We start from the raw sequence: 72089 nt of genomic DNA, 5'->3' as shown, positions 1-72089 counted from the left end.
TCCAGGTAAATGTCGGGATGGTACCTAACTTAACGCCAAGGCCGCTTCCTTCCCTCTCCCCTGCCTGCCCCTTCCAAACTTCCCATCCCCCACCAAGACCCCTGTTCAGCATAACAGGTGAGGCCACCTGGGCGAGGTACTGGTCATTCTCCCCAGTTGTATCCCCGAACCAAAGTCTCACGCTCCAGGACACTGCCCTTGAGGCGATAGAGGTGGAATCCCTCGCTGAGTCTGAGCGAAAAACCAACCCTGGAGGGTAAATAGATTAAGAAAGTAGAATTACCAAAAGCGTTAATACATTTATCCCACTGGGAGACGAGACGATCAATTCCAGTTTTGTAGAAAGAGGTAGGTCGTTGACGGATCCAAAACCGCACCCACTCCTGCATTTCCTCATCCGAATGACACCAACGTCCACGAATGTATTTCTTCAGGTCGGCAAAAACGTGAAAATCACAATATTATGAAAGATCCGGGCTGTACCAAAGAAGGTGATCATCATAATCTTCACGGAACTTGTGTGAACAGCTTTGGATGTCTCTGGCGGAGGACAATTGCGATGTTTCCATTGTTGGCTTTGCCGGTAGCCCTCGGGCTTGGAATGGTGGCACCATTTTTCGTCCCCTGTGAATATAGGGGACAAAAACGCATTCTCTTCCTCGTGGTACCGCTGCAGATGACTCAGATCTGACGTCGTAGTGCCAATTTTTTGTACCTCAGTCAGTTGATGCAAAACCCACAGCGAGCAAATTTTGCGGAAATGCAAGTGATCTTTGATAGAGGTATGCACAGAGTCATGACTAATGCCGAATTGAACACGAATTTCTTCTTGCGTGATTCGTCGGTTTTCCCGAATAAGGCCATCAGTCTGCTCTATCACATCAGGAATAATGACTCGATGGGCCTATCCTGGGAGTGCATCGTCTTGCAGTGATGTGCGCTCTTCTCGGAATCTCCGATGCCACTCGTACGCTCTCGTTATGGACACGCAGTGTTCGCCATACACTGCCGACATGCGACGAAGAGTTTCGCGTACTCCAGCACACTCAACCACCAAAAAACGATCCACACTTCTGTGCTCTTCTTTGCTTGCCTCCATTTCTACAACTGGACGAACACACTAGACCAGTCCGCGCACCAACAAAGACATAGCTGAACAACTGCGTGTACCTGTGAGTTGTCACTATGCAGTTCTCCTACAGCGATGGCAATACCGATACGTAACAACAGTGTTGCCACCTTCCACGCGGAATATGTGTTACGGTGGGTGCTCGATTTACATTTGACGGGCCGTCATATAGTATTCTGTTTTCGTATCCCAGGCCTTGAATGTCCTTGGAGGATTGGAAGCTAAAGGTTTGCAGTAACCGTAACATCAACACTAATTGGGACAAACTGGTTAATACTATGCCTTGCTCCAGGAACAAAGCTGGTACTCACCTCTGGTGAAGTATGAGTGAACCTCAGGACTCTGTGCCTCTCCAGAACTGGAAATCTAAATATTTTTCAACCCACGTCCTTTCGAGTGAACCGAGCATGCCCCTACCGCCTCACTAAATAAATAAATAAATAAATAAATTAAATAAATAAATAAATAAATAAAAACTCTTCTTCTTCTTTTCCTACCCTTTTGCCCACACCTGCGGGATCGGGGGTGCGAACTGAGTTGCACATGGGGATTTGGCCCTGTTTTACGGACGGATGCCCTTCCTGACGCCAACCCTATATGGAGAGATGTAATCACTACTGCGTGTTTCTGTGGTAGTTGGTAGTGTGGTATGTTGTCTGAATATGAAGAGGAGTGTATTGGGACGGACACAAACACCCAGTCCCCGAGCCAGAAGAATGAATCAGAAGCGATTAAAATCCCCGACCCGGCCGAGAATCAAACCCGGGGCCCTCTGAACCGAGGGCCAGTACGCTGACCATTCAGCCAACGAGTCGGACTAAATACATAAATACATAAATAAAAAGAAAGAAAGAAAGAAAGAATAAAAGAAAGAAAATTATATAATTTGTTCAACGTTCTTGTTATCATTATCGGTCCTAAAGAGAGCCAGATTGCCTAGTTTTAATCTTGAAAACATTTCCTAGCAGACAAAATAGGGGTCCCCAAGCTACGAAAAACATAAAATCAAGCAATTTCCTCAATTGTGCCGAAAGTTGAAGGGTTAAAGGGCCCGGAATGGTTTCCAATTGTGAGTCTTCAAACTGTTTGTCCAACCCTTGTCCCGTTTCCCTACGGGGTCGTGTAGTAGGTAAGATGGATCTGTCGTGGCGGGTTTTTATGACCGGATGCCCTTCCTGACGTCAACCTCATCAGAGGAGTAAATGAGATGAAATGAATGACGTGATATATGATAGTAGGGAGAGGGTGAAACCCGGTGCCGGCACATTGCCTACTCCTGTCGAATAGCACCAAGGGTTCTGCTCAAGGCTTAACGTCTCCGTCCGACGTACGAATCATCATCAACAGCGTCATATGCCCTCACTCCACATGAGCACTGCGGAGAGGTTTGGAATTTAATCCAGGCGTTTGGCACGCAATCTAGTGATTAGAAATTGTACACCACTACCTCCCCTACCCTGCCGGTCAACATTCTGACCAATGGGACTCGAACCGGCTAACCTCGGTGTCAGACCGTTTTAGAATTCAGTGCCTTAACGATCATGGCCAACAGGCGGGCTGTGAGTCTTCAAACTAAAACAACAAATTTCCAAAAATCACTTCCGGCCTAAATGCAGTTCCGGAAAAACAGCTTCAAATTGCTTCTTTCTTTACTCGCTTTCTTTGTTATTCATATCCTAGCCAAGTTAAACTATTTACAGTAATTATATCTATAATGTGTTCCATGATTCAATACCCTCAGGATTTCTTATTTTTGAAAAATGTACGCACTGAATGTAGTTACAAGAGCTTAAGTGAAATAATGCATTGACTCACATTAGCGCTCGTAGTGGTAAAAAAGGCAAACTGCTAATCTAAGCGACCGGATAACGATGATTAAGAAAAGGATTGTAATTTTTGGGAATAAATAAAGAATATATCCTCTTACTTAATTGTATTTTATTTACCTCAAATTCGTAGCTCATATCTCTAGGATGTTTTCAACATTGAAGGGCTAGAACTGTGGATTTTTGACTTAAAAGGAGGATTATTATCGTGTTCGCAAATATATTGAGGCGTGTCTCTTGAATTTAATCACACTTAATTGACAATCGCCTATATTAAGATTCGATCTTGAACACAGGAAGATAGCCTTAATCATTTAAGTCTCTCATTCAACCACATGAGCTGACTAACTAACAAACACCTTTAAAAATAAATCAATTAATTAAAAAAGTAAATTATATGGAAATGAACTAGAATGTCAGAGCTGTGTTTGGAGTTTAATTACTTCCACTTCAACAGCCGGAGGAGAGAAGAGGGGGAGAGAATGGATTAATATTAATAACGTTTGGGATAACGAGTAATTCAGTTTGTGCGAGCGCTGAGCGCTAATTGGGTTAGACTCAATGTAAAGCTCTCAGAAGGCGAAATAAGCGAGACTTTATATTTACTTCCATACTTTATATGCATGATGAATTCTCTACAGACTTCTGATTCCTATCTATATAGCAATGATTACCAGAACTCTGCACGGAAGAATCAAGACATTTCTGCATCCGCAAGACAAGCATCGACACAACTGTAAGATTAAACAAGCATCTGTCTCCGCGAGATGAAACTAGATGCAAAACCAATGCTTCGCTTAGAGCGTCACTTTCCAGACATGCTGCGCATAGACTCATAAACCTCGTGAACACGAGCATGCGCACCATTAATTTGAAATTATTAATCTAAATTGCTGTCATATAGAACAAGGGATTCCAAATGGTGGCACGTGGGCCGCATGTGGCCCGTGAAGCCATATTTTGCTGCCCGCGAGGGCTTTAAAAGTTTAAATAATAATAATAATAATAATAATAATAATAAACGTGAAGAAACGTCTCAAAAAATACTTCATAGCTCGTTCAAAAATGTATTATTCTTATATAGACCCAAGTCAGAACCATACATTCTTTTATATTATTTCCTGTTTTGTATTAACTTGGTGTGAATAGATTATTTTTTATTAAAAACTAAAATCCAAACTTCGGCGAAGACGGGTTATTCACGAAAATATTTAATTTAGTCCTGGAAAATGTGACAAACATTTGGAAACATGAAGCAGAAGGGATAAATATTGACGTACTTCTCGGAGACGAATTTCCCCTTGATTGCCTAGCGTTTGAAGGAGACCTTGCAATCTTCTCCAACAATAAGCAGTGGTTAGTCAAGTCAGCAGACCGTCATTAAATAGTGGCAAAAACCAGACTCTAGATTCCATGCGAGATGATAACATGTATGGAAGAAATTAAATCAGAATTCAGCAGCCTTGTCTAGACTAAAACATTTAACCAGCGGGAATAAATCACGAAGCAAACATACAAAGAATAGCAATATTTAAAAAAATCATACAAAATCGTTTTTGGACAGATGCAACAAACATTTTATAACCAAGAATGCAAAATTACGATACTGCAACACATTCATCAAACAGGAAGCACTTTAGGCATCCAACACTTGGAAAATTGACGGCAGATCACAAAGAAAAATCATCAAAAAACAAGAGAGAGAAATCTTCAGAAAAATCCTAGGTCCAAAAGGCAAAACTGGAATTTAGATGAAAAATTTAGATGAAAAAGAACCTACAGGAAATTTATCAAATCACATACAAAATCAGATACAATTGAAAAAGGGGACTAAACTTTTGCGATTACCTAATACAGAATGGATTACAATAAGCTAACAAAGATATTTCTAAACCTGACCAAATCCCTGAGGACCACAACAACTGGCCACCAGAAATGAAGACTTACAAGTAAATCATAGTAACGAAGAAACCATTCAAAATAGGAAACAATTCAGAACACTAATAAACCAACTCCAATTGCTGAAAAACCTCAACGAAAAGATACAGGACGGAAGGAGAACCTAAAAAGAAACCCAACGAATGAGTGAATAAAGAATAAACAGTGTGCAAAATAATTTCTACGTACTTCCTAGTTGGGGACGGCGAATAAAAAAGTAAGAGAAGGAGAAATCCTTCTTTTTTCTTCTTCTTCTTCTTTATTATTATTCTTCTTCTTTCTTCGTTTCGGCCTGCTGTGGACCACGTTATTTCAACCGTTTGCATCCTTGAGCTTTAATTCTTCCCCAGTACTCACGCATTCTCGTTCTGTGAGCCTCCTTCCTTTCATCAGTCCACTTCTTGCCTGTTTTCAACTTTGGCCTTTCTTGGAACCTCTTGTATCCCTGGAGCTTTTTCTGGAGAGGAGCACGTTTCTGGATGTCTTCGAGTGTGATTCCTATTTCTTGAAGGTCTTTTTCAACTTCGATAAACCAGGGTCCCTTGGTTTTCTTGTTAAGAAAGTAGGAAAAGATCCTATTGGTTTGTCTCTGTGTGCTCATGCGTGCTATATGGCCATAAAAATTAATCCTCCTTTTCCGAATTGTGTCCGTTATCCTCTCCATATGTTGGTACAGATCGCTGTTGTGTCGTCTCCTGTACTCACCATTTTCTTTGATTGGTCCAAGAATCTTTCTCAGGATTTTTCTTTCTTTAGCTTCTAGCTTCTCCATCAGACCTTTTCTGTTCATTGCAAGGCATTCTGCTGCGTACAGTGCTTCCGGGCGTACAACCGAACAATAATGCCTAAGCTTGGCGTTGATGGACACTGATCTTTTGTTGTAGACATTCCTAGACAGCTGATATGCCACCTCCATCTTGTTGATTCTGCACATGATTGCTTCTTTCTCAGAGTTGTTAGGTACTATCCACTCGCCTAAGTACTTAAACTTTTCCACCTGCTTGATTTTTCCCTGTTCCACAATGAGCTCTCTGGGGGCTGGCTTGATGTTGGTTATAAACTCTGTTTTTTGGAAAGAGATTTGGAGGCCAGCTTTTGCTGCTTGGATTCTCAGTTGGTTAATTTGCTTTTCAGCAGTATCTAGGGAATCAGAAAAGATCGCTAGGTCATCTGCAAAAGCTAGGCAGTCTATGATAAGATCATCTTTCTTATATCCTATTCTAAGGCCATTCTCAACCTCTTCCTTGCACATCTCCTTGCGCCATTCCCGAATGATTTTCTCCAGAGCGCAGTTGAAGAGAAGCGGTGATAGTCCATCCCCTTGCCTAACACCAGTCTTGATTTCAAAGACGTTCGAAATTTCTCCCCTGAATTTCACCCTGGACGTAGTGCTGGTTAAGGTCTGTTGAATGATAGCTCTCGTTTTGTTGTCTAAGCCCATTTCCTTCAGAATGCGGAGGAGTGTGTGTCGGTCTATGGAGTCGTAGGCTTTTTGGAAGTCAACAAAAGTAACTACAAAATTCTTATTCCTGGATTTTAGGTACGACAGGACAGACTTAAGGTTCATGATCTGCTCTGCACAAGATCGTCCTTTTCTAAAGCCTCCTTGGTATTCACCCAACTGTGAATCAAGTTGCTCTTCTGCCCGAGTTTGAAGGGCTTTGGAGAGAATTTTGTATGTTACTGCGAGAAGGGAGATGCCGCGATAGTTGTTTACATCCGTTTTGTCACCTTTCTTATGTAGGGGATGAATCAGGGCTGCTGTCCAATCATTTGGGATCTTCTCTGTTTCCCAGATCTCGCGAATGATCTCAGTTAGTTTATCGATCGCCTTTTCACCTGCAGCCTTCCAGAGTTCAGCAATTATCGCATCTTCTCCAGGTGCTTTGTTGTTCTTTAATGATGTAATTATCTGTTTGATTTCCTCTTTTGTGGGGGGAGAAGAGTCTGGGTTGGGATGTCTGGATTCTTCAAAGGTGAATTCTGATTCTGGTTCTTCGCAGTTAAGAAGAGATTCAAAATATTTAGCCAAGATTTGGCAATTATCCTTGTCGTTGTAGGCAACTTCTCCATTTTGATCTCGGAAGTGTAGACTTGGTGGGGTGTACTTGGTGAGGTTGTGTTTGAAGGTTCTATAGAAATCCCTAGTATTATTCTTATTGAAGTCCTGCTCGATCTGTGTCAGTTGGTTTTTGTCAAATGTGCGCTTTACTTGGCGGATCACTTTCGCTGCATGTTTTCTAGCCTCCAGAAAGTCTTCATATCTTACTGGATTCTTCAGGGAATTCCATCTTTGCCAAGCGATTTGTCTTTGTGTTATGGTAGTATCCTTGAACATGTTGCTCCTGCAATGGTGAATGGATGCATAGAAATACATATTCTTACATATCGATAAGTACAAATATATTTATTAAAATACGGCGCTTTACACCTTCCTTCCAGTTGTAAATTATGTAATAAATCTGAAGGCTAAGTGTAATATTTATTACCAGTTGTAGGCCTAAATATGCTTTATTTATCCAAATACGTATAACGCCTATTATCACACCATGTATACAAGTGAAAAAAAAAAGAAAAACCAAGAAGTTAGTCAATAAGATGTGCGCCCAGCCCAGGCTTGAATATTCTATTTATCCGAATATGTACAAGCCTATTGTTATCATACTATAAATAAAATATAGAAAATGTAGGTTAGCCAATAGGGTGAGCCCCAAGACCTTCATCAAACAATCACCGCCCCGCATTTTCCATCGCTCGCATTATCGCTTCTCTCAAAAAATTCCTTACCAAAGAGATTATTCCATTTCATCACTAAATTCAAAATACTTACATTACCCACCTCCTTCCTCCGTCATACCTCCAAACCTATCTCTCGGCCAGAGAGTGGGCGTTTCCCTACATACTGGGTGTCCCGCCTCACCGTTCAGGTGGAAAATGAAATCATGTAGATAGAGAGGTAGATAGATCAAAATATGAACACAGGGCGTGGTAATCACGTGTGTGGGTAATAATGTTATTGGTTTTATGTCCCACTAACTACTTTTATAGTTTGAAGAGATCCCGAAGAACCAGAAATGTTGTTCCACAGGAATTCTTTTAAGCGCGGGTAAATCTTTCGACACGACGCTGAAGTATCTGAGCACCTTCAAATACTACAGGACTGAGCTGGTACTGAACTCACCAGCTTAGGCCAGGAAAGCCCAAACTCTATCGTCTGAACCATTCGACCCAGCCTGGATAGGTAATTCAAGTGCTGTAGGCTGGAACAGACCTGCCCATCGCGGTGCTTGTGGGTGCCGTGGTGCCCTTGGTATACTTTTATAACGACCTCCAAACGCAGATTTATTTGTGCCAACATTAGTCCGACTCCTTGAATGTATGGTCAGCTTTGAGGCCTTCGGCTCGTTTCCCGGGTGGGTCGGAGATTTTAGTCGTGTCTGATTAATTCTTCTGGCTCGGAGACTGGGTGTTTGTGTTTGTCCCAATACCCTCCCGTTCATATTCACACAACACAACTCAGAACACTACCAACCACCACAGAAACTTGCAATAGTGAATACATCCCTCGACATAGGGTTGGCGTCAGGTAGGACATCCAGGCGTAAAACAGGGCTACACCCTACAGGTCTGGAAAAAGCGATAGAAGAAGAAAATTAACAGTAGTTAAAAGAATAGGATTATTTTTGAACGTATAAATAATGGTTACATTTTCCCCTGACAATTGTGATTCACCTCTTTCTCTTCTTAGTTTTAGCTGAACTCATTCTAAAAACTACACCCTCTGATATTTCAGAATATTCTCTCAGGTCCTGTGTGCCAGTAGCGGCGATTGGGAATTAGAAGTAGGGGGGCAAAAAATGTAAAGACAACAAAGTACCCGAGTTTGTGGGATATAGCGGGGCGGGTGAGGGGTGGTGGTGGTGTATATACGTTATACATTAAAACTGGAAAAGAAAGCTACTAAATGGAATTTCGACAGATAGGTAAAGATTCTCAGCCTAACAACTTAACTGTGTTGATAATATTGATTTGAGATTTTGATTCAATACTATACAATAATACTTTCACGTGAGGAACAATATTACACATGTATTACAATTAAATAGAGGTACGGCGTGATTATATAATTAAAAATCATTTAGTATTTGACTAAAAACTAAAAAAAAAAACACAACAAACACTAAAGAGACTGACAGACTAACGAATGCGCGAGTATCCTTCCTCACAGCACATAAAAAGTCTTCACTGGTGCTATACAAATCGGTTAACCGCGTGAACGACTTTGTTGCGAATTTCCGCTAATAATTTCGTTATTAATTAATTAAAGCAAATAATTAGCCGATAAAACAACAGGGCTTGTACAAATTGCTTGTTTTAATAATTCCTATAATTCCTTGTTTCATCCAGCTAAAATGGAATACAAATGCAAAGATTTCTCCACAAAGTAGGGGAGCGACTGCCCCCCCTCGCCCCCCTCGCCCCCACCTCGCCCCCTCGCCCCCCTCGCCCCCCTTAATCGCCACTACTGCTGTGTGCTTTTGAAGTACACCGTGTATTGTGACAACTGCGTACCGGTACATGTTAATCCCTGTTCTCTATTACTGTAAATGCTATTTTTTATAGGTATTATCGAGAAAGGCTGGGGGATGAAGTGAATATGTTGACAGTTGGTATTTTCCAGTTAGAACATCTTTCAGGACACGGTCGCTTTGTGGATGTTTCATAAATCCTTCCTCCTCAACATTCCTACACAGCATCTGCTGTTCTCGCCTTCACGGAGTCCTCAGTTGAATTTCGATTGTATCGTACAAGGTATGGTGTGCTATTTATCCATAGAGGTAAGTTCATTTTATTTGCTCTTCTATTTAACTTAAATTTAATCTTTATTTATATTGAGTGAAGAATTGTATTTTAACGAACTCAAATTTAATTATTCATATTGACTGCGAGAAGTATACATCAATTATTCAATCGCATTATTACTGTTTTTATAAAGCAACAAGTGCTGAAGATCTGCAGACATTACTAAACTGTGTGGTTGAACACAGTGCTGAGGCAGGTCTGCGTTTAAACATGAAAAATACCGAAGTAATGGTCATAATCAAACATGTCATTCAACCTGTTTACTTGGCAATAGCTGGCACATAACTGGAGCAAGTCCAACGCTGTAAGTATCTCGCCAGCGTACTTGATCACAGATGGAACAATGCTGTTGAAATTATTATTATTATTATTATTATTGTTGTTGTTGTTGTTGTTGTTGAATTTCCCATTACAAACCCTATTTTTACAAGTAGTATATTAGGGCTATAGATAGTGAGACTAAGTTAATACATGACAATTGAATTAAAATAGAGATGACTTATAAATGAGATGGAGAAATTTGACAAACACTTTATAACAGCATCTTCTCTGAAATACCATAGTGAGAGGTGCTTGGTATTCTATATTACACATGTTTAAATGCATTAATAATTCATATCTACTCCTGTTAAAAATCGGACACTCAAATAAAAGATGAGGAACAGTTTGTTTCATTTCACAGGTACAGTTGTAGGGGTTCTGAATACTGATTCCAAACCTCTCGAAGTATGATCCAAACTTTCCATGTCCTGTCAAAAACTGAGTTATAATATGTTCATGTTGCAAAAACCTACTTTGTAGTCTGTCTTGAATATTTGGAAAGAACAACTCCCTTGTTAGCCGGTCATTAGTGCTGGTGATCCATTGGTTGTTCCACATATCTTGTGTATACTCCCTCAGTTCCTTTTGTACATGAGACATAGGGGATTGAACAGGCAAGAATTGCATTTAAGAGAACGAGCAAACTTCTCTGTACCAGTGACTTTAGGATCAATCTCCGTCTCCGTTTGTTTCTGTGTTATGTTTTCTCTGTCTTACTTTATGGTGCCGAGACTTGGACCCTAACAGAGAACACGTTGGAGATGTGCTACCGATATCTGCTCAGAATATCATGGGTTGACAGAATACGTAACACTGAAGTAGTTCAACGCCTGAACAAAGAGCAAGAGATAATGCACAGCATCAAAAAGAAGAAACTAGAGTACTTTGGCCATATCATTCGAAATGATAGACTCCCTCAGCTTAGCTTACAAGGTAAATTTGAAGGAAGGAGAAGTAGAGGAAGAAGGAGAATATCTTGGCTATGAATCTACGAGAATGGCATGGGCTCAGTATCCCCACTCTTTTCCGAGTTGCTGAGAACAAGAACCAGATCGCCCTGATGACAGCCGACATCCACTGAGGATATGGTACAAGAAGAAGAAGAATCATTCTAATCATGATTACACGGTTACAATCCTGCAGTTTTAACAGTGAATGTGAAGAGCAGTACTGTTCCTTAACTTGCAATCAGAGCCTGTTCGGCTCAGGCGGCAGAGCGCCGGCCTCTCATCGCAGGGTTCCGTGGTTCAAATCCCGGCCATTCCATGTGACATTTGTGCTGGACAAAGTGGAGGTGGGACAGGTTTGCTCCGGTTTTCTCTGTCATTCTTCATTGCAGCACACTCTCCAATATCATTTCATTTCATCAGTCATTAATCATTGCCCAGAGGAAAGTGACAGGCTTCAGCAGCCGGTACAATTCCTATCATCACCTTTAGATGGGGGCTTCATTAATTTCATTCCTGACCTTATCGCACGACTGAAAACAGGCTGTGGATATTATATATATTAACTTGCAGTGAACATGCTATGCCAGTTTTCGCACTAATTACGTAAGTACGATATGTTAAAAAGTATTCAGTCAATATTAGTCTACATGTTTCTATATCCTCATTATTATGATTCGGAAGTTTATGACCTAAATTATGCAAGCAAATAAGCCCTAAAAACTCGCTAAATATGACGTAAAAAGGTAAAATATGACTTAGTCATATTTGGGATAGGTAGCATCAGGGTATTATTAACATTGAACGTGCCAAAACGTTATTAGCGATAATACAGCAGACACATTTAATTATGCAAACTGATAGAGCTACAGTAGGTACGTTAAAACTTTGTACATTCATCGCCCTGAGGCACAGTTTGTTCTTCTAAAGAAGTATTAGCATGACTTTTGGTATCTATCGGCGTATGCTCGTGCAGCATCACTTTCTCGGAATTTCGTCTTCTAAACCTGCTACCTATCTATTTCGGGAAAGGAATGAAAAATACACCTACTATAGTATTTCGAAATCCTTTGTTTGAAACTCGACGCAGATAACATGTGCCATGTTGAAAACGACGCCTCAATTTAAACAAAAATGCTCAAAAATATAACCAAATAAGACCTTACATCACTTACATGACCAAAATATGACCAAAGCAATAAAAATGGCCGAATTACGTATTTATATGCAACATACAATTGCTTTAAACGGGGTCAGAGACCTCTCATTCACAGTTATTTTTTCGAATTTCGTGTAAATGAGCTCAGGAAAAACAGCACGACTTTTCCTTAACATTCGAACTGTAATCATCATCATCATCATCATCATCATCATCATCATCATCATCATCATCAAACGGCACCTGCACCTCCATAGCCAAGAGATAGGTGCGCCCCAGTACCTTAAAAGGTCGGACAGCCCTGTACAAGAAGATGATCAGGAAGGAACTGGCAACCCTACCGCAAGTTACCTCCGACTAGTGCTTGATCAGTGGCAACAGGTCTAGTTGGAGACATTGCCTTGGTTGCCAACGCCCAGTTTTGGATACGGCACCAGCTTTTCTTTCATTTTCCTTCAGAAGACAAAGAAAGAAGGGAGATAAGGTACGGAACAAAATTAAGATTTCTCAAGAATAACCCCTTGAAATAAGCGTGGAGACCCCCCCCCCCCTCCCCCCAGCTCTGATGGAGCAGGGGAGCAAAACCGAGCTCATAGTGAGCAGAGAAGAAATAGATCTGGAAGGACTGGAACTAATGAGGAGGGAGGATGTGAAATTTGTCCGTGTTCTTTTCTTGCGTGCTCACTTCTGTTGTCTCTCCGTTTCTTTCGCTACCCATACTGGCCTATTATTGTGTTTATCCCTGGAATGTGTTCTATCCTTCATAATTTCCAGCATACACAGATTGGTTGACTTTTATGGCGACATTCTTTTCAGATAGGAGATAGTTATTCAGATTGGCTTGTCACAAATGAAGGAGTGCAACAAGGCAGTCCACTGCTACCTCTATTATTGATCTCTGTAATGAATGCAATAATGAAGAGCGTGAAACAACTGCACACCAGCAAAGATTTAAAGGCATTTGCTTTTGCAGATCATGCGGTAATATGGGGAAACACAGAAGATGTTGTACAAAAACACTGAACACCTGGAATATTAGTCCTAGAAAATTAGTTGTTATGCCAGTCAGCTAGCAAAACTTATCGCACGAACAACGAACTGTGTATAGTGAAACTAGAAGAACTTAACTACGATCAGTATCTAGGTAGCGTCGTAACCAGATAGTCAATATCCGGCCGCAATAACCAACAGGCTTTAAAAGGGGCTAAGTTTTACCACCAAATTAGGAATATTAGGAATTTCCTCTAGGACAACCGAATTCCTATGAGAACTTGTAGAGCCCTTTACATCTTACCAGTAAGTACAAATAGCATTGGAACCTTCATCACTGGAGTTAATCGTAGGCTCCAATTTGAAAAAGTGAACTTACTGTAGAATTCAGTAGAAAAAGAGATGAGATAACATTGAAAATAAAAGCAATGGGAAATGCCAGGCCTTACGTGAGGTAAAGAAATGTTTGTATTTCATTTGTCACAAAATATCAATAACTTTGTTGTGTACATGGATATGGTAAGAGACGTATGAAATGTAAGGTTTTCATGAGGCATTGACTCTCCGGTGTTCTACAACCTCACTCGATTCGCCGATAGCACCTGGCCCCATTACGGGAGAATCCCCAGACGAACTTGCCATCGTACAGTCTTCGGCACGCCCCACCGCCTTACCTTTGCGATGTTCCCTAAACCCACGTATTCGTTCGGTGGATATCGTTTTAAGTTTGTTGAATTCCTCTTTGTAGTTCGATACGTCTAGGTGTTCTTTTGTTCACATCTACTTGGACGCTTCGCTACCAAGCCACAAAAACACAATTTTCTCTGTTCTCATCTGAAATGTTTGGTTATCTTCATGATACTCATCAGTATTTGATCGTTGATCCATTAGTTACAAAACAACGCCTTCCCAACGATCCAACACCTTAACCATTCCGACGCCAAGAAAATGTAGATGGCCTGCAACAAAGGAAGTCACTAGTCATCTAGATTTGTGTAATGACATCACCAAATTAGCGAATTGGTTTGGTCCTTTAATCCTTCCTCTTTGCAAATGTGTCATTATGTCAGCACTACGTGCATTGAATCTATGTTTCTATGCGTTGCAGAAATGACTTAAATTCTGATTTTGAATATGACACCTAGTAAGGTATCGAATTTAAAGATATTTACAAAGATACCTCAAGAAAACTTCCTCTCTGTGAAATCATATCCACATTAAATAGGAAGTAAAGGACAGGGCGTATAAGTATTCTGGCAAGACCCCATTTGGAGTACTGAACTCTTACCGGGATTACTTGATTCGAGAACTGCGAAAGATCCAAAGGAAAGGCATGGTGCTGATCAAACCACGCGAGCTCTATGGAGAAGCTGAAGTGATAGATGGTATAAGTGATCACCAAGCTGTATTACTCGTATTTACAAATAAACATGAAGGAAAGGAAGATTGTAAAAGTAGGACTATTAAGCTATACTGTGACCGTGGGGCCGCAAATGAGTGAACAGGTGTTGGTGCGGCTTGTGTTCGCTTGTCGGCGAGATGGGGAGCGCGCGACCTTGGACAAGGGCGAGAACGAGTATTTTTTGTGCAAAGGGCGGCCAGCTGGCTAACGGAATAAAAATAAAAACAATGAAGGTTGGCGAGTGAGAGAAGGAGGCCAGCGCGTGTCACCTGTAATTGCGAGGAATGAAATATTTGTAATATCTTTGGTGGCGACGTGCATAATTACGGAAGGCTCAAGGACTAAAGTAAAATAAACTGGATAAAAGAATAGCACATTTAGGGGATATAAATTAAAAACCGAAATTTTGGAATAATTTGCACGACCTTGTGGCTAAAATGGTGATGAAGTTGTAGATTCGTACAGTAGAAGAATTTAGTTCCTAAATTGACTTTACTTCCGTGCATGTGCACCAGACATAATATTTAAGTCATGTGATACGAATACTCATTCTCACACACACACTGGCGTGTTCTTGGACTATCACCTTCAGTCGCTCAGCGTGGAACGTCGTGAATACTGGCTTCACTCCTGTGCTCTACACGTCTGAAAATTGGATATAATTTAGAACAGTGCTGTGATCAGACGTCGAATGTGCAGATATTAATCCCTTAAGTACGTGTCATTTCCAAAATACAGTTACGTGTGTGTTTGGAGTTTATGCTAAAACATTTTGTGTAAGTTTCAGCTTTCTTACGAGTGGACGCGGAAGACGTGGACGTGAATATTTCCAGAAGAGGACGGAATCTCACATCATGGATTACCAGTGCTTCACCATGAAGTTCTAAACCTTTGACCATCGTTGGCGGCGTCGGGATGCAGATTCTTTCTTCCTGGCATGGCTGATTGAGAACCCAGACTTCCAGACATGAAGATTTCTCTATAAGTTAAGTCGATTACGTCTCATTTATATCTGTTCTATGTAGTTTTGTTCTATTCTTTCTTTCTTCTTAGTAAGCTATTTTGACACATTTTATGGTTGTTTATTTGCTCGAATACGTCGTAAAACTGACACATGTGATTATTCAACGACCATGTGGCCATGAATATGAATGTGAAGGGTTCTGATAGTTATCCATGTGTTATCGACACCATCTTTGCTTATTGGGTAAATTTCGTCACGAATATGAATTAATTTATGTCTGATAGATTTAATGGTAGGATATTTCGTCCATATTTTCTATATTTTCCTTGTAATGGAACTTCTACTTGTGCCTCGTGTCTGAGACAACGTGTCATCGGGATATTGAGTCCGAATTCTATGTACGAATTTAATGTGAACATGTGCATCGGGAGCATGTGATAATTAGTTGGAGTAATTAATCATCGAGACACTTTTAAGTGGATATTATGTATTTGTAGGACGATGGTAGGTCCTGATATTTCACGGCTACACATATTTGAGATTAAGATGCGACAAGTAAGGGTCGTCATTGTGGTACACTGTACGTGTAGAGTATATGGAATAATTGTGCATGGCACAAATCTTCGTGAAACTGAGCTTTTCACATGTTTATGGATTATTCGCGATAAATGCAGTGTAGCCTAATGTTAGTGTCTTCAGATGAAGAAAATGAAAGTCCATGTTACTTGATGTACTTTTTAATTCGTGGGAATATCCCAAATTTTCTCAAGTAATCCAGTAATTTTTATCTCAAGGTACAGATGAATGTTCGAGAAGGCCTTAGGTCTAAAGAACAGGTCTTCGACGAAATATCTAAATAATGTCTGATTCGTGACTATACCAGCTTATTCGTTCATGCAGTTTTTACTCTCATGTGATAACTCAATCTTGCTGTAACTCAATAAATTCGTTAACAGGAGAGTAAAACGGTTGATCGACACTCGTCGACATGTACATAGTGTAGATATTTTCTTCTTAGTACTCACAGTCTTCTTACCAATTTCCGTAGTTAGCTGTAGAAGTAGTGATTTATTGGTATTTAGAGGATTATTTTTTATGTGTTCTATTCTGAAACATGTGACACTGATATTATCGATTGATAGTGGACAGGATCTCCACATGGATGGTATTATCCCCATTTACTTACGTTTGCAAGCCCAGGAGGCGTTTTATTTTGTTTAATTATTGGTCAAATACTTAACGTTCAGTATAAATTCTCACGAAAGGAGATGTGAGACGACGTGAACAGGTATATCCGACGTCTCGGATTAACTTAGAGAAAACCAAGGCAAATTCAACTTTTCATTTTATTGTTAAGACAACGACTGTAAATTTTATTTTTGCTATGAGTGTTAACTTTTTGAATCTTAGATATTTCTTTATTATAATCGTTCTTACAATTACTGCATTTTTTCCAGATTGTCGATGAAGGCTTGGCCCAGACCTCATTTTTCTGAATGAAAATTTTTAATTCAACTTTAAACAAATAACTTAATAACTTTGAAGACGATAAAAAAATTTTTTTACAATGTAAATACTCTGTTAGAATGTCAGGGAAATAACTGTCGTGTACCATCCCATTTGATTGCACATAGGTTTGTTACATCAAGAGCCATATTAAATTCCATAACGTAACGATCATAATCATAATCATAGATTTCAGGATGGCCAATAGTGCATTTAATTAAATAAAAGTGTCACATTTGTTCTATACTTGGAACGTACTTATTTGATGAACCCTATGAAAATCCTGCCACATTCATTTATTTTATAAGCCTACAGCCACCGGACTGAGCACCCCTGGGGTGTCTCGTGTTCGCGACTGACTACAACGGGCACAATACCATATGACTGATAAGAGAGGCATGAGGCATGAGGAAGTTTAAAGGATATAATTATGATCGATGGAAAATGATAAATAAAAATTTAAATAGCCTATTGGATGGGTTTACGTCAATTGTTGAATAGTATTAAAATAGCTATGCACCTTAAAAGGTGGTAAGGAATAGTAAAGATTCGCTGTCTATATTATAACAGAAAAATAAAATGAGTTTAAGAAAGAGGTTCAGATTAGAAAATAGAGTTAGGAATAGTCGTGGAAGTAAGGAGAGCTTGTAGGAACTTACTAGGAAATTGAATTCCGCAGAAAAGTCAGCAAACATTATTGGCAGTATTATGAATTTTAGTGAAAAATGGAAGTTTATGTACAGGTACGTTAAGACAGAAAAGGGCACCAGGAAGAACACTCCTGAAATTGTAAATGACCAAGGGTAGTGTATACCTTAGGTCTATATATTTTTGCTAGTGGTTTAACGTCGCAGGTTTTCGGCGACGATAGGTTGGGAAATGGGTAGGATTGGGAAGGTAGCGGCTGTGGCCTTAATTAAGTTACAGTCCCCACATTTGCATGGTGTGAATATGGGAAACCACAAAAACCATGGGAAACCTCGGAATACCATCTTCAGGGCTGCCGAAGGTGGAATTCGAACCCACCATCTCATGAAGGCAAGCTCACAGCTACGAGGTCCAACTCGCTTCGTAAGAGGTGAAATATTCAGTCAGCAGTATGTTTAGATAGTTGAACAAGTGTAATGTCCAAGAATAGGAGGTGGCTAATACTAGCGAAATACATTAACTAAGGTAATAAACTTATTTACAAAAGGAAAGTATATACAAAGGTTGAAAAGTAGAAAAACAGATGAAACTGATAAGCTATCTACAGATGTACTAAACGCAATGAGTTTTTAAATAGTGCCATACCTGAAGTATTTATTTGGTTACTGTATGTATGAATGAGCTATATCAAGTAAATGGAGACTTCGTATAATAGCCCCAGCATACAAAGGAAAGAGTAATAAACATGAAACGGATAACTTCGGGCAGTCAGCTTAACATGTGTTGCTTGTAGACTCTGAAAAACCAATCTTTCTAATTATTTTAGACACGTTTCATATGCTTATTATTGAATTTAGGGATTGTGATAAGGATGCATAGGTAAAACTCTAATTAGAGTGTGTTTCTAATGTTTGGAGCCTGTACTGGTGTTTACGGAATGATGCTATGATAGAAACTACTGGCCGCTTCCAATCGAAACAACTATATAAACTTATTGAACACACTAATTAAATTTATAAATTCATACAATGAACTTGTTTGTAGACACATGTTGTAGGCGATATGATTGTTCCCTGTGAGAGCTCAAATGCATAATATACATAACGTAGCCATCTTATAGCATGCAGAAATAGTCTTCCTGCAACCAATATGGTCCTTGAGAGTACGCTGGTCCTTAGTGACACCACAATATATTAGCAACTTTCAGTGTATAAGTAAGTTACATCACCTACCAACTACGATTACTTGAGAAAATCCAAAGCAAGGCCGCACGATTTGTTTTGGGTGATTTCCAACAAAAGAGTAGTGTTACTGAGATGTTGCTAACTTTGGGCTGGGAAGACACGGAAGTAAGGAGATGGACTGTTCTACTATGTGATATGTTTTGAGCTGTCAGTGGAGAAGTGGCGTTGTTTGGCATTAATAAACGAATAAGCTCTAAAGGAGTTTTTTAAAGTAGGATAGATCATAGTATGAAGATAAAGGTGGAATTCAGTAGAACAAATGGGACAAATACTTTTTTTATAGGAAGAGGAATTCTAGATTGGAATAATTTACCAACGGAGATGTTGGTTAGAATAATATCCAAATTATTTGAAATCTTTTAAGAAAATATTAGGTACACAATTAATACGGATTCTGCCATCTGGATGAGATCTCTGAAGGCAGGTCAGTGTTAACAGATTGATTAATTGACTGATTGATTGACTGAATGGTTGATTCACTAAAAATGTTTTCGACACGCAGAGGGAATGGATAGAAACACAGCAGAAAGAGAATGGTTTGCGAAAGATCTGGAAGGAAGGAGCCCTATAGGCTAACCATGAAAAGGATGTATCATTTAAATTAAACCCGATACGGAAGGAACAGGTGCTAAGTTCAAGTGAAATGTTCGTACCGCGGTCGACAGAAATGGAGAGTGCTCTCCGGGCAATTGGAGAGGTTTAAATTAATCCAAATTAATTATCACAATTCAACATTCGTGGCCCTCCCACTACAACACGTCCACAGCTGATTCTCTTCCACTGTCAAAAAAAGAAAGAAAAGAAAAACTGAGTACAAGCATTTTCCAGCAAGGGTATTTACAATGAATACTCAATTACTTTCAATTTGTATATATTTTGCAGCACACTAACGTATTTCATTGCAAGACAATTGTGTGGAAACAATATTATAATTTATAAGACTGGAAATTAATTATTTAATATTTAGACAATAACGGTGTACTCAATGCACTTAATGACGTTCTTCCTTCCTAAAACTAATTATTCGGAGTATCTATGAACATTAAACCTATGTTCAATAGTTAACTGAACTGTGTGTAAAGCATTTATTATATACCGCTATCTCATTATGTACATCGCACCTCATGTTTATGTTTGATAATAATGTCCTAGCTTTTTAATGTAACTTTAATTTTTGTTTGGAAATGATATGTGTAGAATGTCTTAACTTTCGTATTTCAATAAGGTTACTTAAAAAAGAAAATTATATGTGTGAAATTATTTAGTTTTAAGACCATATAAATTAAGTGCAATTGTATTAATGTCATAATCACTTGCGTTCCGTATTATTGGATCTGTATCTGTCTGGATCACAATAAATAAATAAATAATGGTAATCATGATGATGATGTTGATGTGGCTACTGGTAGCGATTTGGATCACGTAGTTTGCATTCAGGAACCCCAGCCCTGAAGATTGTTTTCAGTGGTTTCCCATTTTAACACCAGGTAAATCCTGGAGCTTTCCTTATTTAAGGCTTCGGTCGCTTCCTTCCCACTCACAGCCCTTTACTTTCCCATCGTCGCCAAAGGACCTATCAGTGTCATAAAGCAAATTAGAAAAATGGAAGAAGTTTATTTCTGCTGTGATGGTTGTCCGGAGGTCCAGAATGGTTCGTCGTCTGTTTCTGAAAACTCCTTCCTTGAGATAACACCACAGAAGATAATACGCTGACGTCAATCTGGTGACCTTGTAGAATACAGGTAACAAAGTCTCCGAAGGATCTGCTGATGTGTGCTATGGGTTCACCAGTGGTTTGGCATGTGGAACCATCTTGTTAAAAATATTCCTGAGCAAATTCGATATTGTCTAGCTGCTCCATGAGGTCCGTGAAAATATCCTTATAAGCATCAGCATTCACAAGTCAGTTTTTAAGTTTCACCAGGAGGAAATGTGCTTTCACCCTTAATTACTTATTGTGTTGATGAGATGGAAGTAACATACCCGACCGCATAGAGAAACGGAACAAGGGGTGGACAAACATGTGGTGAAAGTACCTAGTGTAAGTACAGTACCTACTTAGGTGTTAACACAAAGAATAAACTTCATTGGGGTAAAGTCTCTGGTAAGAACCCATTTAGGGTATGATTCCAGTGTATGGGAGCCACACTAGGATTACTTGATACGAGAACTGGAAAATATACAAAAAGAAAGCTGCACGATTTGTTCTGGGTTGAGCATTGTACAAGTAGATTTTAAAGAATTCTTTCATTTTTCGTTACCGTTTCCGGGTTGAAGAGATTCTGCATTGTACAAAAGTAAGAACATTATAACGCCGTAAACTTCGTCGGGACCGAGAAAATATTCCGCAGTGGACAAGTTTCCGCTTTGAACACATTTTACTGCATAACCTGAAACATGAATCTAAGCTTAATTGGTACACCACATCGTTTTTAATAACTAACTGCTGTACCACTGCATTCGTTTCATTTTTGCCCGGCTCTTTCAGTTCGGGTACTGCAATAGCTCTGAATGACCTAAATTGTGTATGCTTTGTAGTTCTTTGAGACATGATCTCCGAGTAGCCAGTCTCTTGTGACAGCCGGTGAAACGACTATTTTGGGGCGCGAAACAAACGTTCACGAACATCTACAGCACGCTGTGACAGTTTAATTTCGTATGGCTATTTCTAGCCGAGTGAAGCCCTTGTAAGGCAGACCCTCCGACGAGGGTGGGCGCCATCTGCCATGTGTAGGTAACTGCGTGTAATTGTGGTGGAGGATAGTGTTATGTGTGGTGTGTGAGTTGCAGGGATGTTGGGGACAGCACAAACACCCAGCCCCCGGGCCACTCGAATTAACCAATGAAGGTTAAAATGCCCGACCCGGCCGGGAATCGAACCCGGGACCCTCTGAACCGAAGGCCAGTACGCTGACCATTCAGCCAACGAGTCGGACGCTGTGACAGTAATGACGGTGGATTGTACTTCCCTTTCTCACTGACTAACGAACCAGTTTGTTCCAGCTTCTATACCAAACTTAGATATTGTTTTCCGATCAGACCATCACGAACACCTTACTTACGTCGGTAAATTCTGTTTGCGTTTTAATAGAATTGATAAGAATTGTGTTCACTCTATTGATTGCTTTGTAACACCAATGAACATTTCAACAGTTTATGTGGAAAGTCAACCCAATTAGCTATCTGAAACTCTTGATTTCGTGCATCATTTCAATTTAAAAGTCGTCTGTGGATGAAGAGTTATAACTATAATAATGTTATTTGCTTTACGTCCCACTAACTCCTTTTTTAAGGTCTTCGGAGACGCCGAGGTGCCAGAATTTAGTCCCGCAGGAGTTCTTTTTACGTGCCAGTAAATCTACCGATACGGGGCTATAGTATTTGAGCACCTTCAAATACCACCGGACTGAGCCAGGATCGAACCTGCCAAGGTGGGATTAGAAGGCCAGCGCCTTAACTGTCTGAACCACTCAGCCCGGCAGAGTTATAACTAAGACCGGGATGATGATGACGTAAAGAACATTACAAATACACTTAAAAATGTTAAAAATGACTTTATTAAATGAACATATATTAGGAAAAGTACTGAGTCCGTGATGGACTCCAAACACCTACTTCAGTGCACAGGACTCAACCCAACCCAACAAAAACAAGGAAATTTATCAACCCTGTACTGGATAGCCAGGAACGAGATGAAACAAGACTCTGTTCCCTTAATACATCTGTACATTATTAATGTTTTACTTCAATACTTGTATAACTACTAGTTAAGGCTTTCAGGCGTAATTTCATAAAATAATATGGTAACATGAAAAAAGTGACAAAATGATCTAAAGAGACAAAAATATCCAAAATATGACCGACATTTTTTCCAAAATCAAAGAAAATGCTCATAGAATATAAAAAGCGCAACAATGCATAATAATGCAAAATGAAAAGAATATGTTTGCAATCGAGGTGCCATAAAGCGAGTTTGTATATATTGGAGCATTGCATCTGACAGCTCAATAAAAGGATATATTTGTAATCGAGGTGCCATGAACCGAGTTTGTATATATTGGAGCATTGCATCTGACAGCTCAATAAAAGGGACATGTTTGCAATCGAGGTGCCATGAAGCGAGTTTGTATATATTGGAGCATTGCACCTGACCACTCAATAAAAGGGACATGTTTGCAATCGAGGTGCCATGAACCGAGTTTGTATATATTGGAGCATTGCATCTGACAGCTCAATAAAAGGATATGTTTGTAATCGAGGTTCCATGAAGCGAGTTTGTATATATTGGAGCATTGCATCTGACAGCTCAATAAAAGGATATATTTGTAATCGAGGTGCCATGAACCGAGTTTGTATATATTGGAGCATTGCATCTGACAGCTCAATAAAAGGGACATGTTTGCAATCGAGGTGCCATGAAGCGAGTTTGTATATATTGGAGCATTGCACCTGACCACTCAATAAAAGGGACATGTTTGCAATCGGGGTGCCATGAACCGAGTTTGTATATATTGGAGTATTGCATCTGACAGCTCAATAAAAGGATATGTTTGTAATCGGGGTGCCATGAAGCGAGTTTGTATATATTGGAGCATTGCATCTGACAGCTCAATAAAAGGGACATGTTTGCAATCGAGGTGCCATGAAGCGAGTTTGTATATATTGGAGCATTGCACCTGACCACTCAATAAAAGGGACATGTTTGCAATCGGGGTGCCATGAACCGAGTTTGTATATATTGGAGTATTGCATCTGACAGCTCAATAAAAGGATATGTTTGTAATCGGGGTGCCATGAACCGAGTTTGTATATATTGGAGCATTGCATCTGACAGCTCAATAAAAGGGACATGTTTGCAATCGGGGTGCCATGAACCGAGTTTGTATATATTGGAGTATTGCATCTGACCACTCAATAAAAAGGATATGTTTGTAATCGAGGTGCAATGAACCGAGTTTGTATGTACTGGAGCATTGCACCTGACCACTCAATTAAAAGGATATGTTTGTAACCGAGGTGGCATGAACTGAGTTTGTATATGCAGTATTGGAGCATTTCACCTGACCACTCAATAAATAGATGACATGTCATCAACAACCGGGACTAAAAAGCACGACATTCCCCTGACAATGAGACACCTGGCACTACTACTAACAATATAGGAAATAAAAAACCCTTCAGAAAATAATAGTGTAGACAAAAACTTACTTAGTGCATAATATGTCCGGCCCCGTGGTGTAGGAGGCAATGCATCTGCCTTTCACCGGGCGGCTCCGGGTTCGATTCACAGCCGGGTCAGGGATTTTTAATTGTACATGATTAATATCCCTGGCCTGGGGACTGAGTGTTTGTGTCGTCCTTAACGTTCCTTTCCTCACATTCAACACTTTACACTTCCGCAATTTCCAAGTACACGCAGGTCCACAACATATGGTGCAAAGTAGGGGCAAAAGATCTGCTTAGGTCGACGGCCCAAATAAATAGTATTTTTGTTTTTTAAAAAGTACATAATATCTATAGACCTTTTATTTGGAGGCTGCTCGAAGACAAAGAATACACAATACAATGAATCTTGGTCGAAAAAGAAGTAGTTTGAAAAGAACTCGAAATAATAAATGAAGATTTGTGAAATTAATTGGGAGTACATATTTTTGAAAACAGAGAATCACTTCTCCTTTAGCAGGTTAGCAATCCCTACTTGCTAACACGGCGGCACCACGCAGTTGGTCTGCCACTGCTAGGCAGAGTCTTGGAGGGGCGTGCCAATCCAACTGATGAGCCCAAATGGCACGTCTGGACAAAACTCTGCAAATACACAAGGCCTGACCACCCAAAAGGTGGTTCTATTCCCGTGATTCAGATCTGCCATCGCGAAAGCCATTTTTGAAAAAAAAGAAAAAAGCTATAGAAAATATGTTAAAAGTCTTAAAGGTTTAATATAAATATAATATGAATATATAAACAGTGGGGGAAAACTGAGTACAGCATTGCGTGACGTACCGACACATTGCATAATAACACCTATTACACTTGTGGTAGATGGCAAGATGGGTGGCCTTGTTTGTCAGGAAGTCATGATCCTTATTAGGTCGTTACATTTCGAAACACACTTATTAGTTCCCCACATTATGAAATTCTCGTCTTTCCATTGAGAAATGAATTAATTGTCAAGCGTGAATAATTGACTTTTTATTACAAACAAGGCCGCTATTGATTATCATAATCGTGGTATGAGATCATGTACGATAATACGGTTATTACAGAAAGGTATCATAACTAATTTCTCTGTTGCTTAAGCTCTTTGATTAAATACGCGAAATTCAGTAAAAGAAGTAGTCATGAAGTTGAATGAGACCTGAATAAGTACTATTAAAGTAAATGTAAGCCCACATTAAAACTTTATTACAGGCGTAGACAAGCCAGAACAGGCTATGTAGGCCTATAGAGTTACGAAGAGTAAAATGCCTCCTCCGTTATCAATCACAAGGATCAATCACTGAGTGGGAAAAATGAGAGAAACTTAAATTTTTGGTTAAATTATTTCGTGATACACTTAATAATAATAACAATACTAATAATAGACTCACCTGGAACAGACATAACAAAAAATCTCTCCTCCAGGCTAATGCCGGAATGGTACCTAACTTAAGGCCATGTCCGCTTCCTTCCCTTTTCCTTGTCTATCCCTTCCAATCTTCCCATCCCCCCACAAGGCAGCTGTTCAGCATAGCAGGTGAGGCCGCCTGCAAGAGGTACTGGTCTCCCGTCTCCAGTTGTATCCCCGACCCAAAGCCTCACGTTCCAGGACACTGCCCTTGAGGTGGTAGAGGTGGGATCCCTCGTTGAGTCCGAGGGAAAAACCAACCCTGGAGCGTAAACAGATTAAGAAAGAAAGAATTAATAATGATTGTTCTACGTCCCAATAACTACTTTTACGGTTTTCGGAGACGCCGAGCTGCCGGAATTTTGTTACTTTTGAATTCTTGTACGTGTCATTTAATCTACCGACACGAGAATGACTTATTTGGGCACCTCCAAATACCACCGGACTGAGCCGGGATCGAACCCGCCTACTTGAGCTCAGAAGGTCAGCTAGCACTCTACCGCCTGAGCTACTCAGCCTGGCCCATCATCATCATCATCATCATCATCATCACCTTATGGAAAAGGTAAATCATCTTCAGGGCTGGCGACAGTGGGATTCGAACCCACTATCTACCGGATGCAAGCTCACAGCCGCGTGCCCTTGACCGCACGGCCAACTCGCCCGGTGTTTCCCATTTTCATACCAGGCAAATGCTGAGTCTGTACCTTAATTAAGGCCACGGCCTCGTCCTTTCAACTCCTAATCCTTACCTGTCCCATCGTCGCCATAAGACCTATCTGTGTCGGTGCGACGTAAAGCCACTAGCAATAAATAAATAAATAAATAAATAAATAAATAAATAAATAAATAAATAAATAAATAAATAAATAAATAAATAAATAAATAAATAAATAAATAAATAAATAAATAAATAAACCACCTAAAAGAGGAAACATATGGTAACAGATAATTATTACAAAACCGAGCTCGATAGCTGTAGTCGCTTAAGTGCGGCCAGTATCCAGTAATCGGGAGATAGTGGGTTCGAGTCCCACTATCGGCAGCCTTGAAGATGGTTTCCCGTGGTTTCCCATTTTCACACCAGGCAAATGCCGGGGCTGTACCATAATTAAGGCCACGGCCGCTTCCTTTCAACTCCTAGGCCTTTCCTATCCCATCCATAAGACCTATCTGTGTCAGTGCGACGTAAAGCAAATAGCCAAAAAAAAAAAAAAAAAAAAAAAAATACAAAAAGGAAAGTTTGGCAGATGATAGCTCAAACCGCTGTCGGAGGTTTTCCAGGAAATGCAGGGATACCCAAAATACCGCCCGCGTGCCGGACTGGGCCCTCGAAAGCATTTTATGTGGCCCCTTGGCCGAGCTTTTGTAATGTGCTTAAGTTTCAGTTGATGTTTTTCGTGTATACCGAAAAGCATAGTGAGAACTTTGTTGTAATTTACGGAGAAGGGAGATAAAACATAAGAAAAATCTCTGAATTATTCGTAGTTTTCTTCTTCACTTGATGTTTCTTTCACTGAGCTGTAGGAAGGTTCTACGATGCGTAATTATTTCCACTTTAAAATGAGGTAAGAATTGGACTTTATCAATTCGTTTCTTGGAATTACAGCTGCAGACTTTCCCGGAGAGTGAAGGACCTGCTGCATTCTACGGGGGATTATATAGGTACAGTTATCTTGGGATACTTGGGGCATCCAAAGGAGTGCTTTGGAAAGTTCATTGTGGTTTACTACTTTAGTATGAATTAACGTTCTTACGAACTACTGATATTTAAAGTCGTTTTAATAATTTCCAAAGGTCAGTGTGCCGTGCCGTGAGGCGCAGACCTCTCAGTAATTGATAAGATTATTCCAGGTTACAGAGTATTGTTTACTTCTCTCAATTTATTTTGTATTGCGTGTCAGGTTATTGCGTGTACTGTCGAATAGCCACGTGAGAGGTTGGTTAATTGGTTGGTGATCGAAGAAGGGAGCACCTGGGTGTGTGGATGTATTTGTGTGTTAGAGAAGCACGGGAAGTTAGGGGCCGCAGTTCGTTTAGGAATCTGCCATTTGGCCCACCCACGAATTAAGTTGAGCACCCCTGAGCTAATGTACAGCCTTCTTCTTTGCACCATTACTACATATAACACTGTCTGGCTCCATGGCTAAATGGTTGGAGTGCTGGCCTTTGGTCACAGGGGTCCCAGGTTCGATTCCCAGCAGGGTTAGGAATTTTAACCAACATTGGTTAATTTCGTTGACACGGGGGCTGGGTGCTTGTGTTGTCTTCATCATCACTCCATCCTATCATCGACGCGCAGGTGGCCTATGGGAGTCAAATCGAAAGACCTGCACCTGGCAAGCCGAACATGTCCTCGGACATTCCCGGCACTAAGCCATACGGCATTTCATTTCATATGACACACATTTGAAGCAGAAACAAGACAACGACTTGTAGGCCAATCATCCACTGAGTGACTGAACAACTTAGTGGACTGTTATACCGAGGCTTTTGCCGAGTATCGAGTTTAGGTTGACACACACAACTCACTATTCACAAATCGCTCTCTGTGACTGAGCAGCAGTGAGTCTAGTCACCACCCACCCTATTCTTTCGTCGACTTTGCGACGCGAGTCGCAAAGTCGCGAATATTGTGGCCTGTCAACCGATACCGGTTTTGAGAGCCCTGTCTTGATCTGATATTTCCCCGCTTGCTTTAATTGCTTGTGGAGTATGGGTTCGTTTTGACGTGAGGTCATGGCTGGCCAGTGTGTGGCCTGGCGCTGAGCGCGGGTTTTAGAGCAGGATTACCTTTGGCCTCTTATACTTGAGGCCATCGGTTTCGTAGTTGCCTAGCTGGTTGATAAGCGGGTTGCTTGCGTTTGGTAGCCGCTTATAAAGCTTGCTAGCCATGAGCCTCCGTCTTTCCCCCAGCGTGTTGATTTGACATTCGTCATGAATGTCAGTATTCCTAGTGTGCCACTCAGCCCCTGTGATAAGGCGAAGTGCCCGGTTCTGGACAACTTGCACCTTATGCAGGTTGCTGTTGGCGGCAATGCCCCATATTGGACAGGCATACTCGAGTAGCGGCCTAATCATAGTGACAAACAGTTGGAGCCTGTTTTCTGTGGAGAGGCTATTATTAGCGTTAAGTAGGGGGTATAATTGTGATACCCTAGTGTGGGCGATGGCCGAAATTTGGGATATATGCTGACGGAACGTCAATCCTCGATCTAGGGTTACCCCCAGGTACTTCGAGGTTGGGGACCATCGGATAACTTCGCCAAAGAAGTCCAGACCGCCCTCAAGTCTCGAAGTTCGCTTCGTGAAGAGAGTAGCGTGACTCTTATTAACGTTAATTTTGATTCTCCACTTTTCGAACCAGGGTTCGAGAAGGGAGAGGCTGTCCTGAAGGTATGTTTCGACTCTGGGGGCCTGCCATGAGACCGCAGAGATCGCCGTGTCGTCAGCATATAGGTAGGTTTTAGCCTTCGGAGGTTTAGGCATGTCGGAGATAAATAGGTTAAACAGGCAGGGGCTGATCACGCTGCCTTGGGGCACGCCCGCCGTAATAGTACGTGCTGATGATAGTGCCTTTCTGACTGAAATTTGGAATTTCCTCTCTGAGAGGTAGCTCGTAATTAGAGCGGTCAAATGAGGCGGGAAGCCGAAATGCTTCATTTTATAAATAAGCCCTTCATGCCAGACCTTATCGAAGGCTCTAGAAATGTCCAGAAAACAGACTCATGTGTATCTGTTGTCATTAAAGTTTTTGGTTATGTCTTCTGTCAGTCTGAGTAATTGGTGTGTCGTGGAGTGCCCTTTCCGGAAGCCGAATTAATCATTCAGTTCCAGATTGAGGTCGTCTATAGTCGCTTGGAGACGGGATAGGAGGATCATTTCGAATAATTTCGAGATGATAGATAGGAGAGAGATAGGCCTGTAGTTCTGTGGGAACGTCCGGTCAGATTGAGGTTTGGGTAGCATAATTACCTTCGCTGTTTTCCAGCAGGCTGGAAAATGAGCGAAACGAAATATGGCATTAAATAGTTTAGTGAGAAAGGTGATAGCCTTCTTGGGGAGGTGCTTTAGGAATACCGCTGAAATCCCGTCCAGGCCGGGGGTTTTCCTGTTCTTCAGCCTTTTAATATGGGACATGACCTCAGCGGTAGAGACGAATTTGAATTCCAGAGGCGGGTGGGGGTCGTCTATTTCCAGTAGATCTTCCTCCACCTTGTGAGTCTAGTCTCTCCAGACTTGTTCATTTATTCTCTAACCAAGTCAGAAGAATAGTGAAAGTAGAGAAGTACCATCTGATGGAATTAACTCAGTCGCAGTCATACATTTCTCCTCAAAGCACAGTATATCATGGAAGAACAGCGTAATTGTTGTAGTCAATGGTTTTGCTAGTTTAATTGGAGTGTATTAGGTGTTTTCAAAATGCTGTAACATAATGGGAACGATTTTTTTTTTTTTTTGCTTTACGTCGCACCGACACAGATAGGTCTTATGGCGACGATGGGACAGGGAAGGGCTAGGAGTGGGAAGGAAGCGGCCGTGGCCTTAATTAAGGTACAGCCCCAGCATTTGCCTGGTGTGAAAGTGGGAAACCACGGAAAACCATCTTCAGGGCTGCCGACAGTGGGGTTCGAACCCACGATCTCCCGAATACTGGATACTGGCCGCAATTAAGCGACTGCAGCTATCGAGCTCGGTAGGGGAACGAAAAAAACACCGGTACGTCATATCCTCTCCCGAAAGTGACAAAAGAGAGTCCTATCATATTATTCGTATGTTGTTAAAAGCGAGTCCATCACCCTGAACTCATGTTTTAATTACAAAGGGTGCAGAGAGGCATCACTGCAATTTTACTTTGAAGATGGCTTTAATCAGAAGAGTTCGTAATTCCGCTAGCACCGAGCTCGATAGCTGCAGTCGCTTAAGTGCGGCCAGTATCCAGTATTCGGGAGATAGTAGGTTCGAACCCCACTGTCGGCAGCCCTGAAAATGATTTTCCGTGGTTTCCCATTTTCACACCAGGAAAATGCTGGGGCTGTACCTCAATTAAGGCCACGGCCGCTTCCTTCCCACTCCTAGCCCTTTCCTCTCCCATCGTCGCCGTAAGAGCTATCTGTGTCGGTGCGACGTAAAACAAGTAGCAAAAAAAAATCCGCTAGCAGCTTTTCATCGACTCTCATTTCTGCAATTATTTAAAGCAACACATCGCGGTCAGTGGAGTCGTATGCCTTTCTGATATCTACGAATGTATACATGTATGTTCGGCCTCTCAACGTATGATATCTTATTATCGTTTTAAGATTGTGGATTTGTTCTGCTGCTGATCGGCCTTTCCGAAAATCCCCCTCCGTATTCTCCAAGCGGGCGCTCAACTTGTTGTTCTAGTCGTTCTGTAATGGATAACGATATAATTTTGTATGTTACTGTGAGCAATGAGATACCACGATAGTTATTTACATCTTTGACATTTCCTTTCTCATGTAAATGGTGAACTTAAGCTACCATCCAGTCCTCTGGAAGTTGGTCTTTGTCTGATATGTCAATGGTGGTCTTATGCAAGAAGTCTATTGCTTCTTCCGGGAAGTATTTCCATAGTTCTGCTACGATGGAATCTTCACCAGAAGCCTTGTTGTTTTGCAGTCTCACAATGGGGCGTTTGATCTCATCGCGATCCGGTGGGACAAGACGGCAGATTTTGACATGTTGATTTGTTTGTTCTCATGGGATTAATTGGTGCCGGGAGTGTCGGAAGACAAGTTCGGCTCGTCAGATGCGAGTATTTTGATTTGACACCTGTGGGCAACCTGCGCGTCGTGTTGAGGATGAAATGATTATGAAGACGACACATACACCCAACCTCAGGGCCAGCGAAATTAACCAATTATATATGCTCTGTTGAAGCCAGCCGACTACTGAACATGGGTTCTGAATTTGAACCATTGATCTCTGGCAGAGGAGACAAGCCCTTTACCTACAATGTGACACTGCCGGCTACCTAATACTTTACAGTATTATTAGAATCGCTCAGATGAACTGTATCTTTTAAAGTTAGTCTCCTCAGCCTGTGTGACCAAACGAAAATGAAGCCGAACATATGGCATTATTTGTCATGAATATTAAACGTGTTGATAGCGTACTTGATTAGTGTGACTTTGTCTAGGGCCTGCCAGCTTCCTTCTTTGTCGGTATTCCCATCACGGATCTCCGCCCACAAAAACGACAAGACAAATGTTTCATTTTGATTCTCATTTGTTTTTGTAACAGCTTCATTAATGTTGCGCTGGGTAGGTTGGTAAGACTGTGTGGGCGCAGCATCATTACCTAGCCACGAGATTCTCCCTGTCTCTCTTCTTGACATTGTTTATTTATTCGTAGTAATACCATAAAGCAATCACGGAGAAGGGCGGGATTAAAATACTACCGGCGTCAGAACCTCAGTGAACTTTGTGACATCAGAGACCGCGCTTAAGTCAAGCTCTTTAAGAACACTGAGAGGGAGCACAGCTCAAAGATTTGCAGGTTAAAGCCCCTTGTTGACAGTCGTTATCTTGAGTGAGGTTTCGCTCTGACAAACGTCTGTATTTGACAGAATGTAACAATATTTTCGTATGTTGTCCGACCGGTCGTAGGCCTACTTATACAGGGTGTATCATACCTAGCGCCCGGATGTTTAAAAAATGCATAGGCCTATGCGCATATGCAAATACATATTTTGAACGTTAGCGCGTAGGTAGACATGTTTTTCTGTTATGTGTGATCGATTATCTAAGATTTCTGAACGAAATGAAGAATCTGATTAACTCTATAATGTTGCCCCTCTCTTGGCAACACGAGAAGCCTTTCCCGATCAAGGAAAGTGCTTTCAGAGTCACAGGTGAATAATGATCCTTTCCACAGCAGTTATTTCCTTCTTTCGGACATTCAATCCAGGGCAGCTACATAAATAGAATCGGGCAGTCTTTGCCGGAAGAATGTTCTAAGAACTCAGTGCCACTGTACAAGTATTGCCCAGTTACGTCCGTCGACGTAGAACGATCATTTTCAGCGTATAAATTCATTCTGTCCGACAACAGAAAGTTATTGACCCCTGAAAACATTGAAAAACTATTAATAACATACTGCCATGCATGATTTTGCAAGGAATGAAACATGTTTATCAGTTTAATACTGGGTAAAAATTAAATAATGCATTTGATAAGTGTATTTTGTTTTATTTTTAGTGCATATTTTCGTGCATATCTTCAAAAATGTTACTGCATATGTGCACGCATATTTTTGGAGTTTTTAGTGCATATGAATCCGGGCCCTAATCATAGCTACTCCTCCTGTGGGTGGAGGTGGTAGAATAACACCCACGGTATCCGCTGCCTGTCGTAAGAGGCGACTACAAGGAGCCTCAGGGGCTCCTAACTTTGGAGCATTGATTGGCGACCATGGGGCCCTCAGCTGAATCCAGACACTGCTTCCACTTACTTGTGTCAGGCTCCTCACATTCATCGATCCTATCCGACCTCCCTTGGTCAACTCTTTTTCTTTTTCCGACCACGCCGGTATTAGAGCACTCGAGGCAAAGGAAGCCTTTCATTTTCACACCCTTCGTGGCCCTTGTCTTCCTTTGGCCGATGTCTTCGTCTTTCGAAGTGTCCGATCCCTTCCATTTCTTCGCTCGGATTAGTGTTATAGAGAGGATGGTTGCCTAGTTAAACTTCCTCTTAAAACAATAATCACCACCACCAAAACCACCTCATAACTATACCGACAAAAAAGATCAGGGATGCTCTTCGTGTTATGTTAAGAACAATGGTACAATCAGATTGGTGGAGACAATTTTTCTTTTCGAGAAAATATGGTTACTTTCTTATTCCCGTGCGCGATTCAAATTGATGAATTCGCCGTATTTGCTGTACCAGACCACAAGCCGCTGTCTTTCTGCAGGAAAGAGAGGAGGGAGGGGAAGTGGGGTGTGTGATGGACAATAGAGGTGATTGGGAGTTAGAACTGGAGGGGAACATTGTACAGAAAACATTTTTTAATTTTTTTTTTTACAAGTTGCCTTTACGTCTTGTACCATTATATCTGACCGCAAGCATGGATATTTAACGCAGTAATAATTTTGCAGCAGGGCGCAGTTTGTGAGGGCGTGATGCTATACAGAGCACGGGAATCGAGAAGGTGATTTCCCGAGGCAAGGCGGCGTCAGGTGTGACGAAGAAAGAATATGTGAGGAAGAGAGAAAGAGAGATGGGATTTTGTCGGAGGGAGAGACCTGCCATCTTAACAGAGATTTTAGCGGGAGCAGACAGGCCCACCACATTACGGAAATTGAGCCGTAATTCCCGTAATTGAAGGTTTTTCAAGAAAATAAAAAGATGGAAATGGTTACTAGAATTTTACGAAACGATAGATACATCTAAGGTTATTAACATAGGATTAGATCAATAAATATGTTCCAAGCAGAACCACCGTGGGAAACTCTGTAGTGGCCACATTCCAGACTCAAGTTGTTTCTCGGGACTTCCCCAGGCGTCCTTTGGTGTGCGGCCTCATATAAAAGCTGAGTGATATGGGGGGAGATCATCCAGTTGACTATCATATTGCTGCCGGCACGCGTCGCGCGTCTGCCTAGATTGCTCTAGAAACCCTTTGTTCAGAACAAAGACAGTGTGTAATTATTACAGTGCGATTAATTGTTACAGTGCGATAACTTTGATCCAGTGGATAGGAGACTTACGGAGACAGGTGTGGATCTGTAAGTGGCCCGATATTCAGATACATATCAATGAGATCGCGTGTGCTTAATGCTATCAGTAACAATAGAAAGCTGTACTTGCAGACTCGACTAAATAGCGGTAGGGGCGAAGCTCCCGAGGTGCCGAGGAAGTGTGGACAATAGACTGTGGAGGTCTATATTTATTCTCTGATAGAATGTTGAATCCAAATTAAGCGGGCGTAAAACAATAACTGAGTGGATAAGTCCTAGAGCAGAAAATAGCTTGTGGTACAGTACACAAATTAGCGAGTGTGCAGCTATATATGAAGGGAGGACGAGGAGTGTGCATTGCAAAGTGTTAGCGCTGTGTGCTAGCTCAACATAAGTAAATGTCCAGAATGTGGTGTAGTGGGTAAAGTGAATCTCTCATTATAGTAAGAAGTCGAGATATTCGGAGGGGAGTGAGAGGCTAGAACTTCAGAACGTGGCTTCGAAGACGTCACCTTGAACGAGGCATCCCTCAAGAAGAAGGCGGCACTATGGACCAGAGGGGCATGAAGAATGGACTACAAGAATCGAACCTGGATGAGACACCTATCATGATGTGCTAAATCATGCTAGCCGTACCCGGAGGGAGAGACAAGGAGATTATTTAAGACTAGCAAATGTACCCGTGCTTCGCTACGGTATTCTACAATGTATACGGATATCGAAGTAAATTGCTGTACATGAAGTGAATAATTTTTTTTAATTGCATGTCTCTTGGCGTTATCGAAGAAAAAGCATAGGGAGGTCCGCAGATGTTGTTTCCAATGTGAAGTGCGAGTTGCAGAGTTGTGATGATAACGACAGGTCCACTTGTCTGTCGCAATTCACTATGCGTAACGTCACTCACATTTGGATGGGTAAATTTGTTTATAATCGGGGGCACCTATATCTATTGATAAAGAGAATCAGGTAACAGAGTTTAAAAAAATGCACGCTCCCTTGCCTTCTGCTAGTCAAATCAAGAAGAGAATTATGCATTACAATGGTACACAGGCGTTGGAGAACTACCCCATTCCTATTGCTAGTTAAAGTCGATGTGGGAAGTACTAATTACAACAGCAGACGCCCTCCTGCTGAGAGTCACTATTGATTTATAAAGTACTAGTTGATGTACCCGTGCTTCGCTACGGGATTCTCAGAAAGACTGACTTTGTGGTTTTCCTAACCTGAAATCAACATAGGTCATTACAAAAACGTAAGTATGAATGTAGCGATTAAAAGCAATGCTATCATATAAATTACTCGATCAAATGGAAAGCCGCGCGTTTTATCACTTTTAACGAACAGTGCTGCGGTTAGATTGCGGTGCCAATCTAATAGTCCAAAGTTCCAGAGCTGGGATGACCAGGCCGCAGATTGCCATGAACACTCATCTGTCATTATTCCGCTAAATATGCACACTGTTCATTCCAATCAGTGCCTCAGAGTAGGGATTGAATAGCCCGAATGCTATGATGATCCAGTGTGTTACGTACCAGTAGTATCAGAAAATTTATAAACCAGGGGAATGGCATGCTAAAGAAGAAAGTTATCTAACTCCCCAGCTACTTCCCATCAATATTCAGACAGGCTGTTACACACTGTACAACTGGGCGAGTTGACCGTGTGGTTAGCGGTGCGCAGCTGTGAGCTTGCATCCGAGAGATAATGGATTCGAACCCCATTGTTGGCAGCGCTAAAGATGGTATTCCGTGGTTTCCCACTTTCACACCAGTCAAATGCTGGGCCTGTACTTTAATTAAGGCCTAAGGCACTCTTAGCCCTTTCCTATCCCACCGTCGCCATAAAACCTATCTATGTCGGTGCAACGTAAATCAAATAAAAAATACTCTGTACGCAGCAGTAACCCTATCTATCGGAGATGAAGGGCAACAGAAGACACAAAGCACATCACGACTAACAATGGTCAATGTAATGTTATTGTTGATCAATGTTATGAGCTTTCTATATTGTAGGCCTTCACATTTAGTTTTCTTTCGACTCTGTGATTTGTAAAATATTTTATACCATAAACTGTAGTTTCTTATTCACCGACTTTACATACCGATTTTCATTTAATACTGTTTACCCATTTTCTCGTTACTCGGCGCTGATATGTACTTAGTAACAAAAATCCAAATTCATGAATACCTTTGTGATCATAGCCAGTACGGTAACAATGTATAAGACATGAATAATAGGAAATTTAATACCATATAACCTTAGTTATGTAGCATTCATCGATTACACCTCTAATAAGAAATATTTGAGAATTACATTTTAGGCCTTCCCCTAAACTACCATTTCACTCAGCGTAAATAAAATAATTTACAGCCTAGACTATAGTGACTTACTTCCTGACTTTGCATACCGATTTTCATCAAGATAGGACTACTAATAACAACAATATTTGAGAATTGAATTTTACGCCTTCCCCTAAACTACCATTTTTCTCAGCGTGAATACAATTATTGATAGCCTAGATTGTAGCAACTTATTCCCCAACTTTGCATACCCATTTTCTTTAAAATACGACCACTAATAACATAAATAGTTGATAATTCAATTTTAGGCCTTCCCCTAAACTACCATTTCACTCAGTGTGAGTAAAATGATTTATAGCCTAGATTGTAGAGGCTCATCCCCGGACTTCACATACCGATTTTCATTAGACCACTAATAACATAAATAGTTGAGAATTCAATTTTAGGCCTTCCCCTAAACTACCATTTCACTCAGCGTGAGCAAAATGATTTATAGCCTAGATTGTACAGGCTCATCCCCCGACTTCACATACCGATTTTCATTAAATTCTCTTCAACCGTTTTCTCGTGATGCGTGTACATACATACAGACAGACAGACAGACAGACAGACAGAAATTACGGAAAAGTAAAAAGTGCATTTTCATGTTACTATGGACATGACTGATACAGAAATACCATTATTTTCAAATTCTGAGCAATGTACAGACAAAACTCTTATTTTATATATATAGACTAGTTGATGTACCCGTGCTTCGCTACGGGATTCTCAGAAAGACTGACTTTGTGGTTTTCCTAACCTGAAATCAACATAGGTCATTACAAAAACGTAAGTATGAATGTAGCGATTAAAAGCAATGCTATCATATAAATTACTCGATCAAATGGAAAGCCGCGCGTTTTATCACTTTTAACGAACAGTGCTGCGGTTAGATTGCGGTGCCAATCTAATAGTCCAAAGTTCCAGAGCTGGGATGACCAGGCCGCAGATTGCCATGAACACTCATCTGTCATTATTCCGCTAAATATGCACACTGTTCATTCCAATCAGTGCCTCAGAGTAGGGATTGAATAGCCCGAATGCTATGATGATCCAGTGTGTTACGTACCAGTAGTATCAGAAAATTTATAAACCAGGGGAATGGCATGCTAAAGAAGAAAGTTATCTAACTCCCCAGCTACTTCCCATCAATATTCAGACAGGCTGTTACACACTGTACAACTGGGCGAGTTGACCGTGTGGTTAGCGGTGCGCAGCTGTGAGCTTGCATCCGAGAGATAATGGATTCGAACCCCATTGTTGGCAGCGCTAAAGATGGTATTCCGTGGTTTCCCACTTTCACACCAGTCAAATGCTGGGCCTGTACTTTAATTAAGGCCTAAGGCACTCTTAGCCCTTTCCTATCCCACCGTCGCCATAAAACCTATCTATGTCGGTGCAACGTAAATCAAATAAAAAATACTCTGTACGCAGCAGTAACCCTATCTATCGGAGATGAAGGGCAACAGAAGACACAAAGCACATCACGACTAACAATGGTCAATGTAATGTTATTGTTGATCAATGTTATGAGCTTTCTATATTGTAGGCCTTCACATTTAGTTTTCTTTCGACTCTGTGATTTGTAAAATATTTTATACCATAAACTGTAGTTTCTTATTCACCGACTTTACATACCGATTTTCATTTAATACTGTTTACCCATTTTCTCGTTACTCGGCGCTGATATGTACTTAGTAACAAAAATCCAAATTCATGAATACCTTTGTGATCATAGCCAGTACGGTAACAATGTATAAGACATGAATAATAGGAAATTTAATACCATATAACCTTAGTTATGTAGCATTCATCGATTACACCTCTAATAAGAAATATTTGAGAATTACATTTTAGGCCTTCCCCTAAACTACCATTTCACTCAGCGTAAATAAAATAATTTACAGCCTAGACTATAGTGACTTACTTCCTGACTTTGCATACCGATTTTCATCAAGATAGGACTACTAATAACAACAATATTTGAGAATTGAATTTTACGCCTTCCCCTAAACTACCATTTTTCTCAGCGTGAATACAATTATTGATAGCCTAGATTGTAGCAACTTATTCCCCAACTTTGCATACCCATTTTCTTTAAAATACGACCACTAATAACATAAATAGTTGATAATTCAATTTAGGCCTTCCCCTAAACTACCATTTCACTCAGTGTGAGTAAAATGATTTATAGCCTAGATTGTAGAGGCTCATCCCCGGACTTCACATACCGATTTTCATTAGACCACTAATAACATAAATAGTTGAGAATTCAATTTTAGGCCTTCCCCTAAACTACCATTTCACTCAGCGTGAGCAAAATGATTTATAGCCTAGATTGTACAGGCTCATCCCCCGACTTCACATACCGATTTTCATTAAATTCTCTTCAACCGTTTTCTCGTGATGCGTGTACATACATACATACAGACAGACAGACAGACAGACAGAAATTACGGAAAAGTAAAAAGTGCATTTTCATGTTACTATGGACATGACTGATACAGAAATACCATTATTTTCAAATTCTGAGCAATGTACAGACAAAACTCTTATTTTATATATATAGATAAGTGGACCAATGAATTATTAGATGCATGGTAGAGTTAAGGTATCACGCAGAGATAGTAGAATTAAACATGTAAATATTCATATAGGATTTGATGGTGGCCCATCAGGCTGCATATTAAGATTGTTTGATATCTACGGGTAAGAGTAGTTAGATTTGTTTTCTTGTATCTTTATATAAAGCGGACAATGAGGTAATATTTGTTATCGCGGCAAGACGTAGTGTGCCTTGTGATACATATTTGTTTGCGTACTATAGACCGGATATTTTTCCTTTGGGGTCGATCGTGAAATACATGTTACTTATAGGATCTGGCAATATATATAATTCCCATTATATTCTAAGGGAAGGGCAGATATACCTGCGTTGTGTAAGGTATGCAGGCTGTTGACATTTATTTAGTTAAGGGGCTCTACTTACGTGTGTTAGATGGGCGTAAACTATAGCGGAGGTGCAGGTTTTGACGCTATTCGACTCTGTGCTACTCTGCCAAATGTGGGATTTGAACCTCTGACTCCTGAGGTTACTGTGTCGCGCCGCATATTGGCGGTGATGGTTTGATATGATTGAATTGTAGAACACTTCATGTGATTCGACTGCGACCCGAGTGGGTGGTTAATTGAAGTCAGGAGCGTGATGTGAGATGTGTTTTTCCTCACTTATTTTATGCCATTGGATGGTATGTGCTAGCTTGAAAGTCCCTTTGTGAAGGAATGTAGGGTAAGCCGTCTAGCGGGAGTTTGTTTACATTTTTTTGTGTGTGGAAGGGGGCTCCAGACCGACTTCAGGTCAACGTTCGCCTGCTCTGTATTGGGGTGAGCTCGGCCATTTTTAATGTGCTCTGGAGGTCGGTCATTCTCCTTTGGCAGGGAGTATTTTGCAAGACTATGCGTCATTTAATTTTATACATTTTACCTTGTATTCCTTTCTTGTTCGATTCGTGTTAGTAGGGTTGTGTAGTCTACTAATGTGATCTTGGCACTATGCCACTGTATGATTGCTCTGTTGGCACATGTTTCTGCCTGGTGGACGTGGGTTAATATCCGTGTACATATGTAATTGAGGGCGCTAGAGTAGGTTATCTTAGTTTATTTTTATTTACCTATTATGCTGCTAATTCTTTGTGTATATAAATATCCCGGTATGGGAGGAACTTTCATAATAGCGGAAATCTCTGCAGGTATCCTTAGTTCTACCATTATATCATTTTATGTCACAGACATAGGGATGTAGTTTCCAAGAACACATCCAGTTTTCTTTTCTTTGGTTCACAGATCGACAAATCTCAGCATAACGTCATCATCCAGACTGTATTTGCTTTGTTGTCTTTTTAATTTGTAGAGGTGAGCCTTCGGCGCACGTATTTTGGCACTACAGGTGCAATCCTTGTAATTAACTTGTGTTGTGAATACAAACTTATGCTCAAAATTCTGATCATAGCGAAAGTGTTCCTCATTTGGTAGTTTAATGTAGTATTGAGTTCCCCATGATCCTCTCGTCATAAGAACCCAATATTATCGACCCTTTTCTGCCGATTGTAGCTGAGCTGGTGCCCGTATGCAAGAATAGAAGAGCAGGTAGGTATCATCCTGCAGTATTAATGTGCCCTATAGGGTACAGTCTTATGGCAACGGTGGGACAGGAAAGGGCTAGGAGTGGGAAAGAAGCGGCATACTCGATTTTCAACAATAGCAAGTTGTAAGAACTTTTTCACCCATGAACTGCTTTTTCTAAAATTCAGTCAGCTCCATTTATAAACTGTCAATATCTAGAAAGACCTGGAAGTAAGGAGACGAGCTGCTCGACTAAGTGATATATTCAGAACTGTCGGTGGAGAGATGGCGTGGAGTGACATTGTTAAACGAATAACCTTGAGTGGTGTTTTTAAAAGTAGGAAAGATGTCGATATAAAAATAAAGTTAGTATTCAAGAGGACAAATTTCGGCAAATATTTCGATTATTGGAAGAAGAGTAAGGGAATGGAATAATTCACCAAGGAAGATGTTCGATAAAATTCCAACTTCTTTTAAATTATTTAAGAAGAGACTCGGTAAACATCTGATAGGGAATCTGAAACCTGTGCGACTGCCCGAAATGTAGATATGTAATAATTTAATGAATTATTGATTGATTTCTGTGGTGATTTTAGCGAAATGTGTTATATGTAAATGAAGATGTATATTAAGATGAACACAAACACCCATTCCTTGTGCTAGAGGAATTAAACAAATTTAAAATCACCGACCTGGCCGGAAATCGAACGCGGGCCCTCTGAAACGAGGGTTACTGCGCTGACCATTCAGAAAAGGAGCCGGAAACCGAGACGTATTCTAGAGGAATGTCCGAACTCTTACTAAACACAATTATATAACTTACGGATTTTTTCGCTTTCAACTCCGTTTATACCATTCAACAGCTCCCAAGGTCGCATGAAGTGATTGAGAAACTCATGCTTTTGCTGTATATCTGGTATCCAGTAGTCTATGCTTCATTTAGTACAAAGGTAATTCAAAAAGTAAATTTCCGTCTTTTATTGCTCACAAGCAAAAGAATGGAGTTCACTTCTACTTATCTTTCCGACAGTTTGCAGTCACGCGATAGCTTTCGTACAAGTGCACATGCCATTAAACCAGGAGCTTGGAACTGTGGCAGTTTAAAGAAAATAAAGTCACTGAATAGATGGTCACGATGATCCTTTTTCTGTGGGCAAAAGCATCGAACCTGTCACAAGAGAATTGTGTCCTTATACAGAGAGAAAGTGATATCTTTCCAACGAATATGGAAGTGCTATGAATTTGCACATTCTCAAAACGAAGAGCAGGGCAGCCGTCCATCAACACTAGACGCACTCGTTAATGCATTGACGAAATGGTGCGGGAGGCTGCTAAGCTGAACAGGGGCCTTGTGGAGGGATGGGAAGATTGGAAGGGATAGGCAAGGAAGAGGGAAGGAAGCGGCCGTGGCCTTAAGTTAGGTACCATCCCGGCATTCGCCTGGAGGAGAAGTGGGAAACCACGGAAAACCACTTCCAGGATGGCTGAGGTGGGAATCGAACCCACCTCTACTCAGTTGACCTCCCGAGGCTGAGTGGACCCCGTTCCAGCCCTCGTGCCACTTTTCAAATTTCGTGGCAGAGCCGGGAATCGAACCCGGACCTCCGGGGGTGGCAGCTAATCACGCTAACCACTACACCACAGAGGCGGACTTCAGAATATTTGAAAGATGAAACATTTGTCAATACTCTTGTACATAAGAAGGGGGCGAACTATTTCATCATTGCTAATACAGTATTTCATGCTGCAGAAAAACATTTAAGTTACTGCAGGTTTTCCCCACATAATGTAAATGTAATGTGGGAATTTAATTCTATGTTTAATTCCTATACCTAGGAACTGACTGTTTGTGTTCTCCCCAGAATTTGTGCACCTACACCCTATACTAATCTCCACTGGTATTTTCTGCGTGCCCATACGTATTGTAGTGGTTTATTTAATTGAAAATAAAACTAACCTAGCTGGGATGCCGGGGCATTCCATCCCACCCCACCTTATAGTGGTACAGCCTTGATGAGCCTTGCTTACCAAGCGACCGCTGCTTAGTTTGAAGGCCTGTAGATTGACGCGAAGTTAGTGCGAGGAATCTTCTCGGTCGTTATTGTTGCCTTTTAGACCGGACTTGCTATTTCTCTGTCAATATCTATTGAATGGCTCTGAGTGGAAATCGAATCAGATCTCAGATCCAGATAAAAATCCCTGACTTGGCCGGGAACCGAACACAGGGCCTCCGGGGAAGAGGAGGGCTAGCTACCCCTGGAAAGTGGGACCGTCGTATGGATATTTGTAGTCATCATATGAACAGAAACTGCCGATAATATTCTGCTAAACTTTACGTCAATCATTCAGGAAGGTAGTAACTACTGTCTGAATTGATCACAGTATTAGACTGTGACAAGAGGAGGCGACACTGACAGACCAATATACGTTCTCGAGTCTCAGAGGAAATACACGTAACCTCTACGTGACATACAAACTTGAGTAGATATCCAGTTGAAATTTGCCTCACATATGGATCATATTCCTGCGATGTATCAAACCACCGCCAAGGAAACTAATTTGAAATATCGTATTTCTTGATATAAATCATATCCCATGGTATATAACCTGTCACATTACATGTAGTCAAGTAGAGACAAATGGGAGGAGGCGTGAAACGACAAATGTATAAACATATTTTCGTGATAAAACATACACATATCTGATTCTTATGTGCACTTCTTTGATATTCAATACAATCAGCTGCACGATCTTGCAGGCGATTTATAGCATGTAAAATGTTATCCAGCTTCTCCGACTCCTGACAAAAATTTGAAATATATTTAGTTGGAAGTAATACAGAATAAAACCCACTGTTCTAGCCATTTAGGCAAGTAACTTAATGTTGAAAACATCCTAAGGGATAAGAGCTACGAATTTTAGGTAAATGAAATATAATAAAGCATGATAATATATTCATTATTTATTCCTAAAAATTACAATCATTTTCTGAATCATCGTTATCCGATCGATTAGATTAGCAGTTTGCTTTTTCTACCACTACGAGTCAATGCATTGTTTCACTTAAGCATCACTACGAGCGCTAATGTGAGTCAAAGCATTGTTTCACTTAAGCACCACTACGAGCGCTAATGTGAGTCAAAGCATTGTTTCACTTAAGCACCACTACGAGCGCTAATGTGAGTCAAACCATTGTTTCACTTAAGCACCACTACGAGCGCTAATGTGAGTCAATGCATTGTTTCACTTAAGCAGCACTACGAGCGCTAATGTGAGTCAATGCATTATTTCACTTAAGCACCACTACGAGCGCTAATGTGAGTCAATGCATTATTTCACTTAAGCAGCACTACGAGCGCTAATGTGAGTCAAAGCATTGTTTCACTTAAGCAGCACCACGAGCGCTAATGTGAGTCAAAGCATTATTTCACTTAAGCACCACTACGAGCGCTAATGTGAGTGAATGCAGAATTTTACTTAAGCCATTATGACTACATTCAGTCAGGACATTTTTTCGAAATCAGAAAACGCCTGAGGGTATTGAACCAAGGAACACATTACAGAAAGAGTTAATTCGTCTAGGATTTGAATCAGAGATAAGACGAGTAAAGAAACCAGCGATTTGAAGCTGCTTTTGAGGAACTGCATTTCGGCCGGAAGTGATTTTTCGATTTTTTTTAAATATAGAGCTCACAATTTGAAACCTTTCCAGGCCCTTTAGCCTTTCAACTTTCGACAAAATTGAGGAAAATGCTTCATTTTACGTTTTTCGTAGTTTGGGGACCCCTACTTTGTGGGCTAGGAAATATTTTCAACATTAACAAATGGTTTACATTGTTGTCCGTACCGTGACGTACAGTAGTTGTAGCCGAGAAATGCCGGAAGTTCAGTGCCCCTCTCTCAGAGATGCAATCATTATCGTAGACGTTGTCTATACAAATTTATAGAGCGTCCAGGTTGTCTGTATGACTCACGACTGAGTTAACAGAGATGTGCTCTCACAGATTACTTTCAGTCGTGTCTGCCCTTTAGCCGGAAGGTCAGTGTTTCGACCCTGAGGGCGTTTACCCGCCTCCCTGCCTGAGAAATGCCAGCTGGATGAGCTTTACGCCAAGGATTCCTCGCTCCCGTGGAAGAATGTTATGTGTCCGATTAATACTGTGCTGCTGTCCCCAATAACACTGGTCACAATCTCAGAAATATAATCCTTTATTTAGGAAACTGTCCCTCAGCGGGTTTGCCATAAAGCACAGTAATGTACAATGTTTATTTTTTTGAATGTAAATGGCTTCTTAAAAGAAGCACGGACCCACGACAGCCGCTAGGGCAAATCTCTTCCACAACTCGGCCATCATCCCCGGTATGGTACCTCTTGCACCCTCCATCAATCCGTAGACGGCGACGGAGTTCACGTGATTTTTTTCTATGATGTAATTGGATACTGGAGCGTAGATTGCCTGCTTCTCAGAGTGTACGTAGTGCGGCTGTTGTTCGCCTGATTCTGGACGTACTGTTGGGTCCAGTATTGCAGAACGATCTCTCTGTTTATCGAATATCTACTCTTCTCGCGCTACCATTTTCAGCCAAACATATCACTTCTTCATGTACTTCCCAACGGTTACCGCGAAATGATTTTGCAATTTGGCCTCGAATTGTGTGATGACGAGTATTCCTAAGCAATGAACCGAATGAACAGTACCCGAGAACATATCCCAAAGTTTCGATCTCACCACAGGCACGCCTGCAGTGGTTGTTCTCTTGGCTTCTACCATACAAGCTTCTGACTGGAGCCACGTCTGACATCATTTTGATGTTTTCAGTCCACTCTGACGTTGAAAGATCTACCTTTTCTGCGAACTACTAATTTCCTTTGGAGTGCTGTGCGCAGAGGGCAATTTCTTTACCTTTCTTAGGAAGAGAGCAGCATTTTTTGAACTCTTCATTTCTTAACCTTTCCCTAATAGCTTTGCTATTTGTTTTTATTGTTGTTTTTTCTGAAGCAATGTTCAAATTACGAAAGCAGTCGCCTTTTTCTTTCTCAGTGTTTCTCCCATAGAGAGCATGTACGTTGTTAGATTTACCACGTTAAGATGTTGAATAAATGCTTTCCACTGGGCCTTAACTAACGCTAAACCTTTGTGTTTAGTAGGTGAGAGCTTAACTGGAGAGGTAAATTAAGTGTTATCAATCAATCAATCAATCAATCAATCAATCAATCAATCAATCAATCAATCAATCAATCAATCAATCAATCAATCAATCAATCAATCAATCAATCAATCAATCAATCAATCAATCAATCAATCAATCAATCAATCAATCAATCAATCAATCAATACTGATCTACATTTAGGGCAGTGGCCCAGGTGGCAGATTCCCTATCTGTTGTTTTCCTAGCCATTTCTTAAATAATTTTGGAAATTTAATACACATCTCCCTTAGTAAGTTATTCCAATCCCTAATTCCTCTTCCTATAAACGAATATTTGCCCCAATTTGTCCTCTTGAATTCCAACTTTGTGATCCTCCCTTCTTTTAAAGACACGACGCAAGCGTATTCGTCTGCTAATATCGTTCCAAGCCATCTCTCCACTGACAGCTCGGAACATACCTCTTAGTGGAGCAGCTCGTCTCCTTTCTCCCAAGTTTTCCCAGCCCAAACTTTGTAACATTTTTGTAAAGCTACTCTTTTGTCGGAAATCACCCAGAACATATCGGGCTGCTTTTCTTTGGTGTAGATTGCTGGTGACTTTTGTTTATAAAGAGGAGGTGCGGGGTCTTTAGTATCCAATAAATTTTGTCCAATCACAATTTTCATATTAATGAATAACGGCAAAAGGAGAGCTGTGATCTCCGTACAGGCCATGAAAGCCCTGGGAGGGGATGAAGGTAAAAGCTTCCACTATCCGTAACCTCGGCACTTGGTGGGATAGAGTGGTTAGCTCTATGCCCGGCCGCCTTTGCCTCCAGGCATTAACTTAGTACTCATTGTTTGTGCAGGTTGAGTGAACCTCAGGGCCATGTGCACCTCCGGAATACAAAATCTCGTTTCTTAAATTTTGCGACTTCCTGACAGTGAATCGAACCCACATCTTTCGAGGTGAAGCGAGCACGCCTTTACAGCGTCGGCCAGGCAGTCCTGTTGCACAACTGACTGAAATATTTTTTTGGAAAAAAAAACACGTGTCTTCTGGGCTGAGTGGTACCGACGGTTGAGGCGCTGGCCTTCTGATCCCAACTTGTCAGGTTCGATCCTGACTCAACCCGGTGGTTTTTGAAGGTGCTCAAATACGTCAGCGTAGTGTCGATAGATTTCCTTGCATGTAAAAGAACTCCTGTGGGGCAAAATTCCGGCACCTCGGCGTCCCAGAAAACCGTCATCAGTATTTAGTGGGACGTAAAACAATAACATTATTATTATTATTATTATTATTATTATTATTATTATTATTATTATTATTACTATTATTATTATTATTATTATTATTAATATTTCTATTTCCTGGTTCGTATCGGCCTACTAAGGCCCATGTTATTTCAGTTGTCTTCTCTGCGCTTTTATCTTTGCCCAGTACTCCTTCATTCGTTGCCGGTGTTGCTCTTTTCTTTCTTCCGTCCACGTCTTTCCCGTCTTCAACTTTGGTCTTTCTTGAAAGCCCTGGTGGACTTTTAGTTTCCTCCTGATAGAGTTGCGTTCTTGTATATCTTCATAAGTGGTCTCCAAATCCTGTAGGTCACTTTTCACCTCCTTGAACCAAGTTGGCTGGGTCTTCTTATCTTTAAAATAGGTAAAGATCTGGTTCGATAATCGTGTGGGTTTCATTCTCAGCAAGTGGCCATAAAATGCAATTCTCCTTCTCCGCATAACATCAGAGATCTTCTGGACGTGAATATACCGACGTCTATATTCATCTTTGTCTTTAATTTGGCCAATAATTTTCCTTAAGATATTTCTCTCTTTAATTTCCAATTTTTCCATCAGGCCTTTCTTGTCCATAGCAAGGCATTCCGCTGCATACAAAGCCCCTGGTCTTATGACAGTGCAGTAATGTCTGAGTTTTGCGTTCAAGATTAAGGACTTTTTGTTGTAAACGTCTTTGGTCAGTTGATAAACCATTTCCATTTTATTCATGCGTGAAGCGAAAGCTTCTTTTTCAGAGATGTTTGGTTCTGTCCACTCGCCAAGAAATTTAAACTTATCTGTCCGTTTGATTGCCCCCTGGTTTACTTTTAGCTCTCTTGGTGCTGCCTTGATTTTAGTTATGAATTGCGTTTTCTCCAAAGATATCTGGAGGCCTGCTTTTTCCGTCTGCGTCTTGAGGTTATTATTATTATTATTATTATTATTATTATTATTATTATTATTATTATTATTATTATTATTATTATTAAGTCATGTAGTACTACCTTCGGCCGCTTCATACTTTCTTTGTATTGTCTGCTAAAATGATATAGCTCGATTTTTGAAATGTGAAACAAGATCTCGGCTTTACCGTAGATGAATAAGGACTATATCTCTGGAAAACCATTTAATTTTATTGAAAAATAAAGAACTTAGTTTTAAAGTATAGAGGTCTCCCCTACGATCCATTTACCCCAAGGACAGTAAAAATTGGAGGCAGAAAATATGGTCATACAGCACCGTATTACGCCGTGGTAGTGTCATTGGATATTTCCCACTACCAACATCCATTACTGACATAAAAATATAATACTAGTTTTTTTGTACTTGGCAACAAGTACTTCCTCAAACTACGCAATAATGTGAGCAATTTTGTATTACATAAAGTTACCATCAAATTACCCTACACACTAAGTACGTAAATAAGAAATTGGTGTAGATTTCAACAATGATTAGTCTATTGAACCTGAGCAGAAATGTACCAGACCACATCTAGACTTTTGAATTTTTAGAACCTTGATTCCGCAGTACAGAAGTCTATTAATGCAATTACTAGACCAAGGACATGGTCACAGATAATAATGATGGACATTCCTTGCGCAGTTGCTGTAGAACTATCGGAACGCCTCGGGCGGAGTAACTGGGAAACGCTGAGTTATGGTTGAAGCGTATTTCCGGTTGTAATTATTGAGTTAACATTCCTGGAAGATGACGTTATGGCCGGCAGAGAGGCCTAATTGGGGCGGCATAGGCTCTACACTGAGGATGTCGTTCACTCAATTGTGATAGCTAAGATGATTATATTAGAATTTATTGACTGATTTAATTCTCAAACAACGTATCTACTTAGAGCTCCAACAGGCGCATTCCTAGAGTTACGAGATCACTGAGCAAAATCAACATAGTTGCGCTATCTGCAACTCAATAACTGCAGCGTGAAATCGGTAGACTATTCTTCCTTTCGTCCTTTCTTGACCGAGCGAGTTGGCCGTGCGGTTAGGAGCACGCAGCTGTGAGCTGGCATTCGGGAGATAGTGGGATCGAACCTCACTGTCGGCAGCCCTGAAGATGGTTTTCCATGGTTTTCCATATTAACACCAGGCAAATGCTGGGGCTGTATTTTAATTAAGGCCACGGCCGCTTCCTTCCAATTCCTAGGCCTTTTCTATCCCATCGTCGGCATAAGACCTATCTGTGTCGGTGCGTCGTAAAGCAACTAGCACACACGTCCTTTCTTTCTTTCTTTCTTTCTTTCATTCTTTCTTTCTTTCTTTCTTTCTTCCTTTCTTTCTTTCTTTCTTTCTTGGTGTGGCATCGTCTAAAAAAACTCTGCATGCATTCAAATATTTCTTTTACTTAGGAAGCGGCAGCGCATAGTCATTGCCTTGTACATCCCACTGTACATCCCATTCGATACCATTGGAAACAAGAATTCGAGTGGGATTGAACTGTTTTAACATAACCCTTCTCTGACTACAACTTCACAAATTATTACTATCGTAAGAAATAATGTTCATCGTGATCGGTATTGATGAACAATTTACAACTCTAACTAGTACAATTCAAAATTGTAATCGTTTATTTGCCTATTCACATCCGTATTGAAAACAAAACCAACTTTTTTGGACCATATTACTTATTGTCCAAACATTACGATGTCCTCTAGCTGAAGATGAATCACATTGTTTACATCTTTAACTAGTACAAATACAGTGCTCGATACCTGCAGTCGCTTTATTGCGGTCAGTGTCCAGTATTCGGGAGATAGTGAGTTTGAACCCCATTGCCAGCAGCCCTGGTTTTCGTGGTTTCCCCATTTTCACTCCAGGCAAATGTATCTTAATTAAGGCCACGGCCACTTCCTTCCCACTCCTAGCCTTTTCGTATCCCATCTTCACCGTAAGAGCTATTCGTGCCGGTGCGACGTAAAGCGAATTGTAGAAAAAAAAATCTACTACAATTAAGCACCTCAAGACTCGCCACCCGGACGTAATTTTAACTGTATGACCTGCAATTAACCATTATCCTTCACAAGAAGAGCCAACAACTATTTAACGCCGAATTTTTCATTAATTTTTAACACTAGGTTTCAATGCTTGGTTTATTGTACACACAGTCCGACTCGTTGGCTGAATGGTCAGCGTACTGGCCTTCGGTTCAGAGGGTCCCGGGTCGGGGATTTTAACCTTAATCGGTTAATTCCAATGGCTCGGGGGCTGGGTGTTTGTGCTGTCCCCAACATTCCTGCAACTCACACACCACACATAACACTGTCCTCCAAAACAATAACACGCAGTTACCTACACATGGCAGATGCCGCCCACCCTCATCGGAGGGTCTGCCTTACAAGGGCTGCATTCGGCTTAAAATAGCCACACGATATTATTATTATTGTACACACAGTGTGGTAGGAAACAACGCGAACCTAGTATATGAGCGTTAAGCGTTGGTCATAAGGATAGGTAATTTGAAATTATTACGTCGATACCTCACTCCGTTGTCACTTTATCAATTGCTGAATATAGCCAATCAGATCGCTTCGCGGGCGAATTCAAATTGGCTGTAAGAGGCGGTGTTGCTAAATCTACACGTGGCTTGGTCGTACTTGAAAGTCTTACCGAGAAATGAGCATCAAACAATAACACACCGAGGGTTTTAGCCAATGTCACCGTAGCGTACTTGCTACGGGCCGAGCCTATCACGAGGGAGGTCCCTGTTTAAGTTCCACCCCTGGAGAAGTTTATTTCTTCTATTGGCGCTCTCAAGCCGGCCATAAGGCACGTGTAGACACCGCCTCGCAGAGACCATCTGAAGTCGCCCGCGAAGCGATCTGATTGGCTAACTTGAGCACCTGATAAAACGACAACGGCGAGAAATATCGACGTTTTTTTCTTCTTTTCAAATTACTTATCAGCATGACCAACACTCTAACGTTCAATATACCAGGTTCACGTTGTTTCCGACCACCCTGTATAATTTTTCATTTGCTTGTCAATTTTAAGGTGAAGTGGCTGAAGATGACCTTATTGTTAGGTTGAAACTAGTACGAAAATGTTGTTTGAGTCATCAGTCCATAGACTGCTTTGATGCAGCTCTCCATGCCACCCTATCCTGTGCTAACCTTTTCATTCCTACGTAACTATTTTATCCTACATCTGTTCTAATCTGCTTGTCATATTCATACTTTGGTCTACCCCTACCGTTCTTACCACCTACACTTCCTTCAAAAACCAACTAAACAAGTCCTGGGAGTCTTAAGATGTGTCCTATCATTCTATCTCTTCTTCTCGTCAAATTTAGCCAAATCGATCTCCTCTCGCCAATTCGATTCAGTATCTCTCATTCATGATCCGATCTATCAATCTCAGCTTCAGCATTCTTCTGTAACACCACATTTCAAAAGCTTCTATTCTCTTTCTTTCTGAGCTAGTTATCGTCCATGTTTCACTTCCATACAATGCCACGCTCCAGACAAAAGTCTTCTAAAATATCTTTCTAATTCCTATATCAATGTTTGAAGTGAGCAAATTTCTTTTCTTAAGAATGCTCTTCCTTGCTTGTGCTAATCTGCATTTTATGTCCTCTGTACTTCTGCCATCGTTAGTTATTTTACTACCCAAATAACAATATTCATCTACTTCCTTTAAGACTTCATTTCGTAATTTAATATTTCCTGCATCACCTGCCTTCGTTCGACTGCACTTTTGTTATGGACTTATTTATTTTCATCTTGTACTCCTTACCTAAGACTTCGTCCATACCATTCAGCAGCTTCTCGAGATCTTCTTCAGTCTCAGATAAAATAACAATATCATCGGCAAATCTCAAGGTTTTGATATCCTCTCCTTGGATTGTGATCCCCTTTCCAAATTCCTCTTTGATTTCCTTTGATTTCATATAATTACATCAATAATAACAGTGTGTTGAATAGGTGGACATCTTTTTTATTTGAATAGTAATTGTTATTACACTGACATACCGAAAGTCATGGGATAGCAGTAGAATATTTAAAGGCAATAACAGTAGTCAGTTCTGTGACGTCTTGGAAGTATCCAGACCCGAATCAGGTGCAATGTAACATCTCGAGAGTGCGTGTACATCCTTTGTCCTGATCGTGACAGGGAGACCTGAATGAGCGTCTTTTGAAAGGGGGCATGATAGTAGGGGTCAAGTATTCTAAATGGAACATTTCAATGTCGAATTTGTGGGAAATTCCTCGATCGACGGTATCACATCGGTATCGGAAATACCTCATGGAATGCACTACCACTCCCCACTGTGCACAGTACAGTGGCCGACCACGGATGTTTGACGAACGCGAATGGCGGCGTCTTTCTAGTATTGTCCGTGGTAACAGACAAGCCATACTGGCTCAAATCGCATCCACTTTCCAATAGACGAAGTACCAGACGTAAATCCAGCAAGTCCGTGCAGCGTTCTTTAACATTTGTCGAATATAGAGCAGAAGAGCTACCAACAGTGTTCTTATTAACACCATGACACAGCGACTCATCTGGGTACGTGATATTGCTCATTTGACCCTGGACGGCTGACAACATGTATCTTGGTCCGATGAGTTACTGTTCCAGTAGTTTCGAGATTATCGTAAGGCCCGGATATGGCACAGGCTTCATAAAGCTATGGATCCCAGTTGTCAACAAGTCACCATACAGGTTGGTAGTAGCTCCATAGCGGTGTGGGGTGTGGGTTGTGCCGAACTGGTCCGACGGTAAAAAATTCCATATATATTTTTGTTCCATTACGAAAGGTCGTGGTTGAACTGGGTTGAAGGGTAGTTGGCAGACAGAGCCAGGAATTCCCGAATGGGTTACTAACCTAAACTCCACGCCTCCAAAACTTACTCATTTCCCTAGACTCAGCTCCAGTTCGCAGACAGTCTCAGTGCAGTGCAGTATAGTAGAAGTGTACAATGTTTTCGATATTAAGTGGGAGGGCCGTAAGTTGTTCGTTATTGAGGGATTTACACTGACTGACAGAGCAAATGCAACACCAAGAAGGAGTGGTCAGAACTTTATGCCAATTGCAGGGTAGACTGACGTCACTGAGGTATGCTCATGATGTGAAATGCGCCGCTGTGCTGCGTACGTAGCGAACGATAAATGGGACACGGCGTTGGCGAATGGCCCACTTCGTACCGTGATTTCTCAGCCGACAGTCATTGTAGAACGTGTTGTCGTGTGACACAGGACACGTGTATAGCTAAGAATGCCAGGCCGCCGTCAACGGAGGCATTTCCAGCAGACAGACGACTTCACGAGGGGTATGGTGATCGGGCTGAGAAGGGCAGGTTGGTCGCTTCGTCAAATCGCAGCCGATACCCATAGGGATGTGTCCACGGTGCAGCGCCTGTGGCGAAGATGGTTGGCGCAGGGACATGTGGCACGTGCGAGGGGTCCAGGCGCAGCCCGAGTGACGTCAGCACGCGAGGATCGGCGCATCCGCCGCCAAGCGGTGGCAGCCCCGCACGCCACGTCAACCGCCATTCTTCAGCATGTGCAAGACACCCTGGCTGTTCCAATATCGACCAGAACAATTTCCCGTCGATTGGTTGAAGGAGGCCTGCACTCCCGGCTTCCGCTCAGAAGACTACCATTGACTCCACAGCATAGACGTGCACGCCTGGCATGGTGCCGGGCTAGAGCGACTTGGATGAGGGAATGGTGGAACGTCGTGTTCTCCGATGCGTCACGCTTCTGTTCTGTCAGTGATAGTCACAGCAGACGCGTGTGGCGTCGGCGTGGAGAAAGGTCAAATCCGGCAGTAACTGTGGAGTGCCCTACCGCTAGACAACGCGGCATCATGGTTTGGGGCGCTATTGCGTATGATTCTACGTCACCTCTAGTGCGTATTCAAGGCACGTTAAATGCCCACCGCTACGTGCAGCATGTGCTGCGGCCGGTGGCACTCCCGTACCTTCAGGGGCTGCCCAATGCTCTGTTTCAGCAGGATAATGCCCGCCCACACACTGCTCGCATCTCCCAACAGGCTCTACGAGGTGTACAGATGCTTCCGTGGCCAGCGTACTCTCCGTATCTCTCACCAATCGAACACGTGTGGGATCTCATTGGACGCCGTTTGCAAACTCTGCCCCAGCCTCGTACGGACGACCAACTGTGGCAAATGGTTGACAGAGAATGGAGAACCATCCCTCAGGACACCATCCGCACTCTTATTGACTCTGTACCTCGACGTGTTTCTGCGTGCATCGCCGCTCGCGGTGGTCCTACATCCTACTGAGTCGATGCCGTGCGCATTGTGTAACCTGCATATCGGTTTGAAATAAACATCAATTATTCGTCCGTGCCGTCTCTGTTTTTTCCCCAACTTTCATCCCTTTCGAACCACTCCTCCTTGGTGTTGCATTTGCTCTGTCAGTCAGTGTAAATTAGAGCTCTGCATTTAGAAGAAAACAACCGCTCGAGCATTGCCCACTTCGTGCCGCTGCTCGACGGCTGGGAAAAGCCCACGCTGCGATAAGGCTGTGGCCGTCTAATACACCATGTGGCCGGTCGCCCTTCACCTCTCGGTGATCAGTGGAACTGTCGAGCACTGCAGGGCGCTCGAGCGTAATCATAATCCCGGTCGGTGACTGTAAAACCGCCGCGCGCTCTACAGTGCGGAATGCATTAAGGGGCCCATTCACAGTCGAGCCGGTTGGCGAGCCCGTCCATGTATAAAATCCACACCCCGAACCCGACTGGCTCGACGGTGACCATACACTGGCGAACCCGTTGGCGGACCAGTCCGCCAGTCTGTATTGCAAATAGTATGTGCATTGCCTAGTTTTTGTTATAGAGAAAGTGGGTTCGAATCCCACTGTCGGCAGCCCTGAAGATGGTTTTCCCTTGGTTTTCCATTTTCACACGAGGCAAATGCTGGGACTGTACCTTAATTAAGGCCACGGCCGCTTCCTTCCAACTCCTAGGCCTTTCCTATCCCATCGTCGCCATAAGACCTATCTGTGTCGGTGCGACGTAAAGCCACTAGCAAAAAAGTGTTTTTGTTATGGCCCAACGAAAACATTCCAAAGTGGCTGTAGCTGTTGCAGAATTTGTGCAATGATGTAAAGAAGAAGGAACGTGTGTGAATGAAGGAATGGTTGAGAGATAAACCAGGATTTTCACACGTCAGCCTATTAAGAACTCTGTGCGTACAAGAGCCTGCAGATTATAAGAACTTTCTGCGTATGGATAGCGACAGTTTTTGCGAAAAATTGTTGGAGTTGATTCGGCCAAACATAGAGAAACAGGAGACACACATGAGAGATACCATCTGTGCTGAAGAGAGGTTAATTGTAACATTGCGATTTTTTTTTTTTTTTTTGCTTTACGTCGCACCGACACAGATAGGTCTTATGGCGACGGTGGGACAGGGAAGGGCTGGGAGTGGGTAGGAAGCGGCCGTGGCCTTAATTAAGGTACATCCCCAGCATTTGCCTGGTGTGAAAATGGGAAACCACGGAAAACCATCTTCAGGGCTGCCGGCAGTGGGGTTCGAACCTACTATCTCCCGAATACTGGATACTGGCCGCACTTAAGCGACTGCAGCTATCGAGCTCGGTCATTGCGATTTCTAGTGACAGGGAAAAGTTATGAAGACCTGAAATTTAGCAGTGTAATATCTCCTCAGCTACTTGGAAAAATCATTCCTGAGACGTGTTGGGCAATCTTCGATACTTGCAGTCGGAATATTTGCACGTAAGTGGGCCTACACAATTTTTATTGTGATGTATTATAAGATATTTTTTATAAAACAAACGTAATATTCTTTTGAAAGTGATTAGTTTGGGAAATGTTATTTCACTACGACTTATGACATACAGAAAATTCCACTACTGTAGTAATGTATGATACATAGCCTACTTACAGTATTAACAAGTTAAGTGCAGAGGCGCGAAAGTCATATATGTCATAGCACAATGGTCTATAGGCTAATAATATTTGTACGAGAGTATCGGGAGACCATGGATTCTTCTTCTTCAAATTACTATTATTATTGTTGTTGTTATTATTATTAGCGTTCGAATGTCGCATTAACACATGGAAGGCATTGCGTGACGCAAGGATGGGAAAGCTCCAGGACTCGCCCGGTACATTTCAATAAATTCTTCCCGGAACTGCTTATTCTTCTCAAAAGTCATTGTTAGTTGAGGTAGGCCTAATTAACTCACACAGAAACCAAATTAAACTACAGACGAAACCACAGTGAGCCGGTCAGGTAGTGGCCATACACACACTGACGGGTTGGCGAACCGGTCGGGTTCGCTGGTTTAGCAGTCGAACCGCCAACACGAACCCAACCTCGAGCCCAACCCTCAACAACCCCCCATACACTTTCGAGCCGGTCAGTGCGACCAAGGTCACGAACGGGCTCGCCAACCCGCTCGACTGTGAATGGGCCCCTTTAGACATCGTGTGTAAAACCAGTTGGTGACTGGGCTTTGAGCAGTGCAGACAGCTTATGGATCAACCAAGTATAAGTCTTAAACGCTGCATTCAAGAAACGAAGAGAAGTATTCTGGAGAGAATTAGGAGCGGCTCGTTAGTCCTGAAGAAGAAAGATATGTCGGAAGAGGTGGCGAAGAGTGAAGCTTGGAAATCGTTTGCACTTGTAGTGGATCCTGTCACGCAGGCTTCTTCTGGGTTCGTGCAGTGTGCTACATGTGATACTGTACTTTCTTACCAGTCAAGCAAAACAGGTATGATTTGGCGCTGCGAAAGTAACTGAGGATCAGAATTCCACCGAACACGTGCAGTATCAAGCAGCATAAAAAAAGTTGGTGTTTATAAGTTGGTCGATATCAGTGGAATAGATTTGCTGCCGTTAAATACTAGTAGTAAGATTGGCTTCAAGAATGATTCGCAGGAGCTCATCAATGTTGGCGCCACTTATGGCAAAGTCAATAATAGAAGATGTTCTTCTGCACCCTACCACTGTATCACGGCATATTAAAGAAAAGGTCGAAAAAATACGGGCGACAATGGTGCCCAAGCTAATATGTGCCATAAAAAACAAAATGTGCGCTTCAGATGCTGATCTGTGGTCTGATAACTACAAGGAGAGAAATTTCTTGACTCTGACATCGCATTATGTTAACGATGAGTGGCAGCTAGAAACGCTTGTTTTGCTAACAACTGAGTTTCTGGACATACCTAAGACAGGAGAGAACATTCGGCACGAAATCGAAGAGCGGTTGCTTGAGTTAGCAATTAACAAGAATGATCTTACAAAATGTTACTTTGTCACCGACCAAGGAGCTAATATGAAGAAGGCACTTGAATCTTACGACCGTCTGCCTTGCTTTGATCACTGCCTGATGACTGCGCTTCGTCACACATGTTAAGAGACGTTTTTAGAAGATGCAGCTCCTGAAATACTGACGTGTCTGCTATCAGCAAGAGCTATAGTAGGCTATTTGAAGAGATCGAGTCACTCGGGGCGTCTGCAGCACTCTATGAAGCAAGAAGCTGTAACGCGGTGGAACAGTATACTGTTAATGCTCAATTCCATCATAAGTTTAATTGACGATATTCTAGATCTATTAGAATCTCGTGGGCAATCGAAACTCTTAGAAACTTTCCATGAAGAGTGCATACGAGAAGTTATCGCTTTTCTAACCCCCTTTAAAGAAGCGAGTTTGGATTTGGAAAGTGTAACAAGGCTGAAACGTGTGCTGCCTTGGTACACGCGTCTGTTACATCATTGTGAACCAGAAGAGAGTGACAACGAAGTAAGAAATATTTTTATAAGTTACGATCGTTTATAAACCTGCTGAATTATCGGAATATAATTATGTATATATTGTTTATCATTTTCAATGCATGACGAAAATAAAAACGAGAGCAGCATATTTCAACAGAGAGAAGTGCAAATTGGAGGCTATCCGTTACAAAGCCACGGTTCTATGGCCATCACGACGTCATTTGAAGAAAGTCACAGCAGAAGAAAAGCAGGTCGCGTATGCTGAAGTTCGACGATTGTGCTCGTAAATGTGCCTGTAAATGGTAAGGTCGAATCACTGAAAAAAAGTAGTAAACGAATGTTTCTGTATAGGCTTTTGGGCTTATGCCGTGTCAAGAAAATAAGGCAATACAATATTTGGGAAGGGTTTCGCAACCTAAATATTCCACAATGCGTTTTGATGTAATTTTTGCGATATATATATATATATAGGAATTCACTGGAAATATAGCTTTTAGTAACCAGTATCCTAACTTTTATACATATTTAAAGGTGACATGAATGCATTACGGATGTTTTGTTCATTTTTAGAGCCCATTCAAGCAAACAGTGACCAAGTTCTTCCCATGAAAAAGTCCAAGGTGGACTGGAGTTCGGATGAGGACGACGAAGATGGACACACAAATACTACTAATGGATCGACAGGTACCTTTCGCTCTCCAAATCTGACTGTAGCTGTGCCGAGTGCCACATTTTGAAGTGGTGGAAAACGCATGCGGAGTTATTTCCAAGGCTGTCGGTAGTAGTAGAAGAGTTCTCTGCATTCATGCCACTAGTGTTTCCAGCGAGAGAAATTTTAGCCAGGCCGGTCACCTGCTGTCTAGCAAAAGATCGTGCTTGGAATCATAAGGTGGATGATCTCTTATTGATCCATGACAATTTCGTAAGTATTCTGAACATACCACGTAATCACAAGAAAGGAAACATTCCTCAAACGCTATGAATGTTTGATTCTACTTTCATTTACTTCACAGGAAGAAGTGCAAACCGCCAGCTCTAGTAGTAGCTCCAGGAACACAAATGAATCCTGTGCATCAGGCAGCACCAATGACGAAAAACGAATTGTATATTTATGATTCACATATAACTTCATTTACAGTACCACTTTCACTTTGTTTGTAAATTAACGCTTGTAAAAAGAAAATTGATGAGTATTTGTTTAAAAACAATCCGGCATTTCTTCTTGACCCTGCATTTGATATTAGTACAGTGTATATGTGGCCGAGTCTGGAGACAGGCTACACATAACCCACTATTACTGTGTCCCCGTTTATCTAGCGAACGGAACAAAATACTATATGAAGGCATTACAGTTCATAACGTTACAATTATTAGATACATTATCACCTCAAAGACGAAAATCCAATAGTCTGCAACATATTAACACACTTCAAATGTAACATATACAACTGTAATATTTAGGTTACATTTGTAAAAGAAATAGGTGAGGATTAATGTGAAGTAGTGGCCTATGATCTCGAGTCCGGCGAAGCGCAGCTCGCTGGCTGGCTAGCACTGAGCCCGCCGGTTACTGGCGACCGACCGAGCGTTTGGCGCGCTCGGCCAGTCGCTGATGATCGGTAGCCCGCAACCGGCTGCACAGGACGCTCGGCCGCATACTCCCGAGAGCCAGAGAGGCGAGCGGTACTCGCCGGTAAAAATCTGAGATAATGCAGACCTCTAGTGTAAATGCTCAAAAGGTGACAAAACACAATTGGGTCAAAAGTGAAGATCCTAACCTAAACTAACCTAACCTAATGACCACTACATATATACGTTATTTGAAAGGCCGAAAGGCCGCTACATATATTTACTTTATTGTCCTGTGTAATTTATTGGGACAGTTATTATAATATATGACAGAATGATAAGGCTTCTTCTATCCAAGGAAAAAGTTATAAGTTAATTGACAAGCCCGAAAGACCGCTACATATAGTCTATTTACTATATTGTCCTGTGTCATTTTATTGGGACAGTTGGTATAATATATGAGCGGACGATAAGGCTTCTTCGATTCTTGGTTTTGATAATTTAGCGTCTTACCAGTTCGACTCCACCCCTGTGGTAACTATCAGACCAGTTCGACCCCACTAATTAGTTGACCTCCGGTTTCCTTTAACCATCGGACCAATTCGGCAACACCCGTGGGGTGTGTTCACATGTCGCTGATCTGCCTGAACAGGTCGTTGACCAGTGCCTGCCATCTTGAACTGGTTGGTAAACACTTGCAGCCCTTCATGGATTTCATGCACCCCCACAACGATGAGATATTCGAGATGCATCGTGTCATCGGGCCAAAGTTGTGCAGAAGTGGTTCAAGTTACGGTCTGGAGAGTTTCAACGACTGCTGTAGCCAGTGCGTCCACCAGATATGAACCCTGTTGAACATTTGTGGGACGTGGTGGTGAGGTACATTCAAACCCAAAACCCTGCAAAAGGCAGGAACCAACGGCAAGCTATCCAAACAGAATCTGGGGCAGTTATTATAATATACAAGAGAACGATAAGGCTTCTTCTATCCCAGGAAAAAGTTATAAGTTATTTGACAAGGTCGAAAGACCGCTACATATAGTATATTTACTATATTGTCCTGTGTCATTTTATTGGGACAGTTGGTATAATATATGAGCGGACGATAAGGCTTCTTCGATCCTTCGATCCTGCACTTGCGGAATCGATTACATGACGATTTGCTGCACTCGGTCGAGATAGAGAAGGGCCTGTAGAGTTACGAGACCACTCAGAAAACTCAATATACTGTAGCTGGTTTTCAATGTGCTATCCCAAGACTTGGCATGTCAGTGTACAACCATACGGTATAGCCACACGGAATCATAAACGCACACGCTGACAGGTACGGTACGTAATAATATAGAGCGGCGAATTGACTATCCAACGTGTCTTTCATCTCATTCAAATACATACTTACATCGCGCGGTGCTACGTAGTAAACACAGTGGAAAAGTTCCTCGCCTGTCTCCATTCGCAATGTTTGCTTTTAATTTTCAACAACAAGTACCATTCAGCTTTCTCCAACTAGAAGCTGCCTATCAGACAATGCTTTCCGAAATATATTATTATTATTATTATTATTATTATTATTATTATTATTATTATTATTATTATTATTATTATTATTATTATTATTATTATTATTAAGAGGGCGAGTTACACGAAGGAACCTTAAATATTTTCTTCAATTATTTTTTGAGCGAAAGTAGTACACAACTGCATCATTTTTGTACGGTGTCTCCGTTGCGTCCAATGCAAATTCTCCAGCGCTTACAAAGTGTATGTACTGTATCCCTCTAGGAGAAAATCTTTGGTTATGTGCGCAATCAATAGCGCATCGCCTTCATCCTTCGTCTTCATCCGAATTAAAGTTTGTCCTCCCAGTGCTTCCTCGAGTGGCCCAAACATGTCTACGTCCTAGTTCTACTACCGCGTACCTGGCAATGCTCTTCCTATCCATTATTTTCCTTAAGACTGCTCACGCCTCCTAGCAACAAATGGATATCCAGTCCAATAGAACATTTCCGTTTCACCGCTGGGTTTCATGGTTCAAATCCCCGTCACTCCATGTGAAATTTGTGCTGCACAAAGTGGAGGTGGAACAGGATTTTCTCTTTGTACTCCGGTTTTCCCGATAATCTTTCATTCGAGCAACACCCTCCAATAGCATTACAATTCATTTGTCAATCATTAATCATTGCTGCAGAGAAGTGTGGCATGCTTCCCCAGCCGCCACAGTTCCTATCCTCGTCGCTGGATGGAGGTTTTATTCTTTCCATTCCTGACCCGGTTCAAACTGGAAACAGGCTGTGGATTTTCATTTTCATAATTACCATCTACGTAATCTTTGTACTGTAAGTAAAAAAAGAAAGTATCGATGTATCGGACAAGTAATTTGCTAATATATTTCATTTTAACTGACTTCTTCTACTTCTTCTTCTCTTCTTAGCATTTTTCCTTATTTTGTGGGGTCAGCCCGTGATGTGGATTTAACCCCATTTTAGGGCTGGACGTACGACTGGCTTGTTTTATAATACACACATACATACATACATACATACATACATACATTCATTATCATTATAGACTGTTATGCCTTTCAGCGTTCAGTCTGCAAGCCTCTGAGAATTTACTAAACGTCGCCACAATCCTCGATTTGCAACTAGTGTTGTGGCCTCATTTAGTTCTATACCTCTTATCTTTAAATCGTTAGAAACAGAGTCTAACCATCGTCGTCTTGGTCTCCCTCTACTTCTCTTACCCTCCATAACAGAGTCCATTATTCTCCTAGGTAACCTATCCTCCTCCATTCGCTTCACATGACCCCACCACCGAAGCCGGTTTATGCGTACAGCTTCATCCATCGAGTTCATTCCTAAATTAGCCTGTATCTCCTCATTCCGAGTTCCCACCTGCCATTGTTCCCACCTGTTTTTACCAGCAATCATTCTTGCTACTTTCATTTCTGTTACTTCTAACTTATGAATAAGATATCCTGAGTCCACCCAGCTTTCGCTCCCATAAAGCAAAGTTGGTCTGAAAACAGACCGATGTAAAGATAGTTTCGTCTGGGAGCTGACTTCCTTCTTACAGAATACTGCTGATCGCAACTGCGAGCTCACTGCATTAGCTTTACTACACCTTGATTCAATCTCACTTACTATATTACCATCCTGGGAAAACACACAACCTAAATACTTGAAATTATCGACCTGTTCTAGCTTTGTATCACCAATCTGACATTCAATTCTGTTGGATTTCTTACCTACTGACATCAATTTAGTCTTCGAGAGGCTAATTTTCATACCATACTCATTGCACCTATTTTCAAGTTCCAAGATGTTAGACTGCAGGCTTTCGGCACAGTCTGCCATTAAGACCAAGTCGTCAGCATAGGCCAGGCTGCTTACTACATTTCCACCTAACTGAATCCCTCCCTGCCATTTTATACCTTTCAGCATATGATCCATGTAAACTACAAACAGCAAAGGTGAAAGATTACAGCCTTGTCTAACTCCTGTAAGTACCCTGAACCAAGAACTCATTCTACCATCAATTCTCACTGAAGCCCAATTGTCAACATAAATGCCTTTGATTGATTTTAATAATCTACCTTTAATTCCATAGTCCCCCAGTATAGCGAACATCTTTTCCCTCGGTACCCTGTCATATGCTTTCTCTAGATCTACGAAACATGAACACAACTGCCTATTCCTCTCGTAGCATTTTTCAATTACCTGGCGCATACTGAAAATCTGATCCTGACAGCCTCTCTGTGGTCTGAAACCACACTGGTTTTCATACAACTTCCTCTCAACCACTGATCGCACCCTCCCTTCCAAGATGCCTGTGAATACTTTGCCTGGTATACTAATCAATGAGATACCTCGATAGTTGTTGCAATCCTTCCTGTTCCCTTGCTTATAGATAGGTGCAATTACTGCTTTTGTCCAATCTGATGGTACCTTATCAACACTCCACGCTAATTTCACTACTCTATGAAGCCATTTCATCCCTGCCTTCCCACTATACTTCACCATTTCAGGTCTAATTTCATCTATTCCTGCTGCCTTATGACAATGGAGTTTATTTACTATCCTTTCCACTTCCTCAAGCATAATTTCACCAACATCATTTTCCTCCTTCCCATGAGCTTGACTGTTTGCAACACCACCATGATGATTTCCTTTTACATTGAGAAGATGTTCAAAATATTCCCTCCACCTCTCCAGTGATTCCCTGGGATCTGTTATGAGTTCACCTGAATTACTCAAAACACTGTTCATTTCCTTTTTCCCTCCCTTCCTAGGATTCTTTATTACTGTCCAGAAAGGTTTCCCTGCTGCTTGACCTAGCCTTTCCAGGTTATTACCAAAATCTTCCCATGACTTCTTTTTGGATTCAACAACTATTTGTTTCGCTCTGTTTCTTTCATCTACGTACACATCCCTGTCTGCCTCGGCCCTTGTTTGGAGCCATTTCTGATAAGCCTTCTTTTTACGTTTACAGGCTGCTCTCACTTCATCATTCCACCAAGATGTTCGCCTTTTCCCATCTTTACACACAGTTGTTCCTAGGCTGTTTTTACTACAGCATCCCTGTATGCCACCCATTCACTTTCTATATCCTGAACCTGCTTACTGTCTACTGTTCGAAACTTCTCACTAATCATATCCATGTACTTCTGTCTAATTTCCTCGTCCTGGAGATTTTCTACCCTTATTCGTTTGCAGACAGATTTCACTTTCTCTACCCTGGGCCTAGAGATACTTAGTTCACTACAGATCAGATAATGGTCTGTATCATCGAAAAATCCCCGAAAAACTCGTACATTCCTAAAAGATTTCCTGAATTCAAAGTCTGTTAAGATATAGTCTATTATGGATCTGGTACCCCTAGCCTCCCATGTGTAGCGGTGAATAGCCTTATGCTTGAAGAATGTATTCGTAACAGCTAAACCCATACTAGCACAGAAGTCCAGCAAACGCTTCCCATTCCCATTAGCTTCCATATCTTCCCCACATTTACCAATCACCCTTTCGTATCCTTCAGTTCTATTCCCAACTCTCGCATTGAAATCGCCCATTAGCACTATTCTATCCTTGCTGTTGACCCTGACCACGATGTCACTCAATGCTTCATAAAACTTGTCAACTTCATCCTCATCTGCACGCTCACATGGTGAATACACGGACACAATTCTTGTCCTAATTCCTCCCTCTGACAAATCTACCCACATCATTCGCTCACTTACGTGCCTAACAGAAACTATGTTGCGTGCAATGGTATTCCTGATAAAGAGCCCTACCCCAGACTCTGCCCTTCCCTTTCTAACACCCGTCAAGTACACTTTATAATCTCCTATCTCTTCCTCCTTTTCTCCCCTTACCCGAATATCATTTACTCCTAGCACATCCAGATGCATCCTCTTTGCTGACTCAGCAAGTTCTACCTTCTTTCTTCCATAAGCCCCATTAATATTGATAGCTCCCCATCGAATTCCATATCGTTCGCCAAGTTGTTTCCAAGGAGTCCGTCGCCTGTCAAATGGGAGTGGGACTCCATTACTCCCATAGGTCCGAGGCTTGCTTAAAGTGTTCTGAGCTCGGTAAATTCATGAAGCCGGATGCTGCCCTACTTGCACATAGTCCAAGTGAGGATCTCTCCTCTAACGGGTTATGGACCACCGGTGAATTGTGTAGTCCTAGCCGCCTGAGCACAAGGAGGGCCACGACTCAGAATATGTCCGAGATGCCCACTCCCATTCCATAGCAACTGGTATCCCGACTCTCAGGACCACTTACTAGGCCACTCAGCCGTTGCCCATGGTTCACGAACTAGGACGTGACTACAGTAACCCACAAACATGAACCATGTTTTATAATAATATATTCTTATTATGAATGCGTATATCTATACATCTAATTCTGAATATTTAATGGTGGTGTTTCTGTCGGCGGAATCTGGCTGAATTGTGAATGTTGAGGCCTTCCGCTCAGAGTGCCCTGGGTTCGATTTTCAGCCGGGTCGTGAATTGTAATCGCGTCTGATTAATCCTTCTGGCTCGGGGACTGGGTGTTGGTGTTTATCCAACCACTCTACTCAGGAGAGTCTCCTCTTCATATTTAGACAACACACCACACTACCGGCCGGCTGTAAAGCAGGGTCAAATCTACATATGCGACACAGTTGCACCCGCGACCCCACAGATATTGGAAAAGCGGTTAAAGAGGAAGAAGAAGTAGAAGAAAAAGAAGTTACCGTCGGCGCAAAAATTTGAAACCCAAAACTGCATGCGGAGAGATAGCTGCAGAAGGAATCAGAAATCTAGATGACATTCATCGCATCGCATCGCAATTCATAGAATTTTTTTTTTTTTTTTTTTTTTTTTGCTACTTGCTTTACGTCGCACCGACACAGATAAGTCTTATGACGACGATGGGGCAGGAGAGGGCTAGGAGTGGGAAGGAAGCGTCCGTGGCCTTAATTAAGGTACAACATTTACCTGGTGTGAAAATGGGAAACCACGGAAAACCATTTTCAGGGCTGCCGACAGTGGGTTTCGAACCTACTATCTCCCGAATACTGGACACTGGCCACACTTAAGCGACTGCAGCTATCGAGCTCGGGAATTCATAGAATGAAGACCAGATAGAAGCCAGGAGCATTAATTTTTATTGCAAATGCAGGAGCAACGGTGAATCTAATGCACCGTGTATCGGATCATTTTATCGAGTCAGCGTCCGGCCCCAATTTCTAAATGTTTAGCGTGCTGGCCTTTGGTCACAGGGGTCCCGGGTTCGATTCCCGGCTGGGTCGGGAAATTTAACCATAATTGGTTAATTCCGCTGGCACGGGGGCTGGGTGTATGTGTCGTCTTCATCATCATTTCATCCTCATCATGACGCGCAGGTCACCTACGGGTGGCGTATGAAAAGACCTGCTTCTGGCGAGCCGAACTTGTCCTCGGACACTCACAGCACTAAAAGCCATACACTATTTCATTTTCATCGAGTCAGTAGCATGAATGGAATCAAATGAATCGACTCGGTAAAAGTAATCGAAACCCCCATCTGTAATTTGAGCTTGTCACAATGGATTTTTGCTATGAGGAAAAGTGAACTATGCCCTCTCCACAATCCGCCCCTACACTTGCTAGGGGAGGTCGTTACTATCTGCTTATTATACACACAACCCGAACTCTGAGCGTGGAATGGTTACCAGGAATGAGTTATACGACTGGGTATATTTATGATTATTTGCTAGCAATACTAAGAGAATGATCTATAGACGTAGAATGCATACATCATTTGCATGTGCTCTGTGCTGGTGCCAGCAGTTCTCCTGTATGGGAAAGACGCGTTCCGGTTGTAAATTGTGTTTATTGCCAAGTACCTTAATAAGCTTCTGCTAAACATACGTTGTTACAGCAGTGAGTGAGAAACTTGGCGGAAGAAATATTTTCTCTTCTTTGTTAATTGAAAGTAATTGATATTTACTATCGACAAGTTTTATGTTCACTGTAATCGTAAATTACAGTTCTTGTGAGGAGCATATGATGCCTGTAGCAAGCATTGCTGCCAACCGAAAGAATCAGAATCTATCCATCAATATGTTCATCGCTCCCTCAGTCCTGATCTCCGAGGATATTTCTTTGCATACGTCACCATCCTTCGCAAATTTTCGCCAGACGAGCTGCTTGTTGGCCCTCTTGTGTAGGTGCTCCTCCACGTTCCCTCTTACCTGGCACATGTCCAAATATTATGTGCCTTTCGAGGCTGTCTTCGCTACGTCCCATGGTGTGACTCAAAGAATTGGAAAATCCTTTTGATCACACACTGCCGATAATATGGTGCTGACGTTCAACTTCTTCAGAATGGACTACTTGTTGTGAAAAGCTGTTCACGGTATGCGGAGCTTTCTTCTCCACCACCACATTTCAAAGAAGTCGAACATTCCCGTATCTCCATCTTTCAGGGTCCAGGTTTCAGCACCGTAGATGAAGCTTTATAGAAATGAAGCGATCCTTCCAAAAATGAGAAAGTTGTGTCCATAACCCCTGCAAAAATGTAATTAAAAAAAATTGGAAATGAGACCATGTAGGAATGAAAAAGTAAACTTTTGCTGCAGAATAATGGAAATAAATAAATAAATGGAAATAATTAATGTTATGTCTACGAATGATCTACAAATTGCATGCGATTTAGCAATCTGGACACGCAATCAACTTGATCAGTGATAAGCTGGATAGTTTAAACTTCTTGGGAGAAATTCAAAATTTCACTTAAAGCAGGTCGAAAATCCAGCTCTTGGCTCTTGGCTGAATGGTTATTATTATTATTATTATTATTATTATTATTATTATTATTATTATTATTATTATTATTATTATTATTATTATTATTATTGTACAGTCTGGTGCACCCCTACGCCGCACTTTTGAATTTTTCGCCTTAAGTAATCCTCTACAGGAGAAACTCTGAACTTTACAAACTGGATTAACTCATAAGTTTCTCAGAAGATGTCACTACAGTAAGATTTGTGATTACAAAGTTGCCATTACTGTGTGGATTTCAATGTATTTTGTTTTCTATTGATCAAGAAGTGTGGACATTCTCTTATAGACGTCTCTACCAAAAAACTATGATCATGCACCCTGGTGCGAAGTGAAGGAACTTTTCTTGAAGATATTTTGTACTCATAAGTTTTCCTATAACTAAATTTCGTTCTTTCATTTGTGGGTTGGCTATATAAATCTTTTCTTTCCGCCAGTTTTGAACTTAGCCAATCCAGAATTTCTGTAATTAATTTTTGACCAATCGTGTGCTTCTTCTTCAATTTTGATCTGTAACTTTTAGCCAGCCAATAAAGTTAAGTGGGTGTGTCTTAATTATTCATGAAAGGTCTCGAACTTTCCCCTAAGTTTTAAAAACTGCTGATTTTCACGGCTCGTCGCCACTTCAACATCTAGCTTAGTGTATGGAAGTGTAGCAGGGGGCGGGTAGCGCCTCTTACTTCGGGCAGCAGCTCTTCAACAAGGTAATGGCCGTTTAACATCTTTATTTCTTGCTAGCTCAGCAGTTAACCCGCGGGGCAGGTCCGAAACCTTTAATATGTAACCTATCTCTTGAAACATGTAAACCTTTTTCAGTCTTTGTAAAACTTCATTTATCTTTAACTGTAATTCGGGGATAGAGAGTGCTTTACCCTCTCGAGCTCCCTTTCATTTGATTGGAGGTGACTACGTTTTCGTAACCGATTTTCTACTCTTCCTTAATGTGTTAAAATTTTTCTTATACGAGTCACCTCCCTAGTTTGGGAATAGCCCCTGTGTAAAGGTATTGTAAGTCGTAGGTTATGCCTAGAGAGCCTGAGATTGTAAGGTTTTGTGTAAAGTTGCCTTGAGTTGTCTATATGGATTTGGAAGCTCAGTCTCCTTGGTAAAATTTGGGAGAGCATGTAAGCTCTTTTTTTGATACTTGTGTAATAATGAGTGGTGCCTTTGGATGGCCTTAAATTGTAACAGTTGGAGCAAAGTGCTCTGGATAATTTGTGTCTTGGAAGATTTCTCTCCTTGTCTATCTAAATACTGTATTAGTGACGTTGTAAACTTGCTTAGAGCTCGAAGCACAAACCTTGTAAATTACCTATCTGTGAGTTTTCTAGTCCTGTAATCAAAATTAGTATTGTACCTGATATCTTGTGCTTTTACTAAGCGAAGAATTTGGTTTTGTTAATATTTGACTTCCTGAAAAGAAATATGACCTTTATTTTAAAATTTTTAATTAATCTTTGACTTTTGTAGATATACCCATTCAGCCAGCACCTTATTTCACCTCTCTGCGTTCCACAGATACCCCGGAACAATTATTATTATTATTATTATTATTATTATTATTATTATTATTAACAAATACATCGTAATGGAGAAATATTCCGGTAGTAATGGTTACGAACAGTAGTGTAATCATAAAGTAAAATTAAAACATAATTACCGAACAATAACAACAACAAATACCACTAATACTACAATAAAGGAATAAAACAAGCAATTCAATGGAAAGGAAAGATTACAAGAAATATTACTAGTTTAACATTTTAAATCCAGCATCTTCATATAAATTCACATACAGCTTAATTATTTCCGGTCTTTAATACTACGGCTTACAGTACTAAAGGTTGATCTTACTACTTGCTTAACATTACAAGTGATAATAAAATTAAAACGTAACTACCCAACAACAGCATAGCCGTATTCGGTTCAAGTGGGTCCCAGGATCGAATACTAGACCAACTGAACTGTATCTGATTATTTCCTCTAGCTCGGGGGATAGGAAGTCTGTGTTCATCTTAACACACATCTTCATTTTCACAGAAACTCGCAGAAGTGAATGCATCTCTGCACTCAGTATTCAGATCAGGAAAGACATCCGTCCGTAAAACTGGACTACCCATACAAAGTGGGAGGGTAAGCGTGATTAGCCCAGTGTCTTAGCCGTTGGCTCCTATCGGAAAGACTGAGGTTCGAACCCTAGTCGATCCTGGGTCGAGATTTTCATCTCAAGAATCATGTGGCATTAGGAAAGGCGAACTCCCACCCAAAAATAAAATGAGCCTGGATAGCTGCAGTAATTCCAAAAGTAATTGGGATAAGCTGAAGAAAGCTTAAGGTTAATCAAGTGAACAGTCTGTTCATTCTGTAATTTTTTGCGTTGCCAGTATACAAAGCAGCACTATCTTTCGGGAAATCCTTGTGAGAAAAAAGTATATGGTAGTATATATTTTTCTTTCCAGTTCGTGGAACACTCACATAAACATCGAATTAACTACTTAATGTTATGTACACGTCAGTTATTATGACACAAATGATAAACAGATGACATACCGACATCCGGAACCTACTATATTTTTTTCTTTGAGGTGCACAATATTCAGAGGCTCAGGTAAGGTATTTCAAGTCTTCACACTATCATATCCTAACTTAAGAATAAGAATAAGAATAAGAATAAGAATAAGAATAAGAATAAGAATAAGAATAAGAATAAGAATAAGAATAAGAATAAGAATAAGAATAAGAATAAGAATAAGAATAAGAATAAGAATAAGAATAAGAATAAGAATAAGAATAAGAATAAGAATAAGAATAAGAATAAGAATAAAAATAAAAATAAGAATAAGAATAATCTTCTATATACATAAAATCGTAACGACCGTGCGTCTGTACATTGACTATTTTGGCGAAATTTCCGTACAGTTATCCGTTTCAGGTGTAATAATGACCGCCTGCATATTTTTTTAGCTTTTTTGTCTGTTTGTCTGTTTGTTTGTTTGTTTGTCTTTCTATAACTTGAAAACTACTGGATATATTTCCACCAAACTTCATATTTAGAATCCACCTGTCCTCGTGTAGGTTTTAGGGTAAATATTGTTTCTAAATCCCTGAACTGACTGGAGGTTTATACGAAACCGAAACCATGACTCCCTCAAAACATACACAACCAATCTTAATGGAAATCTACCTGCCTTAATGGAAATTTCTAAACCTTTTATCTCGTTTGCATGATTTCGATACCAGGATTAATAAGGGAAATATCATTAACGGACCGTTTTTCGGTACAAGTCCCACCGGACATAAATCAAGAGCGGTCGTGGGAAAAGCGTATTTCTTTCAACTTGAAAACTACTGAAGATATTTGAACCAAACTTTATATTTAGCATCCCCCTGTCCAAGGGTAGGCTGGCCCCGTGGTGTAGGGGTAGCGTGTCTGGTTCGATTCCCGACCAGGTCAGGGATTTTTACCTGGACCTGAGGGCTGGTTCGAGGTCCACTCAGCCTACGTGATTAGAATTGAGGAGCTATCTGACGGTGAGATGGCGGCTCCGGTCTAGAAAGCCAAGAATAACGGCCGAGAGGATTTGTCGTGCTGATCACACGACACCTCGTAATCTGCAGGCCTTCGGGCTGAGCAGCGGTCGCTTGGGAGGCCAAGTGCCTGCAAGGGCTGTAGTGCCGTGGGGTTTGGTTTGGTTCTGTCCAAGGGTAGGTTTTAAGGTCAATACTATTTCAAACTAGCTGTAGTACCCGGCGTTGCCCGGATAGTTTCTGAATATTTACCTTTAAGATTTGCATTACCAGTTAGTTATGTGTGATGTGAATTTTTATAGAATTCCTTTTTGACTTGCAGATTGATATGTTATGATCTATTATGTAGTTTTAAAATTATTTAGATGTGTTTGATATCAAGTTTTAGATTATTTAATTTTCGAGCAAAACTTCGTCCTTATGGAAGCTCGAATCGACTGGGAAGTATTTGATCCTGTCAAAAATTAATAAGCGATAACTATATGTATTTAGCCGTCGCACTATAGATACGATGTGCAGGATTTCAACTGTCAATGAGACTGTCCCCTTCCCGCCCTCCACCACTAAGAGATATAAAATCTGGATTGTCACCATTCATCTCAGTGACCCAGAAAACTGTAGATTCGACACTGTTTTCGATTATTTTTATATCTCACTCCCCCTCACCCACACCCCAAAGGGGGCTGAACATGAATTTAAAAAAATTCGGAGTGTCACTAATTATTTCAGCTACCACGAAAACTATGGATTCGATAATATTCTAGATTATTTTTATACCACCCCCCTCGCCCCCTGCCCATAAGGGTGCTAGGGGTGTCTTACCCTCACGCGGTTTGTCTCCTGATACT

The sequence above is a fragment of the Anabrus simplex genome, chromosome 8 (assembly GCF_040414725.1).
Source record: "Anabrus simplex isolate iqAnaSimp1 chromosome 8, ASM4041472v1, whole genome shotgun sequence".
In the NCBI taxonomy this organism is placed as follows: domain Eukaryota; kingdom Metazoa; phylum Arthropoda; class Insecta; order Orthoptera; family Tettigoniidae; genus Anabrus; species Anabrus simplex.
This window is presented reverse-complemented; position numbering follows the sequence as displayed.